The 63612-nt window shown below is 39.8% G+C and overlaps 1 protein-coding gene across 1 annotated transcript; it reads right to left on the reverse strand.

The window, feature by feature from the left end:
• Positions 1-47415: 47415 nt before the first annotated feature.
• SLC25A46 (solute carrier family 25 member 46) lies at positions 47416-60468 on the reverse strand. The gene is made up of 8 exons (XM_085041749.1): positions 60079-60468; positions 58390-58432; positions 57046-57103; positions 56460-56537; positions 55671-55771; positions 53009-53065; positions 52590-52647; positions 47416-49534 (listed from the first exon to the last, which is right to left on the reverse strand). The coding sequence occupies exons 1-8, from the start codon at positions 60329-60331 to the stop codon at positions 48956-48958; spliced, it is 1227 nt and encodes a 408-aa protein (XP_084897875.1). The 5' UTR covers positions 60332-60468; the 3' UTR covers positions 47416-48955.
• Positions 60469-63612: the final 3144 nt, after the last annotated feature.

Below are 63612 nucleotides of genomic sequence, written 5' to 3' on the forward strand. Positions count from 1 at the left end.
CCACAGGCAAATTTCTCTATGACCATTTTTAGCCAGAAACAGAAATACCATACAAGCTTGAGCCACACAGTCTCAGATTTTTCTATTCTATTCTATTCTATTCTATTCTATTCTATTCTATTCTTTCTATCCTGTTCTAACCTCCCGACATTTGATTTGGTGCTGAATGTCTACAAAGATGAGAGAAGACAGTCCACCACTCAAGCCTCTGAGGTCATTACTGATGACACGTAAAGAAAAGATGAGCAACAAAATGGAAACCAACAACTAAATAGCACAGATCTTCCAATAAACATCATCTTAGGTGCCTCCCCAAGGCAACACCATCTCTCCTGTGGAGAATCCTGTTTGCTGATGGGGGAACCAGAGGAAATCCATGGACAAGCCTAGAGCCAAAGCCCTATTGCAGACAGCAACAACATGAGCTTTGTGCAAGTCTCTGATTAAACCAACATGCTCCTCACCATCTGAAAAAAATAATCAACCCAAAAAGGTTTTAGATTGTTGGCTCATGATATTCTCCCTCTGTAAATATTTATCCTATTAGAAGAGTGATTTTCAGGGAAATCCCTTTAGATTGGAGGAGACTGCTATCCTGTTCTGAGAAAGTCTTTTACTTGATTACTGAATCTTGGTAGAAAATAAAAGATTTACCCAGAAAAACAGATTTCTGCCACAGAAGATTTTAATGTAGAAGCTGAGAGAGAAGTTGTTTGGTGTGGAAAAGCCAATGGTGAGTAAGGACAGTATTTTGGTTATCTTCCCTCTTTCGATGATGTTACTTACAGCAAGAACTCTGCCTTGGTCTCTTTGAAGCCACTGCTTATCATAACTAAGCACAGCTATAAAGGAATAAAATAATTTTAAAATACAAAATCATAGTGGGTAAAGTTCAAGTTGAATTACAGTGGGCAGGGATTATGACATTCAAACTGAGCTATTTTTAAAATATATTAGCAGTTGGTGAATGAAGGAAGGAAACAGCTGATATTTCAGAAGGAAATATAAACAAAGGCAACACTTCTTTGTTCATAGAAATACATAGACTTAGAACAGCTGTCAAGAGATGATAATTTTCACCCTTTCTCAAGGCATAATCATTTATATCTATACTACTTTTGACAAAGAGCCTGTCAGCATGTGCTTGATCACATCAAGCTGTGAAAACAACAAGACTGCTCGAGACAAGTTTCTGTAGTGCCTCCTATTCGAACAGTGTTTTCTTGTGTTTGTACTACACCACCCATACCATACCTTAATGTCATTGATTGATACCTTTCCTACCTGGAAGAAAGAGAACACACCACTTTGCTCTTTACATTTGTTTTCTTTACTCTTGAGAGATGTCATTTTCCCTTGGAGATTTGTACTTGAACTGAGCAACAAAAATTTCGTCAAACTACTTTTAAAGGTCAGTTAGACCTCTAATGATTCATGGTCAACATTTTTTTTTCAAGAGAAACTAGATTCAACTTTTCAGCTGAGAGGTTATGAGCCTTGTTGAAAATGACATTTTAAGTTCCAAATCACATTATAATGTTTGCATTTTCTTTTCCCTTTTCTTAAATTGGTGAATCATGCTCAGTTTTTATAGTATTTTTTGCTTTAATCTTAGTAACAGAAAGTTAAACTGTGGTTAGGTGCTTAATCTACAGGGTTTTAAAGAATTTAGTATTAATCACTTTCCTTTCTTCCAATGCCAAGGATGCTAGAGGAGTGGTATTACAATTCCTTATTAAAAAGAAATAAATTTTGGGGAATTCACAAATTCCATAAACATTTTTCCCTTTGGTTTAGCAATGATACACATCTTGCCCATGTGGATCTTGGTTTGGTTTTCCTTTTCTCTGTTTTTCTCTGCAACATGTCTAGAGAAGGGCAACGGAGCTGGAGAAGGGTCTGGAGCACAAGTCTGATGAGGAGCAGCTGAGGGAGCTGGGGGAGCTCATCCTGGAGAAAAGGAGGCTCAGTGGGTACCTTCTACCTCTGTACACCTCCTGGCAGGTGGGAGTCGGGCTCCTCCCCCAGGTAACGAGTGACAGGACAACAGGAAATGACCTCAAGATGCACGGGGGGGGGGAGGAAGGGCGGGTTAGATTGGATATGAGGAAGAATTTCTCCCTGAAAGGCTTGTCAAGCACTGGAACAGACTGCCCAAGGAAGTATTCAATCACCATCCGTGGAATTGTTCAAAAAGCTTGTAGTTGTGGTACTCATTGATATGGGTCAGTAGTGGACTTAGCATTGTTAGGTTAACAGTTGGACTCAGTGATCTGAGAGGTCTTTTCTAGCGTAAATGGTTTTACGATCCTATGATTTTCAAAATGGGTGTTTGATTTGATATTTTCATCCTCAAACTTAAAACAGTTCCATCATTAAAATGGAACTTCAAGAAGAATTGTCAAGAAACACAGTTTTGTAAATGTCCTCAGTCTGAGCAGAAGGATGTTTGATATAGCAAGATCCAAACAGTATGAGTACATGAAGTAGAATGCTCAAGACAAATTATGCGTCAAGATGATGTATTTGATGGTGACTCTCCTTTTCTCAGTTACAATTATACACTTTTAAATTATGGTATATAACGTGCTTAGGGAATGGACTGAATTTATATGGCCATATCTGAATTTTGAGCTTGATCCCAAGGGGTGCCTTGCTTTTTTGTGTCCTCTTGCCTGTTGCTGCTTTGAGAGTTCATTTGGTGGAACAGGAAAACCCCCCATTTCAAGGAGGGGCTTCTTGGGTTGTACACCCTTCTGAGCACAGTGCCTGCAAGGCTCTGCTCTTCCTGGTGGAAAAGTCCTGGGATTCCTGGACATTTGGAGAGAGTGGGTGGCCTGGTCCTGACTCAGCAGAGCCACATACCTGCCAAGCTGGAGAAACTGGGGAGGGCAAATTGCTGTAATGAGAACAGCTTCAGAGAGATTGTGGAGGTGAAAAGAAAGCAGTGAGACAGCCAGAAGGAACCCCATTACATCCATCATGATGTAATGGTTTTGTCAGAAGACTCACTACCAGCCTCCAACATTTGATGAGTAGCTGCAAGGGGGCCAAGACCAAATTTAATCTCTGCTTTTGCCTTGTATAGGACTGAAACAGACCCAGGAGAACAGAAAAACAAGATTCAGGCCCATAAAGCTGCAATTATTGTATTATCCTGTCTCAAGCAATTAATCCTTTGGAAAAGAGCACTAGAAAAAAGTCATGTAGAAAATGGGTGCTGCCTAGGCTTACTAACCCAGTTTCTGATATTAGCGGTTCAAGGTCTTCCTCAGCTGGAGACAGCTTTCCATCAGTGACAGTCAGTGGCCCTCAGTGGACCTACCCAGCACAACATGATCCCAGCCCTGCCTGATTTCATTCAAACATTCTGTTTTCATGGCTCCTATAGCAATTTATTGCCGCAGCTTGATGATGAGTTCTGTAGGAAAATGCTTCCATTGTCTGGTTTAAATCTGATGTCTAAGATTTCATGTGCCTTTTGTCCTAAGAAATGGTGCATATTCATTCCCTAGTCCATTGAAAATTTTGCAAGTCCCTATCCACAGTTATGTCTCATGGGTCGAAGAGCTTCTAAATCTCCTGTCACAGAAATTCCATCGTCTTTTCTTTTCTGATTTGTCTTTTTTTTCATACGAGAGAAACAGAAGTGCACTTGGTATTCATAATGAAGTATGTGAATCTACACAATCGCAGAATCATTTTTGTTTTCAGCTCTTTTCCAATTCATGTAACTGTAGGAATAATATTGCAACCACAACACCAAAGAAATGTTTTAGATTAAAACCACATGATCTGTTAAAAGACACTGTCCATAAATATTGCCTTCTTAATGGGTTCCAGTATTTTATTTCCGTTTTGGATGCTTCTACATATGGAACTAATGGCTTGAACATCTATGACCTGAACAATTATACCTAACCTACAAAACACAAAAAGGGCAGTTTCTTTACCTATACATCATCTTCATTTATTACTATTGAATAGCCATTTTAACGCTCTGTCACTCCCTACTGTGCAAACCGTAAAGCTGCCCAAAGTTGCTATTAAAAATGGCAATTATTACACCATTTGCAAAAGTTGTCATCTCACCATTCAGCTCCTTCTCCTAGATCATATACATGAGAGTCAACATTAATTCTTGAGAGATCTTACAGTCAATGTCCTTTCCTTGTGAAACCTCACAATTTATTACTGGTATTTATTTCTCAACATTTAGCTTGTTGTTAGTCAACCTTACCCTCCCACGACAATTTAGTTTCTTTAAGAGACTTTCACAGGAGACCTTGTGGAGAGCTTTTTGTATTTCCGACTGTGATGTATGACTGACTCAACTTACACATCCGATTGCATCAGAGCAACTCGTAATGCTGGTGATGCACAATCTCTGACGAAAACCATGCTGTTTCTTCCTGTGTATGATGTCCATCTCTGCTGTCTGCATATTCTCTTTTCCACTGCTGTAGTCATGCATTTACCTGGCACTGCAATCAGGCTTACTGGTAGTTAGATTTCCGGTCCACTCCTGGACAGCCACTGAGAATCTGGGTCCACACTTGACACCAGCCAGTCCTTCTCTGCCAGGGCATATTTGACCACAACTTCCACACTGCTGCTGCCATCTCAGCTATATCACATTTTGTTCTTTTCAAGAACCACCTGGAAGTTTTTGCTGTTCAGAGTCTCATTCAAAGCAGTTTTCTGAGAAAACCAAACTTTCATTTTCAGCCAAATCCTTAGACTTTTTGTCTGCCAAAAATGGAGCAATGCAATACTTTAGAACTATGGGTATTTTTTTTTCTCTTGAGCATTCCTTTATTTTATTTTTTTTCTGTTAACTCCACAGCTTCCTTGGCATGGTTTCAGCTTCCAAAACAAATGAAAAAGTACTCATTATTTTGTTTTTATGTCTTTAAGTAGTTGTTCTTCTCTTTGTCTGCGATAAGTGCTTTCATGCCAAATTTCTCAAAAATTCGTTGGTGTCTCTGAGTTTCATTTGTGCTTGGCTCCTGTGCTAAAAAATTCCATGTCTTACAACTGGATAAGCATCATTCAGCTGAGGAACCCAGCTGCTTTTTGTGCACGTGCGCGCGCGCGCGCGCGCGTGTGTGTGTGTGTGTTGTCTTTACAGTCCTTATTCATCTGCCGTAAACTTTTACTTGGTTTAGTGACTAAGATATCCATGATGCTTGCAAATGTTTTATATTTTGACCTGTTCTTCCCAAGCTCCTTCTAACAATTTTTATTATTTTTATGTTGATCAGTGCACCCACACCTAGCCCATTTAACTAAAATATTAATTCATCTGGGATTTTCTTCCCCTCTGTAAGAATACTTCTCTGGGGCATGTCGTGGTAAATTCTATGGGTGTTTAAGGCTTATAGATTGAGCTGGGTGGCTTGGATTTTCTACAGCTAATCCGACTTCATTTTTCTTCTTGTGAGTACTCTGACAAGTTGATTCAAGAGGTAAAAATTTGTAGTGTCTAAAATTTCAGTCCCTGCATCATAATCCAATATGAATTTTTCATTGTTAATCAGGTGGCACCAGATCAACTGTAGTTGCTATTTTCTCAACAATATGAAACTCTATGAGAATTCAATCACTCTTTATGTGGCCTGTTATAGTCTGTCAGACTTTCTGCTTTGTTGACAATTGAGTCTGTTAATTCTTTTTTCAGTGAATCAGTGTGTAGTTTTAGAAGAGGATATAGAAAATCTGGGATCTCAGAAACTCTGAGTAAGAAGCGGAGTCATCATGAAACCACTAAGGTAGGTCCCAGACTGTCCAGAGCTGGCAGACTGTGCAAATTCTTGAAACACCTACTCTCCATCATGTGAAGAAATACACCAGAGAGAGGTTTTTCATACTGATAGTAGTGAATCCCAGTGGATTGAAATTGTATGCCTGAACAGGAAAGGGCTAACATTAGGATTGTAGTACAGCTCACACAACTAGGACAGGGAGAGCAACATGTTAAGAGAGAGCAAAGAGGCTGCTGACGAAAACAAAAAAGATGATAAAAGATGAAAAAACTTGTGTAAAGTAGAGAAAGGCAGGCAAACAAATTTTTATGCTGGTTAAACCATGAGAAAACATTCTTAAAATGTTAAGTATCCTTGAGCTTCAATAACACTACTTAAAAATCCAAAACTATTGAAGAACTACTTGTCATTCTACACATTTTTTTAAAAACTTCAATTACTTCAATACTTGGCAGTCGCTGCGATTTAAATCAAATTGTAAGGAAATGAGTACTTTTGAAAAGGGTACTTCTGTGATGAGTACTGCATGAGGAGAACCACAGTACAGTGGGTATGACTGTATATCGCTGAGCAGCTACAATTACACTGCTGCTTACATGAGTATTTGATGTACAAGTCTCCACGTTACTGCAGGTGAAAACCAGAAAGCCAATCCCATGCAAAGCTGTGGGACTCCATGTAGACTTCTAGAAGACTTCTAGATACAGCACTGCAATGTCAAATTTTGGGACGCTTGCTAGGATAGGCACGATGCAAGGCTGAGACTGCTGTGGGTTTTTGTCCAGGCAGCCATAGCATAGCCATACTTGAGCAACCAGAAATTATGAGAGTGTCCCCTTCAAGCCTTGGATGATTTATTTTCATTTATGTGAACTGATCATTTTATCATGTAGTGGTCTGCTTAATCTTTGACTTCATTTGCTAAAGTCACAGAGGGTCGGAAGAGATCTTAAAGATCATCCAGTTGCAACTACTGCCATGGTCAGGGACACCTTTCCCCAGACCAGGTTGCTCACAGCTCCATCCAGCCTGGTCTTGAACACTTCCAGGAATGGGACATCCACAGCTTCTTTGAGCAACCTGTGCCAGGGCCTCACCACCCTCACAAAAAATAATATCAAATCTATTCTTTTTCAGTTTGAAGACATCTCCCATTGTCCTGTCACTTCATGCCATTGTGAAAAGTCCCTCTCCATCTTTCTTGTGAGCTGCTTTCACATACTGGAAGGCCCCAGTTAGGTGACCCTAAGAGCCTTCTTTTCTCCACGCTGAACAATCCCAATTCTCTCAGCCTTTCCTCACAGCAGAGGTGCTCCATCCCTCTGATCACCTTGGTGCTCCATCCCTCTGGTCACCTCAGTGCCTCCTCTGGGCTCTCTCCAAATCCTTCCTGTGCTGGGACCCCAGAGCTAAGGCAGCTCTGCAGGTTGGGTCTCACCAGAGCAGGGTAAAGGGGCAGAATCATCTCCCTGCCCTGCTGCCCACAGGGCTTTGGATGCAGCCCAGGACACACTTGGCTTTCTGGGCTCTATCTGAATGATGGAGTGACATTCATAGCGCACAGTAAAAATCTGTGTAATAATGATAATAATCCATCATCTGTGAAAGATTCAATAAGCACAGTGTTAATATTTCCTTCTGTAACATTCTGCAAGTGTGATTGCTGGCGAAGAAAGACTGTCTTTGCTTACAGTAGCTTACATTAATCTCTACTGAGGACCTAGTGGCACTTGTAGGCTGACTTGGAGTAATGGTTATTGTTGGAGCCCTTTTCAAATGGAGGAAAATTGATGCAATATTTAATATAAGTTTTGGAGCAATAGCAGTTCTGGGCATAAATCTGCATTTGGAGTTTGAAGCCTGTTTGATGGCAAGATGAAAACTTTTAAAGCCTTGATTCTCTTGCTTTGTGTGTTTCTTCTCCTGAACACCCTAAATGAAGATGGATATTCCTGATAATTTGGTAATAGTACCTAGACAGTTGATTTTACAATTGTCTGGATTAGAAACCATAGCTAATGTAGCTACTTGAAAAGCAGACAAACAGGGGTCCAAATTTCAAGGAAGGAGAAAGTGACACAACTCATTTTCCAAGTCAATCATCACCATCATGGTTACATGGTTTCTGTGGAAAATAATGTGCAAAAGAGTTCCTCTATTGTAAACTGTAAGAACAGATGATGCAAATTCCATATCACAGAGAGTAACAAGAGAAAAGTTATTGCAATATATTTCATTCAGTCTGGAAAAGACAAAGTCAGGTAGAGACCACTTTTTCTGGAATTGAGCGGGAGGAAGCAACATACCCTACGCTGTTCAAGCCTGAACAATATTTAATTTGCATTATCTCAAAATTTTAGTCAGAACTGCAAACATAAAATTAAACTTTAATATTTTAATTACTGATTTCATAATACAGTTTCTGAAAGTGGTTACTAATTGAAATACAGAGGCTGACTAAGTGCCTTGATTTTACTCTGCACCCAATAGGGCATGTCTGCATGATTAATCTTGCAAGAGGGAAAGTCAACTTCATGGAACTTCCACAGAAAAATCTGTGGAAATATGTGGGAAGAAATTGGAAAGAAATTCACTTCAGGCAGAAACAAACAAATTACCTAAGAGATTCACTGAAAGTCTCAAAATAATATTGGTAAAAAAACAACCAAACAAAAAAGTCCCAAACAAAACCAATGAGAAAAAACAACTGCACGAACATCTAAAGATATTTCTCACAAGAGTGCTTATAGTGAACTGATTTTAAAAAATTGGAGGAAGCTCTGTGAAAAATAATGTATTGATCTGTTACCAGTTCTGTAAGCTGTAATTCCTCTCACCATGCTGATTAACAGCTCATGGGGTACAAGGAAGTGTGAATCAGGATCTTCAGGATAGCTTAAGACATGTTCATGAAACATAACTGGTGAATAACTGGGAAATTAACACAATTTCCTGAATTTGCGCCAATCTTAATGACAAATTCAGGAAACTAAATAGTAGAGTAGAAACAAATAGTGATAGACTTCCATCTTTTTTGCAGAAGGAGTATGAGACAGTCAAACTGAAAATGAGGAAAAGTTCTATTAACAAATACGTGTTGTGCACGTGAAAATTCTAAATTTTTTGAATCATAGAACGAGAGAATAGTTTTGGTTGAAAGGGACCTTACAGAACAACCCATTCCAGCCCCCCTGCTATGGTCAGGGACAGCTTTCACTAGGCCAGGTTGCTCAAAGCCCTACTCAGCCTGGCCTTGAACACTTCCAAGGATGGGCAATCCACAGCTTCTCCTGGTAACCTGTCCCAGTGCCTCATGTCCCTCACAGTAAAGAATTTCTTCCTCATATCTAATCTAAACCTGACCTCTCCCAGTTTAAAGCCATTCCCCCTTGTTCTATCACTACATGCCCTTCTCAAAAGTCCTTCTCTGGCTTTCTTGCAGGCTCCCTTCAATTACTGGAAGGTGATACAAGGTCTTGCTGGAGCATTCTCTTCTTCAAACTAAACAATCTCTCTCAGCCTGTCTTGACAATCAAAACTCAATACAACTCAACATCTCATCAAATTCTCAGCAAGTACACCTGTAAGAAACACCAACCAGCACCTGGTGCAGCCTAGGTCACCATGACATTAGCATCACAGGCTTTGGAGAATATAATAACCAATACTTTTTTTCTCAGCAAGTCATTTCTCAGACCAATTTTAAAAAGATTTCAAATTAATTTAGACTCAGTTCCTATTCTGCCAAGTATCATGCTCTGAAACAAATATTACAAGGCCCTAAGTAAACACCAGGAGGCAAAAATCTTAATGTTTTACAGCAAGGAACTGAATAATGCTTTTCAGTGATATGGCATCTTCCTTTCAGACTTCGGTATTTTTGACAGCTGAAACTCCTATCAATGCTAGATAGCTCTTCCAAACACCTAGATCTTCTCCAACACATCCTCTTTGCTGGTCTGCTCTGTCTCAGTATCAGCTCTAAGAGCATGCCAGAGCCTGCTTTCTGAAGAGATCAAAGAAAACTGGCGCTTTTCTTGTCACACTGGGAAACAAAAGCATCATGCAAAGCAAAGAACAGCAAAATACTATTAAGCTCAGATAGTTTGGACTCTGATAACTGTTTTATTCCCATGTTGGTACAACCTTCCATAAATTTCGTGTGTTTGTGCAATTTTCTACATGCTAAACAAATGATTGATGATGCACTCCTATGATAATAGAAAAATACTTTTATGTTTCACAAGAAGAAAAAAGTAAATATATTAACTTTTTTTGGCACCATCACAGAGGAGATGAGATGGCAAGAGCAGTGTAACCATGTAAATGTTGCTGAAAATCTTCTGTCCCAAGTATATCTCCTTTTTAAAATTCTGACTTGTCAACATACATCTTCATGAAAGAAGAAAAAGTGCTATCACTCCCTCAAATCTAGATCCCAATGGCAACAATTTCGTGGTAAACTTGTGTAGTATGTCTTGCTGACAAATGGCACTTCCCATTGTCTTTCCCCCAAACAGAAAAGACAGTTTTCACAATCTGTTCTGATAAGAAAAAAGAGTAGAAGTCTTACAGACTCCTAAACATTGCTTTAACCTTCTCATAGCGAAGGAAACTCTAGCCTCATGCATTAATAAATATAAGAAGCTAAATTGTCTCCCTTCAGTCAGTTATGCATGAAGATTTACAGGTGTAAACCCCACACTTTTTTTTCTTGGAACCATAAAACAGTTTGGCTTCAAAGGCAACTTTAAAAGTCATGTAGTCCAACTGCCCTTTAATGAGCAGGGACATTGAGTAGATCAGGTTGCTCAGAGCCCTGTCCAAACTCAAGGATGTGGTTTCCACCACCAAGATGGAAGTCCTTTCTTTCAGAGAGGAAGGAGCTAACAGTGTTGTGCCACTTAGTTCAAAATTTTTAGGTTTCTGTTGTCATTATTTACAGTGAACGAAAGCAAAATCTGAATTTTAATCTTCTCTACTAGAAGGCTGGGCAGAAGCTCCATGTGGGTTTCATCAGGCTGTTGCAGCAGTTAGGTCGTTCCAAAAATTCATACATCCTTTTTCAGCCCAGCAATCACAGTGCTGGTAAGATGTGCTGTTTTCTCAGCATCATACCCAGAGGTTGCCATTATCTGTATCCCCATATGTATGTGTGCATAGACAAGTTCACACTCATGCACACATGCGCACACACACAGATCTCTCTTGGGGAATTACGAGGCTCTTGCTATGCTTAACTACATTTTCACCAGTGGCTGTGGCTGCAGAGATTTCACGTATGTGCTAAAGGTGAGGGAAGACTGGTTATGCAGCAAGTTGACATCCCTGCTGGCAAATAGAAAATTGCGAGCTGATGGCCTGGAGCTGTCATGGTTGTACCCCAGCCTTGCTCACCTGGCATGGGAGAGAAGAATAAAAGGGAGCAAACTCATGGGTTGGGATTAAGACATCTTGTAAATGTGAAAGCTGCTCATGCAAGGAAAGAAGAAAGGAATTAGTTGTCATGGTTGGGCAGGTATGGTGACTTGGGAGGACAAACCCCATCGCTCCAAACATCCGCCCTTTCCTTCGTCTTCCCCCATTATACATTGAGCATGATCTGGAGTATCCTTTTGGTCATTTGGGGTCAAATTTCCAATTCTTTGTGAACACCGAGCCTCCTCTCTGGTGGGCTGGGTGGAGTGAGAGACAGAAAAGGCCTTGGCTCTCTGCAAGCCCTGCTCAGCAGTAATGAAAATATCCCAGTGTTTTCAGCACAAATCCAAAGCATAGTTCCATACAAGCTGATATGGGAAAAACAAACCTCTATCCCAGTCAAAACCATCACAGAAAGGAAAATAATAACCTCTGAATTTTGAGTTTGGAGAAAAGGAAGTTCCTCAGCAGCCCACTACCTCTAATTTTATGCAATAAAATTACTTCCTGACTGATTGCAGTCACCTTGGTCTTGCAACTGTGTTGCTTACCACTGAGTTAACTCACGGGATGCATACACACTTTGAGTGCACAGGATGTACTCAGGATTCAGTCCTTTTAGGTCTCACAGGTCTTGGTGGTTGCTAACACAGAGTACAACTACGAAAAAATAATCATTGCCTTGAACTGAAGAGAGAAACTCCAATGAAGGTAAAATCCCAGGTCAAGGAAATACAGCAGGAGTGTCAGCATATTCTGAGTTTGATTCAGAAGAAACAATAGACACACTTTTTGCTCAGAACACACATGAGTATAAAAACTATTTTAATAGATTGAGAAAACTTTTCCTATTTGTCCAACTGATGAGTCAGTATTAATCTGTAAACTCTAACTCTGATAACACAGCTGATGCATATTGCTTTCTCCTAGATCATGAGTCAGTGAGAGAAACAGATAGACCACAAAGGCACATCAGCAGAGAAGAATTCAACAAACACAAGAAACAAACACATCTGTGTCTCCCTGCAATGAAAATGCCAGCAAAGGTCATCCATGAAAATGCCAGCAAATGTCATCAATACACACTAAACTCCCACCAGGAAACCCCCAGACGCGGAGGTCTAAAGGCTGCTGCCATGTCCATGCTGCAGAGGACCGCTGCAGCTCACAGTGGTGCAGTGGTCAAGCAGGAACCCTGGCAGAGCTGGAGGGTGAGTTGCAGGACAGGGGTGGGCAACAGTGTCCTCACAACTCTCCAGAGCAGAGCTCAAAATCCAATGTTAGGACAACTCTAGTTTCATCTTCCACCTCATGCTAGGGGTTCCTGATGAGGGTTTCAAATATTGGTGTTGCAGATCTCTGTTTGCTAAATTTCATGGTTTAGATTTTTTAAAAGAGATTTTTAATGAATTCTTGACAAATATCTACAGCTATTGAGTAATTTCAAAATGCGACAAACTCTGCAAAACACAATTGCTCTCTCCTCTTGATGTTTTAGAATAATTATTATTAGAACATATATATTATTAGTACTATTCTTCTCAAGGAAGAAAGTAAGAAGAAACATGGTTTTGACTTTCCTTCCTCAATGCTGTAAAGGTAATCTCTCTTTGATTTTGTGAACAATATAGTCATGTAAGATCAAACCTGTATCTACGATGACAATTTGTGATAATTTATTGTATTTGTGACCTGGTGGCCCAGAACACTTAAGCTTTCTTTTTACTCAGAGAAGAGGCCTTCTCCCTTCTTGATTGTTTGTTCTTAGAATATTATTTTACGAAGAAGTTTTGATTATTTTTTTCTCTCAAATGAGCTACTGTAACAAATCCTTTCTAGCAGTACTCCTGTAAGTTTATTTGAGATGCATTTACGTAAATCTGTAATCAAATTCATTATTTATATTGGGGGAAGCCGTAGAGGTCTGGGGCAGGTGAAGAAAACTTTGTATAATTAAATTAGAAAAGAAAACATTAGCATGCAAGCATATTTCTGTAAGTGAAAATAATTGGCATAAAGTTGATAGTCATGATGTGAGTGCTAAGACTTGGCAGGGGCTTGGAATGAGATGAGCTTTAAGGTTCCTTTCAATCCAAACTATTCTATGCTCCTATGATTTTCTAATATATTGCTGATGTCTCCAGCTGTGAAGCAGAAAACATTAAGGAGACCTTCAGTAGAGAGTCTGAGTGGGATTTTTAGCCATGTCAGTGTAAGGTAATGCCTGGTTATCCACAGAAAACCACCAAACGATGAGATTTTGGTTGGGGCCAAAAGGCACTGGGAGCAGAAAGCAGGTCTGTGAGTTGTCAGTGCACAGATGGGAGATGAGTTTGTGCTTACAGGTGAGATACGGTTCAAACTGAGAAGAGAACATCAGATGGAGTTCTGCAGGATAGGAAGGATATTGTCTTCCAAGGAAAATTCATGTCACCATGGGAAATTTAATATTCCTTGATAATACACAGCACTTAGTAACATGTCATTGTGTGCCATTGATTTTTCTGTGGACATACTGCCTGGAAATAAAAACTGAAGTTAACACAAAAAAGTACTTGAGTCATGTACAACAAAAAGTATTCTTGCAATTTCCTCTAAGTGTTGTTTCTGCGTAGTAGATTTTTATTGTCCTGACTCACATTTGGCTAGTATATGGTATCTTTAATATTTAGCAAACTTGTCTTTTTCTTGACAGTGACTCTTACACTGTTTCTCAATAATCTAGTTATTCCAATTTGATGATATATTCTTGCCAACTAAATATCTTCCATGCGTTTTTACTGACAGCTATATCCCTTCAGAATCATGCTTTTACTTTTCTTTCTTTGATTGCTTTGAATCTTCCTCAAATTAACTGTTTTTCATGCACTTTACTTGTGCATTTTACATTTTTTCAAGGTATCAGAATCTTTTCAGTAGTGCCCATTGACAAGACAATATGCATCGGGCAAAAATTGAAACAGTGTATTACATCTGAACACACAGCCCTCAGTTTTTTTACTGTCAGGGTTGCCTAGAAAGTCTGTGATGTCTACATTCACAGAGATATTCAAAACCCCACTGCAGGAGGTCAATGGCAACCTGGTGTAGGTGCACCCTGCTAGATTGGGGGATTATGTTATATGATATCAAGAAGTCACTTTCAGCCAAAATCATCCTGTGAATCTGTGAGGTTCCACCTGAAACACTGCAACCATGTTGTAATATACTGAGTTTACACTAACCACCAAGTCCTCAGTATTTTGGAAGAGAGAACAGCTTCTAGAGACATATGTGGGTATAATCCTGGGAAAGCTGTACCTGTGGCTTTTACCCATATTTTTGGGTAGTTACCTTTTAGTTTTTGACTCCGTATCTGGGAGATCTGGAAGAGACAACTGGCAGTTTAAATCCCTCTGGTATCTAAGCTGCTTGGTCATCACTAGATGTGTGGTAATCTTTGTTCAGGTCACCAATCAGATGTTTTGTTTTTGTAGCAAACAAGGCCTTGGAAATACCTTACCCCTTACTTCTACTTAATGTCTCATAGATTTTAATTGCTATTTATTTATCATCTCTGAGAGCTTTTGTGCTTGTTCTTTTCAGAGAAAAACATATCCTATTGCTGCTTAGGAATGTGAAAACGGATATGTCTTCACCCCTGCTCTTATTTTCTTCTTTACAATTTTTTAACCTTTACCACCCTGCAGGAGCTGACTCATTGCTGGGTATCTTTTGGTCAACAAGAGTTCACAGAGAGTGTATATTTTAGGCTTTCTTCCTCCCCTCAAAGTTACTTTGTCTCAAGCAATTTTAGAAAGACATATTCTTGCCATTCATATTCCTTTCTCTAGATATGATAATGTATTTTCTGGCTTGTGTTTTGGGGGTGGTATTTTGGGGGTGGGGGGCAGAGGGGATTGTGTGGATTGAGTTTTTTATTTGTTTGTTTTAATCAGATAACAACAAACAGAAAACATATTTTTACATTAATTCCATTTACTGTTCCATTTACCCTAAGACACAAATATTTTTTGCTGTACCTCATGAGTATAATGCAAGTTTCTCAGCATGGGGCAACATGAACACTGAGGAATGAGGCCCAGACACTGTAAAACATTCATCCCTGTGGATTTCTAAAACCTGGCTAAATCCTGAGCAGCCTTGTCTAACTTGCAAGCTATTTGGACTACATGACACACAGATGTGCCTTTTACATTAATCTCTCTCTGAGTCTGTGCTTTCCTGAATCTGTCATGATTCTCTGTATCATGAGCACTGCTCCAACAGGGAAAGTCGGTTCTTACAATTACTGGATCTGCCTATTTAATTGCAGAAACTCCTTGCATATATTATGGAAATTAAAAAATCATTGTAATAAGTTGCAGATATTGTCTACAATGTTTATTATTTCTAAACAGAAACTACAATTCTGTGTGTGTGTTTTATCAACTAACATTAAGAAAATAAACTTTCCTGTATTTTTCTGTGTTTGATTTGCTGAGCAAATACAAGAATATTTAATAAACTATTAGGTTTTACTCTCTATTTCATTTCAGTAGAAAAGTAATCATAGTATGCCCAATAGTATATGAACCACCATTTGTTTAGATTCAGATTTTTCCTGGTTTTCATATCAGAAAAGTTTTCTAGCGGCTGACTTTGACTCAGGTTTTCATGTTTAAATCTCCTAAATGAGCACAAAACAGCTATAAAAACTAAGCCTGCAAAAAAACGTTGCCTTACAGTAAGAAATGAATACAAGCTGTGTGTAGGACATCATCCTCTTGCTTTGGATTAATTTGTAAAATCTGCAAACTTTAAACAGTACTCACGTTTTGGTAATTCTGGCACAAATATTTTAACAAATACTCCTTTAAAGGCATTTCTGGAAGTTTGAGGCACTTAAATGCATGGCTAAAGATAGAATTAAATTTCTCTTCATTGCAGTCTAAAGCAGGACTGACAGTGGAACCTAAGCTGTGGTCTAGCACAGGTGATAAGTAAAATGGGACACAGGGAGAATTTAAATGCCCAAAGTCAAGATTTTGAAATGGAAAACCCCTGGCACATTATCCTGGAGGTATTCCAGCTCACCTTTAGGGAAGATCCTCCAAAAGTGCTGGCAGTGGTGCCTCTGTGCAGATATCCCTGCTGTCCCAGGTTTAGCTGCACTTGGCAGCTGCAGGCTGAACTCATGCCTAATCCTCATCTTGCCCCAGACAAGATGTTCCCTGATTAGGGTACATATATCACAGCTGACACACACTAAAAGTCTCAGCTTTTTGCAGGTCATAGTTGGCATGGCAGCTTCTTAAAGCCAAAAGTGTGACAATGGGAAATTTTGTTCTCTATTTTTATACAAGATATCTACTGTTGTTTAGACTGGTCTGGGTAATGAGGTCATCTAATTTATTCTCTCCCAAATGAAAGTAGTGTAATCTAGAATCATGGCTCTTCATTACTGTCTTTTGGGAGATGGATGAAAATTTCCTTCTTCACATAGCTGCACAGCTTCACCAGAAAGCACAGGAAGCAACCCCTATCAAGTTCCCAAATACTTGAATAAGTATTTTTCTGGGGAAAGACTTTTGCTTTCCACTGGAAGATGTGAGAGCACACTTGCTTTTATGGCTTCTCCAGCTACTGCTCCAAAACCCAAACTGCTGTTTTAAACAGCATGACAAAAGAAATGTTTCCAGTTCATCTCGAATTCTAAATAGTGAGCATCCACTTGAGTGAGGGATGCCCCTTCAGCTCTGTGTCAGAGGTCTTGGAAATGTGTCTTTTCTCTTAGATGCCACTGCCGGGTCCCATCCTGCTGTACTCAGCACCATGGGGTGTCTAGCCCATAGCATGAAGAAAGAACAGGACAGGAAAGAGTTGTGGCAGTGCCTCTTGCCCTTCCTCTTCAATTTTATTGAAGCATACAAGGACAGAGAGCCTGGCAACCTTGTCTGTGAAAGGCACTGCTTTTCCTTCTGGCACTCTGTGACAGAGATTTTACTACAGAAAATTTTACAGATTTTACTATTATTATCCCAGGAAGGCCACACTCCCTCTGAAGGGTGCAGTGAGACTGTTAATGGATGACAGTGTTAGTGAACATCCAAAGAATTTCTTCACCTCCCAAATTAAAATCAATTTCTCATAGATAAACAAGATTGAGAAGCAAATAATAAAATGCTTTATCTTGCACTTTTAGAACATTGTACCTTAGCATACACCAAGAAGCAACATGAACCAGAATGAAAATTAACAAACAATATTTACAATACTTCATGAGTTCTTTCTAGAGGAATTAGAAATACAATACACAGACCTCACTCAGTGCATGTCTGCAAGATGCATGAGAGCATATTTGACTCAAGCAGCATGGACAGTTTCCTTTTCATTCCATGGGCAGATATGACCTTGGGGATGGGACACAGTTGCTTGGAAGCCCATGTATATGATTTGTTTAATATCCATGCATCAATTCTAAACTACACTTACTCTTAAACAGTAGCCTTCATTAGACAACATCCCCAGATGTCATATATATCTATCCAATTGATACCTTTAATTGCTAGTTGTTAAGTTCTGAGAATTAGACCAACATATCTATCTGCCTGTAACTAGGTGAAAAGCTTTTCTCAAAGCACAATATGTAGCACAATTGTAGCTTTTCTCAAAGCACAATCTCTTACTCCTTTCCCTCTTCTTCCCTCAAAGAAAGAAAAAAAAAGTCCAATTTTTTTGGTTTTTTCTGTATAAGGTATCTGTTGCTAACACTCTGTTTGAGAAGCAAGGACATAACAGATGCAGACTAAGGAAACAGCCTTTATTAGATTCTAGATAAAGTCCTGACTGCTTTAATTTTCTGTTTGACTTATGACACAAATTAAAAATAAACAATAAGGATATGTTTGAAATGAAAATGGAAAGAGTAAGACTGCCTTGAGGAACATATTACATTCATCCTGCCTGTGTTAGCTCTTCATAGCACTAATTTAAAGGGAGAGACACTAAATAGCTAAATAGAAGGAATTCTCAGGAAGACTGTGAATGCCTGTGGGTGATTTTGCCAGATCTTGTGTAATATACATGTAAGATACATGTGTAATATATACAAAATTATTAATCTGACAATGGAAGTGTATAACAAACAGACATATAAGACTGGTCAGACTGGGTCAAACCAAAGTTTCATTTATCCTGACACACAGTCTCTCCTATCCATAAATGGAAGCAGAAAAACTTGCCAAGCACATAAGAAACTCACTGCCACTATTTCCTGAATCAGAAAAGTTTCCTGTGATTAAGCAATCCCCAATGGGTTTTTACGTCATGTACTTGTTCAATCTGCCCTTAAATATCCAAAAGTTTTTGTTCATAGTATGCTTTGACTAAGAATGAGATCACAAGTAGCAGCCTCTGCTATGTGAAGAACCATCTCCATTTAATTTGCTCTAAACCTGACTCTTAATCACTTCTTTTGATAACTCCCTGTCTAGGACAAGACCAGTCAGTAAAGTCATCTTATTTACTTTCTCACTTCAAGCCATGATTATACAGTTCTCTGTCTCTCCTCTTAAATTATCATTTTCAGGACTGAAGAGTCAAAGTTTCTTCCATCAACCCTCTAACAAAAGTCTTGCCAGAGCTTTAATCATCTTGTCACCTTTAATCAATAACAATTCCTATTGGAATTGCAACCACAGGTCCTAGATGGTGATGTCTGCATGCTTGGGTGTTGTAGTAAGGGAAAACAACTTGGGTAAGATACAGATTGAATATTTCTGTCAGATTATTAATCAAAGGCTTCAAAAAATATTAAGTAGGGACAAGATGTGTTGCATCAGTGATTAGGCACACATTTCACACTGGTGGAACTGCTTGAGAAATGGAGAGATCCATGAGAGTATGGAAAAAAGGAAGGAGGACAGCTGTACCAAAAATGCATTGTGGTTGCTTTTCATCCTGATTAAGGTACATAAGAAGATGAAACCAGTTAAGCCTTTAATAAAATTTCTCATTTTCCTGTGAGGGTTGATACCACTTTTGATGTTACAATCACTAGACAGTACAATTTTTTTCCCAATTATTTCAGAATCATGGAGCATGTGAGGTTGTCAGGGAGCTTTCCATCCAGTCCAAATGCTCTGCTCAAAGTGGGTACAGGTACAGCATGTAGGGATCTCTTCACCTGAGTTTCTAATGTCTCCAGGAATAGAGATGCCACAATCTTTCTGGATAACCTGTTCCAGTAGTTGATCATCCCCACAGTAAAAAAGCTTTCTTTCAGAATCTTATGCACTTCTGAGCATTCTCATTCAAGTAAGCCATTCAAGACATGAAACAGACTGTTCTGATATTGATTGTTTTATCTTGAGCATGGGAAAAAAAGTCTTATCTAGATGTGTTACTATGAAATGATCAGATCACTTGTTTAGCTTAATTTAAAGAGATACTTATAGTTTTGGAATGGAACATGGACTTTTGGTTCCTTTACCTGATTCTTTATTTTCCTCTCCTCATTTCTGAGGTACAAGTTGTTTTTGCTGATGATCATACAGTAGTTGTCAGTGTTCAGTTTCCTAGTAAGGAGGAAGGACTAGTGTGTTTTGATCTGTTTGCTTTTAAACCTAGCTCTATAAAAATGTAAAAGATTTAATATTGGTGCTTTCATATATGTTACCTTTATGTGATGCACTTCATACTCTGTGGTGTTATACTTTTTGTAGAAAACTTGGGGGTATGATGGCTAGTTTTAATCCTGACTACCTAATTTTGTCCAAGATCCTAAGTTTGGATAAAAAACTTAAACATATTTTGACATCGTTTTCATTAAACTTGCATTTTTCATAACATCTGCAGTAAAACAAAGCTAAGTCTCCTTAAATTCCCTGTGTATCTAAAGTCTACACAGATTGAAATTAAGAAAACAGTTCACCGGGTCCAAGCCATCCCATAAACAATTTTTAAAATAATAATCTGATTGAAAAGGTCAGTTTGTGTAAACTAGAGTCTGGGCATCAAATATTCCTGATGAGCATATTTATACAAGCAGAACTGAGCTCTTTCTACCTCTTCTGGATAAAGCTATGCTCCTGAGTTACATAACACAAAAATAAAAACGTTATAATATCATATATTTCTTAATTTTAGCAAGTTAGCTTTGCATTTAAAAAAAATAATAGTGCTATACATTATTAGAAGTTTCTGTGTGACTTTCCAGTATAACTAAAAAAAATATTACCCTATAGTCAAATACATGTGGTTTTTCATACTCTGTTCATGTTTCACAGAGTATACTGGTCCTTACATTCCTTCCATGTTTTTGATACTTGTGATGGAAGCCAGAATCAGAAGAGTGCAACCAGTTAAGAGGAGGGTGTCAGAATATGCTAGTGAAATACACTACCAGAAGGAATTTCCAATTTCAGTTGGAGAAAGTTTGATTTTATTTAGACTTGAACTAAACTATGTGAACTAAACAAAAGAATCAACAAAACAAAATACCTCTAAAATCCCCGAAAAATCAAACAAACTCCAAAGAAACAAAAAGGCCAACATTAAAAAAAAATTTAAAAAAAAAACCACAACAAATATGAACCGAGTCACCCAATACTCAAAGTTTATATACGTTTCAGTCAGAGAATTATCTCTGTTGGAATTATCTCCTAAAAGGAGTTTCTTATGCAATACTTGCATCTTCCCATTAGAGCCTTTATTAAATGCTGGAGCCATGTCAAAGTGGATCTATGTGCTTCATGGGCAATACAAAAATCTATATTTCTGTCCTGATTTACAGGTAGATAAAAGATTATGAGTAATTATCCAAACAGTCATACCCTCAATGCCTGCAGTGCAATGAAGAGAATGATTGACCAAGTACATTGAAGTGAGCCTGAAATCCCATTTGCAGCTTGATTTGCTGAGGAGAAAAACAGAGGTGAGCAATTTCCTATGATTTCTGTTAAAGCTGTGCTACTACATGCTCTGTGTGCAATAATACTTCTCTGCCTTCCCTCCCAGGTATTTGGACTTCAGATACACTTCACATTATCCGACCCCAGGGCATTGGCTTTTTGCCTGGTACCTGTTTGTTCTTTTTCTTTCTTTCTTTCTTTCTTTCTTGCTCACCTGCTTGCTCTTTGTCTCTTTCTCTCTCTCTCTTTCTCTGTTTCTCTCTCTCTTTCTCTCTTTCTCTCTTTCTCTGTCTCTTTTTCTCTCTTTCTCTCTCTGTCTCTCTTTTTCCCTCTTTCTCTCTCTCTCTCTCGTTCTTTCCTTCTCTCTTTCTGTCTCTCTCCTCCCTTCTTGCCTTCTCTGCTTCTTTCTTTCTTTTTCACTTTCCTAGTCGATAGTTGTACTAAGAGTCAGCAGAACCAACATAAGACCTTGCACAATTTCTCCATGCTCTGTAAGAACTCCCTGTAATACTGTGTGACTTTGGGTGAGACAAGTCAGACCCAGCAGATGGTTTGGATGATATCTGGCCTCTGGAAAGCATTCAGTCCTCAACCTTTTTGATCAAATTAAATTAATCTTGTTAAACTGTCTACACTCTATTTAATGAACAACAAAGAAAGACTGAATGAATGAAGCATAATAACCTGTTCCAAAAGGTATAGCCTATAAGACACATGCCTACCTGTTGTAACGTGTGTCCTTCCCGTCCCTGACCCCGCCCCCCTGACCCCTTCGGACTGGATGTGAGTCAGGACCGTCCCCCATCCCTAGAGATAAAAACCCCAGCAAGATCCGGAACGGGCCTCTTTGGTTCTGGGCTCGTATGGAACCTGTACCCTCCCTTGTCTTCCCTTCCCCCTCCTCAGTCTCCCCACTCCTCCCCTGTTTTCCACAATAAAAACACCATGGAGACCAGGAAAGAAACAGCTGCCTTTCTAAACCTGCAACGCTTCTACAAGGACCACGTCTGACCAGTCCCACAGCACGTGGCCATGGAATGACCATCCTGCGTGTTCCAGTTCTGGGGCAGCCCTCCCTCCGCAGCAGGGGACAGCTGCCTTTCGGTTCTGCACTGCTGCACCTACCCTCTCACCTAGCAATGCTTTAGTTTGCACACACGAGCCAAGAACAGAGGCAGCTGCCCAGATAGTTCTGTGCTTGGTCTCCTTAACTGGTTCTTATCCTGCAAAGTCCATTTTTTTTAATGACTCAGCCTGTCTCCACCTCTACTCTTCTGCAAGTTGTTTGGACCAGCTTTTGGTTGGTTAACTTTTGCAAGTTAACCAAACACTTCTTTTTACGGAGCAGTTCATCTTCAAAAATGTTCAAGCTGTCTGAGAAATAGATAATATTCAAATGCAAAGAAGTTGAAGCAGGTGGATACTAACAGGGGGCATGTATTTGTATTTTCTCCCCATTGATTTAATGCAAACATTTAGTTTAAACAGCTTGCCTCCAGTTCCAAAATAAACTTCAGATACCTAAGTAAACAGGTTCAGAAGTAATGTAGGTTCAGAGTAATGTAATGTAATCTAAGTAATGTAGGTTCAGAAAACCTTCATTTAGCTGCCAATTAACTTGAAAGAATCCAAGCTTCACAGGCACTCCAAATGTTGCAGTAACAGCATCTAAAACATGATTTATGTGTTGGATCAGAAACTCCTTGGTGTCAGCCAAGAGAAAAGTACCTAGCCCTTGTTCACATCCATGAAAAACAAATCCTCCACGTGTTTCCATGTAGGGCTTGGTCACACAGTTTCCACCCCAGCAAACACTAAATCAAACTCTCTGCAAGGTGCAGAAATCAAGTATATTATGTAAAACAGAGGAGAAATCACAGGGACCCAACTATTCAGCTCTTATCAGCTGCAGTTTAAATGTACTTTCCTTATTACTGCAGCGGCTACTGCAGCCAGCAGATCAGCAAACCTAGGTGGGCTGCACGCTGAGTCCTGCCTCTCTCATTCCTCTTAGCGCAGAAGGACCCTGGCTTTGAGAGGCACTGGGACTGTGAAAGCTGCTCTAGCCTTTCAAAATCCCATGAGCAGTGGGAATGAAAATCTCATAGGCATCAAATAGTGTTTCTCAGCTGTGGAAGTAAAGGAAGAGGAAAACAGAACATTAAAGAAATCACCCGAGGAAAGCGAATGTCTTGACATATAAGGGGAGCTCCCTAGCACCTGGTTCCTTTGAAGCATTTTATTCTGCTTTCCTGGGACAAGTCAGGTATGTCACTTACCTTGAAATCATGCAACTTCTGTTTCATCAGATGGTCACTCTTCAGAAACATAAACTTGTGGGAAAATGGCCCTGCTTTCCCTGACAACAAAAACAACCCCAAAACTTACACAATGACTTAGTAAAATGTCCAAACACATAAATATGGAGTTTGGTATGATTCTCCAGAGACAGGTTTGAAGAGACAGGTTTTGGTGGTCCACTAGTTTGAATTGTAGCAAAATGAAGCTTGGAAGCACCAAAGAAATTGCTACTCCAATTTAAGAGATAAATGTTGATAAATCTACTTTGAAACTCCAGCCAAGGAGTTCTCATCACAGCAACATTAGTAATTATTATCAGATGTATGAAGAAATGTTTTCTAAACTTTCTCTTTTTCTAATGTAAACCAAATGTTTTCCTCCTTACCAGTAGGATAAATAATGCACTGTTTTTCCATTGTAGTAGGACTATCAACTGTATACTTCATTAAGTTTATTTCTTTCTGCAGGAAAACTTTGTCCTTTTAAATTTCCTTCATGAAATCCATTGAAAATATAACTGCAGAAATTGCATAGAACATCATACAACACAAATGTTCCTTCTCAAGCATAGCTGAGAGAGGGACTCCAGCAAAAAAACAGGAACACAAATCCTTTAGCACAGCCTCTTACATAAGTTTTCAAAGCCAAAACCACTTTGGAGCCCTGCTTTTAAACATGAGTCTCATAGCAGCCTAGAAAATAGCCAACATTTCTTATGGATTGATATGTCTAATTTCTCTTTTTCTCTTCACACCTCACCCAGCTCTGTAAATAAAGTGCCCCTCCTCTTTACTGCTACCACCACCTGAATATGTTTGACCTGTCTGGTGCTCTTCTGTTAAAAATTACCATTTCCAGGTATTAACTGTAAATTTAATAAGGGAGGTTTTAAAAAGAACTGGGAGCAAAGGGACAATTACTCACATCCTTAGTAGAATGAGCATTGATTTTTTTGTCTGTGTTTGCTCCTCACACAGTTCAGAGGCTATGGGCACTCTGTTTATGATTCAGCCTTGTCCTAGAGCTGAGGAATTATTTTTAAGGTATTTCCCACAACTAGTTACTAAAGAGTTCTGTCTTTCAAATTATCTTAGTGTCACATGAATTTTCCAGTCATACCCCAGAGGATGGCTACTGAGATGTCTTCTAAAACCTCCAGCTTTCTTCTGCCCTCTGAAGCATGTGGGGTTTGCTGTTTGTAGTTTTGTGTCTGTGCTAAAGACTGACCTGAGGGAACTCCCCAGATTGGCTGTGGGTAAAGGATGCTACAATGCAACCCCAAGCTAAGCAGATATGTGGAACCCCAGACATGTGTTTTCTTATACTGGAGTATTCCACAGGAGAAAGCTGGAATAATCCATCTAAAGTTTCAAGGAAAGTTGTGTTACCCTCTCTGGCTCCCACAAAACTAGTAAGAACTGAAATACCTGCTTTTCAGTGTTTGTGCCACGGCAAAAGAAGACTTTCTTGTCAGGTAATGAGTGCCAACCTCTCTCCTCTCTACACCTGCATCAAGGGGGAGCTTTACAGTGCTTAGAAATCGTCACCTCTTTGCCTGCAGCCCTCTTAATTGGGAGCTATCTGAACATTCCTTTTCCTGTTCCAAAAAATGAGATGTTGAAGTGCCTATATTTATGTGATAGAATAGGCACGTCAAAGAGATTACCAACTTTTCCACAGGCAGTACCTAAATCCTCTGATAAGATTGTTCATTAAGAGTCTTCTTTTCCATATGGGAAACCTTACAGCTGGGAAAAAAAACCAAGGTGAAAATGTCCAGAAGCATAAAGAGCGGAAACTGCAGAGGTCTCAATGTCTCTTCCAGAGCTGAAGCAATTCTAAAATATTCTGTCAGCTCTGATGACTTTCTCTTTATCTAACCTTTAAAGGATGTTTTAAATTCAACTGCAGCTGAATTTCTGAATTGCTTGCCTTAAAAAATGTCAGCATTGACTGGTATTTGCTTGCATACTTTCTCTATGAAATTTAATTATCTGATAATTCAATACTAGTGTGAATCCAGCTATGTATTGACTCAATTGTAATAATCACCAGAATCTGAAAAACACAGTGTGTCATTCCTGTTTTAGTAAGAGGTCACAGCAGCTGGTGCTAGCAGTAACTGACTAAGTCCAGACTTGTTTATTTTTCCAATTTGCAATGAAACATGAAAATGCAGTGGCATGGCTTTTTCTCTCAGCTTATCTCAGATGAAATTTCAGAAGTGAAAGTCTTTTGGCAAATGCTTATACACACATATAGCATATTGTCTCTGGCCCTAATTTTAGACATGGATTTTCCCTTTTTTACCACAGACACTTTGTTTATACTACACAATTTGTATTTTTGTCACAATAATTACAAAGAGGGCAATGAACAGGAAAATGGATTTTATAATCTTGTTAAGAGAACTGCATAATGAGGGGATTTCCTCAGAATGGACCTATGACACATTCATATTTATCTTCAGTGAATCATGTTGTAGGCAAAAATCTTTGTCCACAGAACTAGATAGGAGATCTCTAGTATAGACATGAATAAGGAAAAAAAGTCAACACGCTGGTGCTATGACAACATCCTGGAGGATGACCCTTGTGCAAGAGGTCCAGGCAGACAGCTTGCTGGAACAGCAGCTGTCCAGCTGAGCACTCTCCAGCACTGTAAGACACCACTTAACACAAAACAGTTTTCAGTGGTTAAGAAAGGGACACTGACGAAGTTAAGGAGATATTGAATATTGAAGGTGAGCGGGTTTAGGATCTGAGACATGTTTTTGTTCACATGCCTATGTTCACAATAATTCACAGCGGAAACTGGTAGTGGAAATAAAAAAGATAAGTGGAAAAACGTAAACTGAACACAGCATACTCAAATCACCTCATACCATAAATGAAAAGGAAAAGGCCACTTGCCTTGGAGAAGTTATTTCTCATTACCAGAGCATGACATCCATGATCTCCCAGTCCTGATTCTGAGGGAAAACTGGCAAGTCAGACAAGGAGCCCTCAAGCTTGTGTGGGGCTCATGTGGGGCTTGTGTGGCAAGGTTTTGGTGACCTCAGGTGGGGAGGCTGTCAGGATCACTTCTGTGAGAAGCTTCCATCAGGTCACCACAGCCAGTGCCAAGCAGCTCCATGATGGACCTGCTGCTGGCCAGGGCTGAGCCCATCAGCAGCAGTGGCAGCACCTCTGAGATATTGCATCAAAAAGTTAATTAAAGCTGCACTGCAGCAGCCATGAGAGCCATGGGAGAGCAGGGGAGAGAAACAGCCCTGCAGACCCCAAGATCCATGCAGGAGGAGGGGAGGAGGAGCTCCAGAGCCAGAGCAGCCCACGGTGCAGCCCACGGTGAGGCAGCTGTGCCCCTACAGACTGTAGGGTCTGTGGTGGAGCAGAGATCCCTCGGCAGCATTGAAGGAAGCTCTGACCCCATGGAGAACACGCTGGAGCGGGATCCTAGCAGGAGCTACAGCCCTTGCAGAGGAGCTGTAGGGTCAGGTTTACCAGCAGTACCTAGGGGCCCATGGGGAGACTCAAGCTGGAGCAGTCTGCTTCTGAGGAACTGCATCCCATGGAAAGGACCTGCCCTGGAGGAGGATTGTTCCCTGTGTTGGGAACCCATGCTGGAGCAAGGGAGCAGCATGAAGAGGAAGGAGCAGCCCAGACACATAAAAACTGATAGCAACCCTCAATTTCCCAACCTCCTCTGCCACTCAGGGGAGGAGGCAAAGGAGCTTGGAGTGAAGTTCACTCCAGAAAGAACAGAGCGATGGGGCAAAGGTGTTTTACATTATTGGCTCTTATTTCTCATTATCATGTTCTCTTTAATTAGCAATACATTAATCTGTCTAAGTCTGTTTCACCCTTGACAGTAATTAGCAAGAAATCTCCTAGTCCTTATCTTGACTTGTGATATTTCTATCACTTTCCCCCCCTCCCCACAATCCTGTTGAGAAATAAAAGTGAGAGAGCAGTTTGGTGAGCACCTCGTGGCCGGTCAAGATCAGCCCACACAATACTCATAATTTCACCAGATGATAAACATCATTGACTAAGATGACGTTCAGAATTTTTTTTTGCCATATTGCAATTCTGGGTTTTTGGGGTTTTTTTGTTATTCACTCATATAAACATTCAACTTACAGATGTCCACTTTAATCCTTGTTTTATTCATATTTGCTGGATCCCACCCCAATGACTTGTGAATGACTCCCAGTCCTAATATGTTAGCGTGGTTGTCTGCCAGCCCCTCAACAGCTTAGCTATGCATTAAAGACCCACTCATCTGCTCTACAGCACCTCTGGCTTTATTTTGTGGTTGCTTAAGGAGGTCTGAGACCTCCTGCAGCTGCAACAAGGTCTGGCTTCTGTTTCATCTGCCAGAAAAGTTACTAAGCACAGCAGACAGGTCAGTTTCTGTGGCAGCAGCCATGAAATGCTTGGTGCCGGTCACATACTCTCTTCTTGGCCCCCCTGTTGTGTCTGTGCATTTGCAATGATTTCAGAAGATCACAGATTGAATGCTGGGTACAAAGCTGGTCTCCTGGTAACATATTTTTACAGGGAGTCTCTAGGAGTGAGGTCTAACAGGTACATTCCTGTGGCTTTTCATCTTCCTGTTTGGCACAGTAAGGACAGGGAAAGCCTCTTACAGATTTCAAAATTATTATATTTGTGGACAAGGTTAGATGACAAAATGTTACATTTACACAGAGAAAGGAGTTCCTCTGTGATAAAATTCCTGCCTGTCAAGTGCTCAAAACTGAAGTTTTATCCTTTGTTGTTTTTCTTGAAGCATGTGTCAGCCTATAAAGCCACCAGAAACTAGTCTTTAAGTGTCTAAATATGTTTTTATTTATTATTTATTAGTTATTAATTAATTTATGGGGTTTATATTGTTTATTGATATAGATACTGTCAGAGACTTCTGTGTGGGAGTGTAAGGAGTCTGCCCCATGAGGAGGAAGGACGTGCAGACCCCATGTGATGAAGTGACTAAAACCGCCATTCCCCATCCCCCCGTGCCACTGTGAAGAGGAGGTGGAGAATTCAGAAGCAAAGTTAAGCCCAGGAAAGTGAGAGAGGGGGAGGAAGGGTGTCTAAGGATGTACTTTTTATTTCTCTTTATCCTTCTTTGATTTGATCAGTGATAAATTCAATTAATTTCCCCAACTCGAGTCTGTTTCACCCATGACAGCAACTACTGGTTGATCTCTCTCCCTGCCCTTATCTTGCCACACAAGTTTTTTATTACATTTTCTACCAGCTGTCCTGTGGAGGGAGAGAATTTTAGAGTGCCTGAGGGGGCAGCTGGGGTCTAGCCAGGGTCAACTCACCACAGTGCGTCTATCTATCCATCTATATATCTATCTGTTGATCTATATCTATTTATCTATCATTCATCTATCTATCTATCTATCTATCTATCATCTATCCATCTATCTATTTATTCTGTACTTTTGCTACAAGTAGTTTGCCACAAAATGTTTAATGAAGTTTAACTCAGTTTTTCATGATAAAAACTTTAAAGCTGGTACTCCAATAAAATCAGGAAAAAATTAAAAATTAGTGGAAAAGATACATTCTAACCTAAAGAAATATACCTAAAGTACAATTTTACTTGCTTTTGTAGCAATTATTTTGAAAGGATCTCAGAAGTAGCTCTGCTAATTCCTTAGCAAACCAGATTTTTGCAAAACAGATTCCTTGTATACAAGAAAAAGCCTTTCTGTCTTGAACTTTTCTTTCCATCTGGTGAGAAAGTAGAGATCTAAACTTATGTGGAGCATTTCAGTCTGGGATGAGATCTGTAATGAGACCAGGATGACAAAAACTTCATCTGTAAAAAGAGTCTTTTAAAAGTAATTTTGAGTAATTCACATATGTCATACTGAAATAGCACCAGCATTCTTTCATAATTAAAAATCTGAGTAACTACCAAGAATAGAGTAGAATTCCAGATTTTTTTTTATAATCTGGCAATTATATGAATTGCCAGAAAAAATCTTTTCTCAAGCACATCTCAAGTTAGACAAGTGCGTGACTGTGTTAATACTTTCTTCTTCAGGACAGTCTATGTCTTTGCTTCATTTTGAAAATTTATGGTTTCAGTTTTGCCTTTGGAGAACTCCAGCAGACACGTTGCAAGTTTGATTCCAGCATTTCAACCCTTGAAAAGAGCTCTTCTCTGCAGTATTTATGTAAATTACTTCTTTTGTCAGATTTCATTTTGTCAGAAATTTTAACTGAAAAAAGATAAATGTTTTCCTGTTTTAGTATTACTAAAAATAAAAACTAGGAAATAAAATTACCCACGGATCTCACCATCTCAAGTGTTTCTCTCTTTTTTTTTGAGTGGCTTTGTTATAGTTTTAGCTCTAGTGGGTCTTAAATGATAAATTATCTATTTAAAGGCCCGTTATGTCTTCTAAAGAAGAGGAAAATCTTTAGGGAATAATTAAGATGCAAAATTTTCTTATCTCTTAAGTCTTTTTACGTTGAGAGTTTTTCCATAACTACTAGACTATCTATGCACTTGAAAAGGCATACAGGGACATATTTTACATAGTCAATAATTTCTTGTAACTACATTATTTAGGGTGCAAGGTATTTTTGCACTCTCTTCAGTTCTTCCACATCACAGAAACTAGTGAGAGCAAAGAGAGAAAATTAGGAATGGTTGAAATACTGGAGTGAAATTAAAAATAGTTTCTGAAGCTCTGGCTCAATATCCACAATGTTGCAATTCAAAACAGTTTGGAAAGTTTTCCCAAAATAACAAAGCAGATATTATAAACACCAAAACAAGACTTCAGATTGTCAGTGCGACACATCATGAGAAGTGCTTTTGTGGTCAGTTCCTCACCAATAAATCCAAAAGGTTTTTTGTGGGTAAAACCTGATGATTATTATTAGCATATGGCAAGGCTATCTGCCAAAAGAGTAGAATTTTAAATGTATTTCTTACCAACTGGCCCTTATTTATCCTGATCATACACCTATTAAGCTTCTTTTAATGAGCAATTTGGAACACTTATTGTTCCAAGAAATTGGAACAATTGTCAAGAAATCGTTCCAAATTCTTGACAAAAAATATAGGAGTCAACCAGAGGGGACCAATAAACCTAATCAGATGTCTAGGAAGCATCTAGTGGTGGACTGATCAAAGGAGTAAAAAAAGCCCTCACGAGGAAAGGTTGTCCCCCTTTTCAGACACGAAGATGAGACATGAGAACTGCCTTCTGTGGAGGGTAGCTGAAATATGGTGATGTCAGCCTGTCCATTGTATGGGGGCAGCAGGGATGGAGCTCCAGGCTGGACTCCAGGAATAACTTTTAGGAGCCACCAGGAGCAGGATGTTCAACAAGGCTGCCTTGGGATCCCCATAGCACCTTCACCACCTCCCTGAGAAGCACATCTTGAGTTACAGCACTCTGTGATCCTGCCCAGGGATGAAGGAAACAGCTTGGGGACCTTGGTTCTCTGATTCATTGCCATAATGTTGTTTGGGAGATTCACAGAAGAATAACACAGCTTAAAATCTGTCTTGAAAACATCACAATGGCAACCAGGGGAGTTTTGCAGTTATGCAGGTGCAGCTCTCAGAAAAACTCAGCTCCACCAGCAGTCTGTTCTTCAAGGGGTGAGGCTCAAATGGTGTTAGCACTGCTGTGGCAATAAAACCACATCCTCTAATAGAGCACTGAGGCTGCACTGCTTTAACTGTACCACAACCTCTGAATGAAACTCACCTCCCCAAATTACAGTGCAGAGCTTACAGACAAGTGTCTGTAATTTGTTTCCCACATCCAGATATGTACTTGATGTTTGCAGCTGGTTGAAATCCACATTTAAATGTATTGTTGGCCACCAGCATTGAAGCCACTCTTGTTCCTTTTAAATGTTGCACTACCACTGATATTTCACACTTCAAACTCATGGCTTAAGCCCCCTTGCAAGCAGCTCCTACATCTTATTTGCTACCTACAGGTTGTACTCAGTCATGTAACTCTCAAGAAGCTTCTCTCTGCTCAAGAAATAAGAATAGCAAGGTTTATACACGTTACTGACCTCTCTGTGTCTGTCTTCCACTGCATATGTAGTTTGCTTTGCAGTCCTTTCCTTCTGTTGTGCCATTGTTTTTGTCTGCATTATTACTCACAGTATTTTTGGAGGTCCAGCATATTAAAAGAAAAACATACCCCAAGCCTACTCAGAGAAATTAAACCCAAGTAATACTGATCAGTGATGAAAAAAGAAAATTATTTAAAAATAGAAGAATTTCAGCTATAGGTTACATCTCTTTTGTGCTTTTACATTCATTTTACCACTTACACAGGAAACACACCAGGCTTAATTAGACGCCATGAGCACAAACACGTAATGCTGAGACAATGTCACTTCTGAAGTCCACATAAGGACCTCATCAAGCTTTTATTAAGAAGAACTTAGCAAAATATCCTGGATGAAACTCCCCAAACTGTAACTCTCCTGCATGTAAAAGGTGCAAGATTTATTTCTAAGGTTTTCATAACAGATTGCTGATCCAACAGATGCAGCAATCTCAGATAAATCTCATACAATAAGACTTATTTACTAGTTATTTTAAAAATAACCTATTGTATTGTTGAAACAATGCCCCACAAGTTACTGAAATAGAACATTAATAGAACTACTGAATGGTCTTCATTTTTTTAACTATTTTATTTTATTGCTCTAACAAGGGAGATGGATAATTTTTAGCATTGTTCATAATAAAGCGAGTGCAGAGTTTTTGAAATTAATTTGTATGGTTTATACTTGATGTCTCACAAATCCATTCACACCATGAAAAAATTTTGTGATGTCTTTCTTGAATAACTGGTAAGTTTAATGAGATACACTGCTTCAAGGAAACAGAGTTACTCAATAGAGATCTTGGAGGGAAGGGATTTATCAAACCTAAAATCAAACATGCATTGGAGCTACAACAATTGCTTCATGTAAATACAGTATGGGAGGAGGGCAGGAGGAAGAGAGAGACGGAGTGAAATAGCTGTACACTGGCTCACATAAACCCTTGGGCAAAAGCTGCAGAGGTTGGAAAGAAAACATTAACTATATTTTATATTTTCGTAACTTAACATGCATTCTTCTTACAGCCTGATCCAAAAATTCATCTCACACCAATAGGAAAAAATAATTACAATTTGTCTAAGTTTTTGCTCACACTTCACATGGCTTACACATGAAAAGAGCACCTGGGAGGGTGATTAATACAATCAGTGAAAAGCTGTCAGAAGTACAGATATATGCACCTAGCTTTATCTCACAGTATATTTATTAACGATCTGGGCGCTGGAGTTGGATGCACCATTACCAAGTTTGCTGAGGTTACCAAACCAGGACGTGATGTTCACTCTCTTGAGGGACAAGACGCCATGCAGAAGGATCTAGATTGGAGTATTGGGCAATTTTCATCAGTGTGAAACTTAGTGAGCAGATGTCAGATTCTGCAGGAGGGCAAACCCCATCCTGGGGTGCACCAAACACAGCACAGCCAGCTAGTCAACAGAGGGGATGTCCTGTTGTATTTAGGGAGAGCAGCTCTGGGTCCCACAATTCAGGAGGGATGTAAAGGCACTGGGATGCACCTAGAGGAGGGCACTGGGCTGGAAGGGCTATCCTGGGAGGAGCTGCTCAGGAGTCTGGGTTTGTCCAGTTTGGAGAAAAGGAAGCTGACGGGTGACTCACTGCTCTCTGCAGCTTCCTGGGGAGGGGAAGTGGAGAAGGAGGTGCTGATCTCTTTTCCCTGGGATCCAGTGACTGGAGCCATGGGAAGGGCTCACAGCTGTGCTAGGGGAGGGTCAGACTTTCTTTTTTGAGAGGAACAGGCTTCCCAGAGAAGTGGTCAATGCCCCAAGTCTGTGAGTGTTTAACAGGCATTTGGACAATGTCCTTAACAAGACATAGAAACACACACTGTTCCTGAAATTTAATTTAAGGCTCAAAGGTATGATATATCAAGAGTGCTTCTGCACTTGAAGAGATTAGATGACACTAAATTCACATCTATATCACAGAATACTAATTAATTACCCTGATTTTTGGAAGAAGACTTGTCCAACTGCAGGCCATACACCCTCGATAGTGTGATTTCTGGCTGGTTTAAGAACTATCACAGGTTATAAAGGTCTGGTTCTTTTCCTCTTTTAGATTTCTGGATGGTGACTGTCACAAAACCTTTTAGCAGACCCTGCAGCACACACAGTAAGTGTCTCACCATCATGCTGACATGGATAAATATGAAGCAGTGATGTGTAAGACGCATTCAACCTCCCAGTGCTGTGCTCTTGCAAACACACTGGTGAGCTCCCTGTATTTGCCCTGATGCCACAGTTGGGCTTGTGCTCTCTTAATTACCATTATTTACCATTAATTGTCATTACTCTCAGGGTCTAAATGGCATGGCACTGTTCCTGTCTTGTAAAGGGATGGATAGTTGCTCTCAGATAAGGCTTTTTTTCCCAAGCACAATAAAGTGAAAATTGCTGCCATGAGATCATCTTCCTGCACAAAATGCTCATATGCAACTTTCTGATTTTACAGTCCTCTTCCATCCCAAAAAATTTTGCTGGTATGATTTGCCCTGGCTTTTGATAAAACTACAAAATAGATTTTGGCAATTTTAACCTTTTTTTCTTTCTACTCTTTTTAAATTTTTTTTTACATTTTTACTTTTAAAAAAAAAAAATTTAAATATTTTTGTCATGATTTTCAGGAGGTGCCAGCTTCTAATCTATTTGATAACATTGGCGTCAGTCAATATGTTGGTAACTCAATAAGTCTTTTAGAACAGTGAGGGATAAGACAACTGTCTTAGAAATTAAATGTCATAATGATGATTTCTGTTACATCTACATTTAAATTCTTACCTTAGAAATCATATGCACCTCACTAAGTAAGACACTCACAAACATTAATCAAAGCACTACTATCTATCTGCCATATTAGTTTCTTCATCTGCTTATTTTGCTTATAATTTTACTACTCTTTAACACAGTGCCGAGATTTTTGGTTTTCCAAGTTATAAAAAAAAAATCGTGTAAAAGTTTTTTTGATAAATTACAGAGGTTTTTTTTTAATGTACAGCTAAAAATTAATCAAACTTGCAGAATTTCTAGTACTTACTGGTGTGTTTTCTTTCAAAAATTCTGCTTGCAAGCCATTTCTATGTGTTTTGGCTGGGCAGCTCTTGCAAACAGTATGCTTTGCCAGTGTATGGACCAGAAATCCTGTGTAAAATTCAGAGATATGAGAGCATTGTCCAAACGCTTCTGGAACTGTATCTGGCTGGTGCTGTGACCACTTCCCTGGGGATCTGTTCCAGTACCCAAACACCATATGGGGGAAGAAGCTTTTCCTGATATTCAACCTAAACCTCCCCTGACTCAGCTTCAGGCCATTCCCTCATGCCCTGCCACTGCTCACCATCTCCTCTCTGTTCACAAGTTGCCTCAGGACTACAAAAAAAATTACAAATATGACACAGAAGTGACATAGTTATAACAAGAATATACCGTTATACATACATAGCACAGAACAAGCAAATTTAGCTGGGGATAATGCAGGTAGGGGTTGATTACTGCTCTCTGCACTTTGTTCCTTAGTCTTCATCTCTCCAGTGCACAGTGAGACCTAAAGCAGGGGATCCCACTGTTCCATGTCTCCAGGCTTTTAATGCATTTGACCTTCATTAAAGACCCAGTCCTTTGCCTGCTCCAAAGGAACTTCCCTGTTCATTTAAGCCCTCGATCCCCCACAGTTACAAGTTTTCCAACAAGTAAACCTATTTGTAGGCACAAAGAGAAACTTGTAGACTTTTTGATTTAAAAGCAATGATAGTTAGGACTGAGTTCTTGAAATGAAGAGTGGGGAAGATGTGGAAGGGAATCTGTTTTGGCATTCATATGGCTGTTGCCACGAAAATTCTGCTCCCTAGGTAAAGGCCATCTAAGTGAGGCACAGGTAAGAAAATGATCAGAGTAAATTGCATTCTGCACAAATACCAGAACTCTGAGACACATGAGATGGAGGATGTGAAATTACTAACCTGTAATGACGACAGCAGTTTAATTATCACACTGGAGACTTGAGACAGGACAAATAACAGAGTGAGGCAGCCACTCCTAATTTGTATGCCAGTATCACCATTGAGCAAGATGTCAATAGATAATTTTTAAACACAACCAGTGACTTCCTTCCCAGGAATGAAGTAAAGAAGAAACATCCTACAAATGTAGGGTGTTCTACAAGAACAAGCAAGAAAAGCTCAACGGAAGAAAAAAAAATAGAGAGTGTGAATAAATGGCACACTAAAGGTAAAGGAAATTATTAAAAAACACCTTTTGAAAAATTCTAGTTTCATTACGAAGTAGAATAGATGGCATCATAAACAGAGATAAAAGAAATGTGAAAAACACAGCACAAAAGGCTAGTGAGATAGAGAAAGATCTCAAAAGGGACATAAGAAAAGAATAATCAGCCTCACCTCTGTATCTCTCAGATAGGAAACCTATCAGAGAACACAGCACCAACAGGTACATCAGCAGGATGTAAATGGGACAGCAGAAAACACAGCCTTAAGAGAAGACAGGTAAGTTGTCTGTGTCTGTGCTCCCAATGGAAGGCCTTGCAGCATTTTCAGAAACTTCTCTATGGGTGGATATGTCAAAAATGCTAACTTAAACTTAGGCAGCAACAAAAGGCCTTACAGAACAAGCAAATAAGATAAGTAGTAACAACTGCCACATTTATTCCCAAGCGATTTAAAGAAAGACAGACAGTGAAATAATTGAATTAGGTGGCTTCAGTACATCATCACTCAAAAAACTCTTTGGAACCTGAAGATTAGAAATTATAAATGTGAGGCTAACACTTATCTCAAGAGTCTATAAAGGACATTCAGGAACCTACAGAGAATAAAAACAACTTATATTATGAACAAAATAACATAAAAATCCAGAGTAAAGAACAGAATTCATGATCTTGCCTTTTGCAAATTGCATGAATGACTTCAGATGAAAAAGCCTAATCCATCACAATCTCTGGAGGAAACTTCCAGGTCAGCACAGGTTTCTCAGAGATTGCTATTTGATGGGTTACAATGTCACTATGCAGAAAACTAGAAGGCAATTTCCCTGCACTGCGGTGATTTGATTCCCTCACACAGGGAAAAGACCGGGGCTGTACGGCATCAGTGTAACAGACAGACACACTGCCTACTCCTGTGCCAAGAAGGCAGAAGCACAGGACTGTGCTAAGCACAGTGTTAAAGATGTTTTTCAGGAAAATTAGGAATAACTCCAATTAGGAAGAAATTCCAATGAATGCAGACTGATTCTCTTCCTTAAATATTTGGGAAATGACATGCAAGGAAATGTATGCACTGGACTGGAAGGAGAGGGAAGTCAGAAGAGTGCAAGAGGTACCTTTGATTTGTTTCCCAATGGTTTGATTTGTTTCCCAATGTCCAGACATATAGAACAATATCCCAAGAAGAGGGGAAAGATAAGAATCAGAACCATTAACCTGATATGGGCACTTTGTGGAGCAGATCATGAATTAATCTGTCTTGATGCCAGAGAAGAAACTCTCTGCAAAAGTAGAAGGCAGGACGCAAAGTCATCTCTGGGCTACTGTGCCTCTGCTCTCAAAGGCAAATGCCACTCCTATTGTTCTGCATCTGAAACTGCAATTCCCTCACTTCTGCCCAGAGTATCATACTCATATCTCATACAAGGTATTCCATAACCTGCCTCTGCCCCTCCACCATAAAGAAAGAAATTTAAAAAAAAACATTTCAGAGCCACTTCTTCCTCGAATGAAATAGTAAATTAGGAATGCTAACACATTACCTACCAGGTGGTGAGTATTCCTCTTGGCAACATACAGTCATCCATTGTGGAAAACTTTGTGAATTGCAGACCTTTGATCAGCTGCTGCTCCTCACAATGATAAAGAAGGACCTACACCAATCTTTCCTTCCTGTTTCTTGTGTCAGTGCCTCCCTCCCACCCAGCTCTGGCAGCTCTGCTCTCCAGCTAGTTATTGACTCTGACCATGTTTCCAGAGCAACAAAATAGTTCTTCCCCAGGGTTCTAGCTGTTGCATCAATTGTCATTTATTCTCCAGCAGACAGTGGCTGTAAGTATTTAACTGCCCATCCCTGATTTTGCACAATTCCTGTACATATCAGCACGTTGTTACCTATTTGTAACACAAATATGTGGTGTGCCACCCACAGATCTGGTCAAGGTGCTAGGTACAAAAATGGAAAAAAAAAAAAAAGAAGCTTCCATCCTGCCCCACTCATTACAAAAATTATCACTTGGCATCCAAGTACCTGGTATTTTTTTATTGTTACAGCTAGTAACAATATGTTTATTGTTACAGCTAGAGATGAAAAGGCAAAGCCCCACAGAACATATGTTTGAAGGTGCATTTATCAGCCAGAAATTGGTTTAAGATGGAAAATTATCTGCTTTAAATAGAGACAAGCATACATTGGTTGTCTTGGGATCATGGTCAAGTGATGGTTGGGTGCTGGATGCTTCCCAATGCAGTGGCTCATGGTGATAGGATTGTTGAAAAGCTAAATGAAGAACCCACATTCTACTGCTCTTTTTATAAGTAAAAAAATTAGCAGGTTTTAGAAACATCCTCAAAAGTCAATGATGTTTTGAGCAACTTCAGTTGGCTTTTGAAGGAAATTACAGCCATGTTGTTTTCAAACTACTGTCTCACTTGTTCCAAAATTCCTAATCCATATAATCTGTGTGAACAGATTAAATAAGAGAGTGGAAGACAAGGGATTTAAGGAGATGTATATGTATCTAGAGAAGTGGGCAAGCAGTACCAACCTCACAACGTCATAGGACAGCAAAGTACAATGTTCTTTTCCCTATGGGGCAAAATCACTCTGTTATATAGTTGTTCCATAAATGTAACCCTTTTCCCCCCTTGAAATGCATTCTATTTTATTTAATTCCATCACTTATAATTTGTTACACAATCAATCACTAAGGCTACACTACCTTTAAATCTAATTAGTACCAGCTATTTCATAATCAACCAAAAACAGAGCAGCCCCAAAGCTACCAGTGTAGCACCATTATGTTTTTGCTCTGTTTGGCCTGATTAATCAATTTGATTATATTATTATAGCCATGGGTAATTCTCTATCATTGTTTTAGCATGTACAAAGTGCTTCCTCTGGTTTTGGCTGGCGTAGAGTTAATTTTCCTCACAGTAGTTCAGAGCATGGGGCTGTGTTCTGGATTTGTGCTGGAAAGCATTGATAACTCAGGCATGTTTTTGTTACTGCTGGGCAGGGCTTGCACTGAGCCAAAGCCTTTTCTGCTTCTCACCCCAGCAGTGAGGAGGGTGGGGGTGCATGAGGAGCTGGGAGGCAACACACCCAGGACACCTGACCCCAACTGACCAAAGGGATATTCCAGAGCATATGACATCATGCTCAGCATGTGAAGCTGAGGAGCAAGAAGGCAAGGACTTTAAGAGTAATGATGGCGTTTGTCTTTCTGAGTCACTGCGACCGTGATGGGGTCCTGCTCACCTGGGGATGGTTGACCAACTGCCCAGCCATGGGAAGCAATGAATGAATTCCTTGTCTGCTTTGCTTGTGTGTGGCTTTTTCTTTTCCTATTAAACTGTTGTTATCTCAACCCATGAGTTTTGTCATTTTTTCTCTTCCAATTCCATCACCCATCCCACCGCAGAGAAGTGAGTGAACTCCTATGTGGGGCTTAGTTGCTGGCTGGGATTAAACAAAGTACTTCATGAACAATAAGATATTCCTCCTGGTGTTTAAAGAGTAGCCAGCTGCAAGGTGCTAACTCAGAACTCCAGTGGAAAAAGGAGAAACAGACACTGATGGCAGCAAACTCAAAAGCACAAACCACCTGTGACCACACCAAAAGCTGCACTCAGCCAAAAGAGACTGTGCTGAATACAGTCATTAACAAAGATGCCACTGTAAGAAAGACACACAGATGTCAAAAAGCAACTGGGGACCAATGAAATGGTTATTGTTCTAGCTCCTCTTGACCACATGCTTGTTTTCCACAGGTGCAGTCACACAGAAAGTAACTGCACATCCTCTTGTTGCTCTTAAGGAGTAAAATCTAAGTGCAACAGTTTCTGGCAAATTAGAATTTTATTTTTCCTCACTGCAGGCTCAGCAAATATTTCTGCACTGCAACCACATTTTTATAATCCCATGCAAGAATTTGTTCCTGTGATTGTTATATACCAGTACTTGGAATGTTATTTCCCTTCCTTTTGCTTCAGCTATTAGAGTAAAAATAATGGCAGGCAGACAGTATAAATACAGAAGGTTAGGCATAACTTAGAAAATTGCCTCAATAATTACAGAGTAGGAAACAAATAGTACACTTTTCAACATCTGCAAACCTATCCCTACCCAGTTACTGTATTGCTACATCTTTTGTGTAACAGCTCTAATGCAGTCATTTGCTGTATGTACAGTGTATCTATATACATACATTAACATATACATAAACACATACATGTACATACATATACATACATTAAGATAGAGCAGGAACTGCCAACAGAACTTTATTTGAGACTGACTCATTTGCATGACTTTCATTCTCATCCACGTGAAGTGTTAAGGGAAGATTCATCATCCTGTGAATTCATCAGTGCAGAGTATAAATCACAGCCTCTAAGTAGTGTTTAATTTGTATCTCCTGGTGATAATTTTTTTGGCAAGTACTCTGTGATAAGCAGTGGGCAGCATCATGCACAGCAATGAGTAGCCAGAGTGACCTTCACCTAAGGAAACATGGAAGCAAACAGGGGCTGGATTTTTCACTGGAGAGACATACAAAACTAAGACAGAAAAGTCAGATAAAAACTAAAGATAAAGATAAGACAGAGGAGAAGAAGGTGGAGCAACTGAAGAGAGGCTAGACAACTAGTACAAAAAGAGGCACTGAAATTATGTATAAAGCCAGTCAGAACATAAAGGAAGAACCCTATTAAAGAGGGGAGAAACTCCAGTATGTGGGAAGTGACTCCTGTCAAGTAGAAAATACTCCCTCTTAAAGAAGTCAGTAGTTTAGTAAATCTTTCTATACAGATGCTTACTACACAGATGTTTTCCTGGGATTTTAATTTCAAGGATCAAAATGGAAGACTCAATTTTTCCCCAAAAAATTCAAACTACTGATAAATGCTGTACCAAGCCATGGTGCACACAAAGCCATGGGAAACGGTCATCAAGTCATCCTGGACACTTGCACAGAGAAAGGAAACAATGATGACTCCTGTGCAAAAGAACAGGTATCACATCGCTCATGGTTCTGTCTGTGTCATATGGAGGACACAGACCCAAAATACCTGTCTGTGGACAGTGTGTAGGATGGACAAAGTAGAAAATGCAGGGTTTGTACAAACTCCAGATGAGGCATATCCTCATTTCTTTTGCAGCTCGGTTTCCCTTTGAAATTACTGCTAGCAACCCCACCTCATCCTCCACATAAAACAGCTCTGCAGCATTAACAGGAAATCCATCTCCCACCCCCAGAGTTATTTTCATTATGATTATTACACCTGGAATTATCTTGACCTGGTAACTCTGCACAATTTGCAGAGTTTGAAGATGTGAGGAGTATATATTGACATTTTATTTGATAGAGGGGAGGAAACCACCTGACAGACGACTGAAAACTTGCAACTACAAAGACATAGGAAGGCATACACCAGAAGAGAACCACCATGCCTTGTATTTCCTTTTCTTTCCAGAGTTGGGAGGACTGCAGTGCTGGTGGGCTGTCCCACTGTGGAAGCAGAAGCCTTAGTGTGCCAAGTAGTTTCAGTTAGAGAGCTCCCCAGTTAGTCCCTAAGTATGATTCCAACTTTTTGTATTGCAGACTCTAAAGTTTTTCTAATATTCTACTAAGTAATAGAGCAAGCTCATACAGATATTTTGGGGAAGTTCAAAAATTTTTAATTTGCTGCATGTCAGCAGCATGTTTCCTTTAAAACCTAAAATGTCTTATTTATAATTTCTGTTGGGAAAAATTGTGGGATCATGGAATGGCTTGGGTTGGAAGGAACTTTAAAGATCATCTACTGCGGGCAGGGACACCTTCCACCAGACCAGGTTGCTCCAATCCCCATCCAACCTGGCCTTGAACACCTCCAGAGATGGGGCATCCACAACCTCTGAGTATGCTGTGCCAGGGCCTCACCATCCTCACAGTAAACAATTTTTAGCTCATATCTTATCTAAACCTACTCTCCTTCAGTTTGAAGCCAAGTGAACTTGAAGGAAAGTGAACCCCTTGTCCTGCCACTACATGTTTTAATAAAAAGTCCAGCTTTATCTTTCTTGTGAGTTCCCTTCAGATTTGAATCAGGTCATCCAAAAACTCCTGTTCCAGGCTGAACAATCCCAATTCCCCTGGCCTTTCCTCGTATGTTGAAACTGTATTTAAATACAGTTTAAATACTACAAATATTTCCACTTTAGTAGAGTAATTGGAACCATTTCTCAGCAGCAGTCTTTATGAAGATCAACTGGTGTTACACTGAGAAAACTCCATTATTAGAGAGCATTTATCAGACACAAATGTATTAGAGGAAAAACACACAAATGAGTTTCTAGAAGATACATCATGTTGGCAAATCAATACAAATAACCTGCTTAAAAGGACATGACGCATTCATTCCCTTGATAAAAAGCAGGCTTTATAAAGTAGCTGCTTTTTATTTTTAAAAAAGTGTATTAGCCAAAGCGAATCTAACTTGGTACATTTCAAAGTATGTCAGAATGGTTATGCAACAGTTACCTGCTTCATAGCAAACTTTTTGGCAGGTTTTTTTGTGCTTTTTTTTGCTTGTAATGGACATAAAAACCCCTCCATATTTTAAAGAAAACACTGCAGCAGTTTAAACTCCTGAAGCACAAGTAGCTACATGACAAATTTTCTCCTTCCCCTCACTGTTCTCAAGTAGCTCTTGAAGTGACACATACCTCCTTGTCAGCGTGCTTTTGATGGTAAGCGCATATTTGGTTTCAAGAATCCTCTTCTCCATGCCTTTTTTTTTTTCCATGTATGATTTTGCATGCACTAAGCCAGTCCATGGGTAAGAGTGACAATCCTGCCTGTGCTTGTATTTTGCAACAGGTTTCCACTGATAGCTCTACCTGCAGAGACCATAAACACATCAGGGGGCTGTGTGAACATCAAAGACGTCACATCACTTTGGGTGGTACTGAACTCGGCTGGGATCAGCTGGAAGCTGAGAATCAAGGCATCTGTGCATATTGGTCATTCCTCCCACAAACAATGCTTGAAGGCTCCCATACTACATACATAAATTCACGATCCCAATCCAGGTATCAGAAATTTCACTGAGTTTCCTTCACTGCTGCAGTAAAAGCAAATCTACTGGGTTTCTTTTCTGACATCCTGAAACCAAGAATCAGGAACACTAGTTTACAAGCCATTTGCTTCTAAAAATTCAGTTTGGGCAAAGACATGAAGCAAAGACCTCTGCAGAAGAGAGTCAAGCTCCATATAAAAAGTCCCTTTGCTCTGGACTTCTCTTAGTGCTAAGCTTAAGACTGTGAAATTAGAGCAAGACTCAGAAGGCAACAGCTGAAAGATCCCTTCTGATTTTATTACTTTGGTGGAGAGGAGTCACATTCTGGCCCTACATTTTGAAAACAAGATAAGAGTGATACAGTATTTTACCCAGATCAAGCTGCCACAGGCAATGTGTACTGCAGCCAACTCATTAGCAGTTTGAATAATAACAAACAAAAAATCTCTGACTCCTGTATTAGACTGCTATATGTCGGTATTTGCATTCATTGAAAGGGTGTCTCAATTTGAATGGAACATGTAGGAACATGCTTTTTTTTTCTTTTCCTATCAAAAAAGCTGAAAGAATAGCTGGTTTTTCAGTTGAGTCAGTTTTCAAGTATCAGGAGAAAAAAAGGTATGTCAGGGTTATCACATTTTGTGATTTTAACTTATCTTTAAAAACACCATTTGAAAGATAAAGGCTGAAATAGACTTCCAAATGAAACCTTCCATGAATATGACATAAATGTACACATAAATACATTTGGCCATAAATACCACATAAATACATTTGGACATTTCTACATTTTATTAGTTTTTTGCAATTGAGATTTTTGCAATGTTCACCACCTTCCAGTCAACTGAATGAATCCTCTATGGATTCCCAAGAATGTTCAAAAATCACTGAGAGGCTCATGACGACATCAGCAGCTCTTTGAGCATCCTCAGATGAATCCCATCGTGCCCCATAGGTTTGTAGGGATCCAGCTGGAGCAGCAGAACCTGCATAGTTTCAGGGTCCTCTGGAGCTGATCCTTCTCACAGTCATGGTCCTCCAGCTCAGGGACCCCCTGAGCCTGCCAGTAGTGTTGAGGACAGAGGCAAAGAAAGCATTAAACACCCCTGCTTTGTCTCTGTCCCTGTTCGGGAGGTGACCATTCAAATCCTGTAATGGGCCAGTGTTATCTCTGCACTGCCTTTTACTATTAATGATTTAAGTAAACTCTTTGCATTGTCCCCACAGTTCTGGCAGCTTCAACTCCAGCCAAGCTGTGGCTGCATGAATTTTCTCCCTCACAGCACCATCTGTTTTTCTTCTATGTTATCTGACCTTGCTTCCACTGGCCACACACATTCTTTTTATTGCTTTAACTCCAGAAGAAGATCCCTGCTCAGCCAACAGGCCTTCTGCCTTACCTGCTCGACTTCCAACCTTTTGGAATTTCTTGTGCACGGAGGAGGTGGTGCTTCAAAAGTGACCAGCACTGACAGACCCCAGTGCTTTCCAAAATGTTTTCCTAGGGACCTCATTACTAGTTTCTGAAGTCTGCACTCCTCATGTCCAGAGCTGAAGCACTTTTCCTCCTGTCAACAGAGATTTTACTCTACTGCTTCGTGGTCGCTGTGGCCAAGATGGCCGCCAATCACTAATCCAGCCACAAAACCTCCTCTGTTAATGAGCAGCAAATCAAGGAGGGCATCTTTCCTACTCAGCTCCTTTAGTACCTGTACCACAAAGTAATCACCCAGGAGCTTTGGGAATACTCTGGACACCTGAAGGACATCACAGTCATCTGTCAGAGCCAGCATGGCTTGATGACAAGAAAGTCCTGTTTGTCAAGCTTGATTTTCTTTTATGACAAGGCAACCCACCTGGCTGATCAATGGAAACCACTTGATGTGATTTTTTTGGATTTCAGTAAAGCTTTCAATACTGTCTCTCACAGGATCCTCCAGGACAAAATGTCCAGCACACATCTGGATAAACACATCCTGTGACGGGTGAGCAGCTCGATCAAGGGTCAGGCACCAAGGGGTGCGGTGACTGGGGTGACATCACACTGGTGACCTGTCACTAGTGGGGTTCCACAGGGTTCCATCCTCAGCCCTGTGCTCTTCAACATCTTCATAAATGACTTGGACACAGGACTGGAAGGAATACTGAGTAAGTTTGTTTTAGATACTAAACTGGGAGGAACTGTTGACACCTTTGAGGGCAGGGAGGCCCTGCAGAGAGACCTCACAAAATCAGAGGACAAAATCACCAACTATATGCAGCTCAAAAAAGGAAAGTGCCAGACTCTGTACCTGGGACAGGGCAGCCCTGGATGTATGGACCGACTGGGCAATGAGAGCCTGGCCAGCGGTGCCATGGAAAAGGATTTGGAGGTCCTGATCAATGGCAAATTGGATCTGAGTCAGCAGTGTCCTGGCAGTCAGGAGGGACATCCCTGTCCTGGGGGCATCAGACACAGCAGCACCAGCCAGGCAAGGGAGGGTATTGTCCTGCTCTGCTCTGCACTGGGGCTGCCTCACCTCGAGTGCTGGCGGCAGTTTAGAGAGCCACAATTTAAGATATAAAGATATTAGAGCATCCAAAGGAGAAACAACAATGATGAAGGATCTGAAGGAGAAGCCTTAGGACGAGCATCACTGGGCATTTGGTCTGTTCAGTCTGGAGAAGACTGAGGGGAAACCTCATTGGAGGTATCGCTTCCTTGTGAAGGGAAGAGGAGGAGCAGACACTAATCTCTTTTCTCTGGTGACCCGTGACAGGACCCAGGGAATGGCCTGAAGTTGAGTCAGGGGAGGTTTAGGTTGGATATCAGGAAGTTTTCTCCCCCAGATGGTGTTTGGGCACTGGAACAGGCTCCCCAGGGCAGTGGTCATAGCACCAGCCTGATAGAGTGCAAGAAGTGTTTGGACATATGCTCAATTATTCTGTGACACTTGGGGTGTCCTGTGCAGGGCCAGGAGTTGGACTCGATAATCTTGATGGGTCCCTTCCAACTCAAAATATTCCACAATTCTACTCTATGTTTGTAGCTGCAGGCATGTATCCAGCTGAATGACTATGTCAGATGAATACCTTACATATACTTCCTTTGAACTTGCCGCTAAATTCAGAGGAACTAAGAAAAACATGCAACTTTTAATCGTACGAATTCTGTAAATCTGTAAAACTGCACAGCCCACATTATTAGACAGATCCCGGAGGCAGATAAACCCATGCGTGCCCCAAAGTAGATCTGTTAAAAGGAATGAACACAACTGGACCATTGTTGAAGAATTCAATACTTGCACCACTACTGGATCTAAAAGCTGTTTTAACACAACTAAAAGCCAAGTGCAATCTGTGTGCAGTCCTTGAAACAACACAGGCAGATATTTGCTGTTTCCAGGAGGCCTCATAGCTCAAAGTTTCCTGCCTCGTCTGTTGTCAGTTACTGCACATGAAGGCTTTTCTTGTAAGAGATGTGGATAAGAAGCCAAGTAATTCTTCACTGGGGGGGTGAAACACTAGAGTCTGTTTTTCATCAGCAATACTTACCTCCTTGAAATCAGCTCTCTTCTTTAAACAGGAAAAAAAAAAACTAGGAGTAAGAAAAACAACATACAAGAAGTTGTTTGTATCAGGCATAAGAGTGCATAAAAATTCGTGTTCTACCACAACCTACTTTCTACAGCCAGTTCAGTATTTTGTAGTTTTCAATGGTACCTCTTACTGAAGCCACCAACTGATCATTTGTGTGAGCTAAAAATTGAGTACCAAATGAAAACCAGAAACAGTTATGATTAAAAAGGTTAAAATTAGCTTCTTCAGCCCATATTCTTTTACATTTTTGCATGGGCAAAACCCCAGCAACTCTGGACAAAGTGTATTAAGTGTTTTGGAAGATATAAAAACTGTACACAAAAAATCTAAACATGCTCATTCTAAATGATGGGAAGAGGACCAAAAAAGAATAGCCCAAAGCAAAAGGTTTTTTCCACCATAAAACAGCTGCTCTATATTGCCTGCAGTCTTTCTCTGTCTAAAGTTACAGATCTGGGAACCAAGACTACAACTGTAAAACTGTCAGCAATCAAAGCATAATATTATAGCAGAGTTTCTAGTGCCACCCTTGAGAATTCATTTTCCTTTTTGAAGTCTTCCATTTCACATGGCAAAATGCCCTAAAATGTTATTCCTAGAAAAACAGGATTGCCTGATTTCACAGATACCTCTGCATGTGTTGGACTGCAAGATGCACTTAGTTATTTCTCCAAGGCAATTTTGATAGAACTTTTTGCTACAGCTGAATTTAACACCTTTGAAAAGGCCAGTTCCATGTATTAAAAGTTGGATTTTAAAATCTGACTGGACAAGGGCATGTACAAGTCAATGCAGTCCTTGCTTACAGCAGAAATTTGGACTGCATCATCTGCTGAGGCCCTTTCCAGTCTGGATGATTCTCTGGCATGGCTGTCCTGATTCGCATAGAAACTTCAAAAGAAACCAACACAGGAACTGAGTATTTTACCCAAGCTCTTGCATGTAGTTTAATTCAACACGTCCTTGCTCTTAGGAAAGTTGAGGAACTTGAAAATGCCACTCTGAAGTCTATACAGTAAAACATAAGACACAAAACAAGATTCCTTTATATGCCCCTTTGGTGAATTACTTTATAATACTTACAGTGAATTCTCATTTTATTTCATACACTATACACTAAATTTGCAATCAACAATATTTCAAAATAAACCAGTTCCCAAGTTCACTACACTTTCCATTTTAACACTTAGGCATTTAAAATACATGAAAGTTAGATTAATAATAAAGTAGACCTGATTTGAAGTCAGAACTTATGAACAGCAACATCTTTGCATTATTTTACCATGACTACTTTCCACAAGTGGTAACTACACAATGATTAATGATTAAAATGCAGATCAATTTACAGCATTCACAAAAACAGACTTGTCACATGAATATGAAAAAAGCAGCAGCCTCTCATAATTTTAAAGTGACTTTCCACATGCTTGTTTTATTTGCTAAAAGCCATCTCCCCAACCCCCATATTTATTGATGAAACCAACGACTAAGTTATTTAGAATGATTAAAAATCATTTTCAGTATGAGTCTGAAGGGGGAGAGGGCAAAAAATGAAGTATTTCAGTGGTTCCCTTGCCCATACACAGACTTAGCTCTGTTCCACAAAATATTTAATCTAGCAGAGACTTTAAATGACAGACATCAGTGCTAAATAGTAAGGAGACAATATTATATATACCCATCTGATCTAACAAAAGAGAAGCTCTAGGAACAGCCAATTGTTTTTTTAGGCTTTCTGTGCACTTTGAACACCACTACTACTACTACACAGATTTGTATGATTATTGTACTCTCATATGGAGTAGTAGAGTAAAATTAAACCCTGAAGTTATCAGTGGAAAGTCAGCTAAAAACGGCACTTACACATGCACACATCAGTTTCTATTTTGCTTTATTCACACATTTACTTATTGAAAGCCTTGCAAACAAACTGCAAGACAGCCAAATTTGCATTCTGTGCAACTTTGCCCAAAACACATTTTTCATTGTTTTTATACAAAGCAAAAGTTTCCCCTTTGTCATCTTCTGCCACACTGCAGCAAAATAAGTCTTCTATGAACCTGTAAATGATATCATTTAAGTGTACTTAAGCTACTTTTGCAGTTTCTATTTTATTCACAGTTCCATTAACAGTGAAGTTGGAAATGCTTTTAAAAGACTAGTAAAGCCATCAGTCCCCTACTTGCAAGTTCTTACAGCTTGAGAAAATAAATTCATTTGAACTGGCTATCAGTCCATATTAAATATCAGATGTGATGCTTATAAAGCAGATATTAACAATTCATATCAATTCCTTAGGTCAGTGGACTGGTAAGAGGAAAGGTAAATCCTCAATGCAATCGCATTTGAAATCTGATCCCCTTTGTATGACTGCATATGACATATTCAATTTGTATCTGTAATTTCTAAACAGTTTTTAATTACACTTCGGAAACTATATCCCCATTTTTAAAACGAGTTGTTCTACAGTGTAAGGAGAATCCACAGAGTGGATTCTTCAAAGTTTGTTTTCTAAGCCATTTTAGACAATAACTAGGTTAGCAAGTCAATCATGTCCAAGGTACTAGATCCAGACCTGGACAGATTAAGAAACATTTTGAAGCAGTATTGAGTAAATAATTTTAGTGAGCTGTAAAACTGCCACATGCAAGGTATACTGTACTATAACAGCTCCAAATCCTTTATAAAAACCTTGCATTCCTTCTTCCCGTTTTATAGTATTTATGCAGTCTTTCATCCCCTCATACTGAGTATTGATTGGAAGCACTTCATAGCCAAGGTCTGTATTGTCAATTATTGTGCGTGTCCCTTGAATATGAAGGCGGTGCAAAACTGTTTCCAGTGGGTAAAGCATGACATCAGCACAAAGGCTAGCAGCAAAGCTAGCAATAAGTTCTGGAAAATACGCATCCAGCATGCTCTGCACAGAAGTGGAGCTCTCAGTTGGAAGGTTGTGGGAATTATCTCTTTTTAGGACAAACAAAACAAGCTTCTGTACAATGGAACTGATGATGTAGTGAAGAACTCCATGCAGAGCAGTTGGAAAAGTCAAGACCATCAGAGGAAGGAGACGCTTGCTATGGGGTACTCCCAAACCTACAACTCTGCCAATTCCTTCTTTCACGCAGTCCAGGATGCCAGGATTGTCTCGAATTATTTCACTCTACAAGCACAAAGAAGGAGTTACAACTCATGCTGAGCACTTCAAAACCATCCTGACATCCACTCTGACACTTTGTCACTGCTGAACTTTTAAAAAAACATAGATTTAAACATATGCATGCTATTATGTCTACACAGCTGTACAAATAAATATCCCTTGTTATAACACTCTTCATAGCATTCAATCAAGCTTCCTTTTAAAAAATAAAGCCATCTTAATAAGATTTTTTAAAGTGTATATTGCAGTTATCTGTGTTTCTACCAAAGAAATTCAACTTTCAGCCTACTGCTGGAAGTATCAGAATGCAAAACGAGTAATGAACTTAAAATCTCTACATCTGGAGCAAAATACCAAGAAATATTTATCTAATTTAAAATTCCTTTATTTAAAAGACTATGACTATAACTGTTGAACTTTTATATATTTAAAGATTTATGTAAGTAGTGTTGAAAGGTCATTTTTAAGGTCATGAATTTAAAGGTTCTTCTTTGAATGTTTTCATTGCATTATGCATTTAAAATAGTATTTTTACCCATGCTGTCTGTTAGTAAAGAGATACTTATTTTGTTCATGTAGTGCAAACAAAAAGAATAAAATAATTATTTACTTTACCTGTAAGCATAGAATTAAGCTAAAAACATTGTTTCCCCTTCTAATGCTTATACAAACTCCAGTGTTTTATCACATGATTTACATCTAAAATTCAGGATTTGGGTGCTCTCCTAAATGCCTAGGGTCTCTAAGTCCATGTGTTCTGTGTCCCGACCTTGTGACAGAATAAACTATTAAAATATTCCTCAGTATTTTGGGGAAATACTAAACAGCCTGCAAAGCCTTCATGGTCTTTTCTGTGCAGGAGCTCAAATATGTGAGAACACAATGTTGTTCCAGGCTTTAAGCACAAGTTAAGCAGCACAACCCCTACTGACTCCTCTCCTGCTCCACATCACTTCAGTTACTGCACTTCAAAACCATGCTTCCTTAGGCCAAACATGCCACCATGAGGTCTGAGATGCTAATGACAAAGCAATAATGTGACAGCTACACATTTTCACCATTTACAGCTGTTTTGATGAAATGCATTTACTTTAGAGAAGAGCCAAACAAATATTGTTGAACGGCCTGGTTTATCATAATGAGGACAATAAAAGTCAATATAAACCTGCTAGTAGCAAATCCAACGATCTTTAACTTTTCTGGTTTGTTACTGGTCATTGTCCTCTTGCAGCACAGGAATGTAATGCAAACCTGGCAAGCCAAGTTGCTCCCCTGCACTGATTAAGACAGTATAAATAAAGTTTTCACAAATGCTATCATTACCTCTTCTGTGTTTCTAATAAGCTCATCATAATGTTCCCAGGAACTTGAGACGGTATTTCATACAGCATATAAATATATATATGCTGTATGAAATATATATACACACACACACTTGTTCAGTAAAATACTTGCACAGATGAAGCTACTAATCTTAAAATCCTCAAGATCTCAGTGGAATTTTCATAATCAATTCATTACAGAGAGGATCATGCCCTAAAAGGCTGAGGGAGATGCTTTTTTGGCTTTTTGATCAAGATGCTTTCTAGCAAAGAAACTTTATAATTAATTTGCAAACAGAAGACAGACTCTAAATCATGTTCTCTTTCATCTTTTATTGGTAAAAAATTTACCCATGTCCAACAACACAGGTAATGCAACATCCTTTCAAACAAAAATACAAGCAATAAAATACCTGAATATAACATGCTATTCTGCTATGAACTCCAGAAACATTGACAATGTTCCACCACTGTTTCTAGTTCCAGAATTATGGCATGTTTGGGGTAGAGCCATTCTCCAGCAATTAAGAATTTGAGTTCCAGCCAGCTTCCCATTTTAACACCAACTAAGTCTCCCAAATATTCCACAAACTCAGAGATCCCCTTATGTAAGTGGATTGCTAAAATGAAGAGTAACCTAGGAGGAAGTGAGTTTGTTGTTGGAAGTCTGTCTATAGATGCTTAATCTCACCTATCCTATTGATCCATAATGCAGCCAGTTCAGACAGAACAGCTCTCCTAGTACCTTCTGGCTCATTTAAGCTTGGATCCTCTGCACAGAGCGGAATCCTGCCCCTTAAAAGAGTCCATGCTTCTGAAGAACATGCTGAAACTGCAGAAGTCAGCCTTCTCCCCATGAGAAGCACCATTTTGGAGACATACACCAGCAAATCAGTCTTGACACTACTTACAACTTGCCCGTGCTACAAATGAAAATTATTATTTTGATGACTGAGTGACGAGAGCAGACATCTGCACCCTTCAAATCAGAGCTCACTCTACAGAAACAATTCCATTAGCTTCACAGAGATTCTATCATGTCAACTAAGAGCAACTCATTATATGGAGATGGCTGCAAGAATTACCCTGAACCATTTCTGCATTGCTAAACTCTGCCTCTTTCTCCAGAAAGAGATGTAACACCTCACTGACAGGCAGCCTGTCACAGTGCTATGGGGTATTCTCAACAGTTACAGAACAAGTTAAGATATATTTTAAGTGACAGGTCCAGATATAAATTTTCATGGCTAAGGAAGAACTAGATGAAGATTTAAAAGTAAAAAGTTGATTGAATTGAAACAGCACTAAAGGAGCAGAGTTGAGTATTTAATCAAAACCCCAAACTACGGGAACAAACTTTACAGTTGTTATAGGGGAGGGGTGTCACTGTAACAACTTGCCTAGGGAGGCAAAGTTTAAAAATCTTACATGAGAAAAGTTTCTTTGTGTTTTTCTGCTGGAATACACAGATATAGCATGTCCCTATTTCATATTCAATATATTCCAACTATCTACATTAAATGTCCTTTCTAATTCTAGATTTAGAGTTAAGATAGTACACCAATATACAGTTCACAGTGAACATCCATCTCAGCTAAGTCTTACAGGCTCAAGCAAAACAATGCAACTACTACAACGTAAACCCGAATTCAAAGCAAAATATTAATTTCTCCACAAAATGTAATCTATAAAGAATAACAGTATCTTTTTAAATGTTGCAAATCTATGTAAGTTACCTGTACAGTTTCAATCAGGCTCGCAGAATAAAAAGGCATTGCTATCACATGTGTTAACCTGTAGAAATTAAGAATATAAGAATTAAGGTCATACAATATGGACAATACTATAATTTCAGTCAAGCAGGCACCTGAAAGTTGATAAAATTATCTACCAAATTTTTCCTAATAGAAAATTAACAAAGCATAACTCAATTACTAAAATGTACATCAACAAGTTGAGATAAGCATCAGCCAGAAGTTTTGTTAAATTTTATTTCCATGTGACCAGACTGATTCAGGTCTAAAAAATCAACATTTGAAAATTATTGTTAGCATCTTGTCAAGTAACCATAGCAGCAGACAAAACTTATGTACATTTGGTAGGTTTATTACGTTTAGATAATAATACATAAGGTAATAACGCATGCTATACTTACCCTTTGAGTAAAAGGTGTCCACCTAACTGCTTGAGGTTCCATTTATGTGAAAGCTCCCTAAAAAGAGAAGTATTTACCACAATATGAGTAACGATTCACATGTAATTCTCAAGCAATTCTTTCGTGGGTGTCAACATCCAGTTTACATACTGGTGTTCTACTATCTGTTTATGTTGAAGTGTTTCCCATGTTGGAAAGACATAGAGAAACATTTAGTAAATTATGCTTAACTTCTAGAAGTTTTTCAGCCTATCAGATATTCTATCAAAAAAGGTTTCAATTATTAATTAATACGGTGTCTGCAGCTTTCACAGCAACTGACTTTAATGTTTCGCACTTATTTAGCAACCTTACGTACTAGCATTTAAAGCAATTTTCAGTAAACACTGGAGTACTTTTAAAATCTACATACTTTTCTTTCATTTCCAGCAAATCATTTTTGTTACATTTTGGTTTGGCTGCACCTTTTCTGTTCTTCGACATTATGCTTACCCTATTGTTTCTTTCCACAAAATCTGAATCATATTCCAGCACAGTTAGACAAGAACAAATCAAGTACAAAGAGATCAGACTAGAAGCTGCACAGTAATTCTGTACAGACACAACTGAAGCTTTTTGTCTTATGACCAGTCTTTACTATATAGTGATAAAACAGAAGAAAACCCACGTGTTTAACACAAAGGTGACATCAACATATCCCCTTAAAGTAGTATTTCTACTTACACACTTCAAAATACAAGCAGCAAATGTTTACATTTCACTTGACAGAAAATGTAAATGCACCTAGCTCAAGATACCATTCAAACACCACATGTACTTACACCGCATATGGTCAACACTCTTGGTAAGAGCTATAGATATTTGTCTGAAGTGCCGGGCACACTAGACTTTGCATTCAAATAACAAGCTATAAAGTGTTCAGCTTCAACTTTTGTCCAGGAATTGCACTCAGACACTGCTTATAGTTACAAAAACCCCAATCCAAGGCAAGATTTTACTCTTTCTGAAGAATTGTGTGTTACTACAAGCTATCACATTTTAAATACATAGGTCAATCACTAATTATGAACAGGAGATAATTTTTACCATTATCCATTTCAGACACTTGGATCACATCCACTTACACATAATATTTAAATGATGTGGAAAATGAAAGCAGCCAAACTAATGTGTGAATGCCTAACCTGTTCATCCACAAGGTGTAACTGTCCCTGCAGTGTAAGAACAATTACACAAGTTCGTCTAGTACAGAATGTTCACACCCACTTGTGGGCTCCTCTCCTAAAACAGGGGTATTCTTTCATGATACTATAATATAGAATTAGAATTGACATTTCACTTCTCTGTTCTTTTGAGCTGATAACGTAGTTAAAAAACCTTTTAAATCAGATTTGCTGGTACTGTTGCTACAAAGAACCACCTTCCCCTCCATTTGACAGCCTACACACACACCACCATTAAACAGGAAGAGAGAGCATTCACCAATAAACAGCTGTAAGGTGGTGCATTTAAGAGACAATCATTTCAGGCAGATCACTTTTCCAATCCATTTACTTTCCTGACTCTTCACATACTGTGTTGGCATGAGAATAGGAGTAGCACTGAGGAAGGAATGAGCTGGTTCCAGCAGAAAAGTTTGCTTCTTCTGGCAGCAGCACCACCTTACTTTTCAAACTGCTGAACTGGCCCACAAGAAGAAAATCATTGCTCACATTTGCGAGAATTGAGAACCATGAAGATATAAACACTTTATCGTATCTCATGAACTTAAGCATACACTAGAGCTGTATTTAAAACACACTTGGAGGAAGGCATTTGCCTGGAAATTTCAGTTACCTATGAAACAGAGCTGACCAAAAACCTTAAATACATACTCCATATAATTTAAGTATAAAAAGCTTTTGAACCTGCAAATACTTACTTTTATTAATATGGATGCATGCATCATAACAGTAGTTTGATACAACCTAACCACATTTCTTCTCTTTAAACCCAGGGTAGTTTCCATGACCCTAAATAGTTTTTAGTAAAAATATTACCAGATTTCTATGGCAGAAGATGGACACAGTGATGTAGAATGAGTATATCTTTAAATGAAGTCAGTAATTTTTATTTGTACACCCTTTCCAGAATACTGAACAAGGTACATATAGCTGTTGGTCAAGGAAGGATGAAGACCTTCAACCAAAGACTTGCATTTACCAAGTCTTCTCACTTACTAATGTAAGCCATTCTGTTCTCTCACCCTACCAAAGACAGTGCAAATGTTCAGCAAAATATCAGGGCTGGCTCATTAGCTGTGCAGGTTTTCTGTATTTAGACTAATAACACCAGGCATTTTTACCTTAGGTATGATACTTGCTATCACCACATAAATAAAGTAAGAAAATTGTGATCTTTTTATTACAGAGTTGAATATCAAAGAACAGCTTGCTACAGTATATTTCTATACTCAGACCAGTAAGCAGACACAAACACACAAAGCACCCAGAGTCTCTCAACCTATTGTAAGGTTGTCTTTTCCAAAACAACCACACTACATTTGAAACACCTATTCAGTGTCTGGCTGTTCTCATGAAGTAGTATTTTCCAAACAGCCTTACATTTCTAACACTTTGATGATACATTTTTTAGAAGTGGTTAAAAAAAAAAGACACAATACCTTGGCAAAGGTGTAAATTCACTGATAATGCCTTCTGTTCCCAGGGTTATGCCCTGAACAATGAAAGTGCTGCCCATTCCTTTCCAGAGAGCTCTTGGACCCTGTGTGTTGAAATATGCAACATAAAGCTCAAAAATGTTTTCATCTTTTAAATTTCAGTAAATTCAGACCACACAGGACCACACTTCTACCATTCAACTTCATCCCCAAATTCAGGTAACAACTCACTTTTCAACTATGAAGAAACCTTTGTTGTCAATAATTTCAACAGCCTGGCAATAATTTTGGAGGCATCCCTCCAACTGTTAATACTCTGTATACAAACTTAACACCATTTCCTATGGCCAAAATGAGCTGGAGATGTTAAAGTACATCCATAAGGAATTTAGAATTAAGAATTTCTTACTGCCTCCTGATCCAAGTTTAAGGATTGCCATTCTCATGTAGAATTAGAAATTGATTCAGTACTATCTTTGGAAGGAGTCACTTTAATACGACCTTTATCCATACAAAGATTCATGATTTTTCAGAATCCTAATGTATTAGGATTAAGCTCAGGGACCTTTTTTTTCTGGTGTCTGAAAATCTTCCCCACTAAGTGCTGTAGTTCTTAAAAAAATAATGGTTTACAATGTTCTTCTTGAAACATTTCTGCAACCATAAAATAACAAACCCTTTTAAATGGCCGTGGTTTTAAATATCACCTACACAAACACCTAGAGATTTCAATGTATGTACATGCTGCAGGAACTTTTACTGTTTAGATACAGTCTGACACCAAATACTAACCTGTGTCTTATTGATGCAGTACATGATATTGACAATAGTAAATGGAGTGAGATGATAATTCCGTGCATGATAGTTAACCTGTTAAAAATATAAATAATGGCAGTCTTAGAAACACACATGCAGATGGTACAAATCTGAAGGATAAAAGCATTTCCAACATAAGAATTTTATCTCTGTAAAGGTCAGCTGAAACTATGAATTAATTCTCACTGAAATTTAAGGAAACAGGCAGTACTTCTAAGTATTTGTGTGAAGTGTAAACAATAAACCACATATAAATCAGAAACTATGAAACAAAGCATCCTGCTTGTAAATGGGGATCTGAAAGTTGCTCTGCAGACTCCAAAACACTTATTTGCTATAATTCGCTTTCCACTGCCCAAAAAAAAAAAAAAAAAAAGATTTTTCAAAATAAGCTAAACTGCAGAATAGAAGACATGTATTCTACAAATAAAAACTTGTTAATATAGCAGAGTCCCCCCTAAAAACTGTGAAGTATTTCATACTCTGTGAACAGAGTATGAAAATACAGAGATATGACAGCACACAGGAGCTCTGACTGGAAAAGGTAATATAGAAGACATACCTGACATTGACGACGGAGAACAATGCAAGGATGTGCCAACACATTTTCTGTAAATAGGCTTTAAAAGAAAATTGTATTTAATGCATGGGAAGACACTATAAATTCCCCAGAAAAGACTTGTTAATTGTCTCTTAACAACAGCAGATCTGTACTTGGAAAAGCTATGCATTTTCTAGTGAACTAACAAGGCATTTTTAAATGCTACCCAACAGCCTCCCAAGGAACAAGTTACATAAAATCTGGCACATATATTTACTATGAAAAATCCCCATATATATGTAGGATTCTCATCTTTTTTTAAGTAAAACAACATATAAAATTTCTTAATCTCAGTGTCCTCAAACTATTAGGGTACAAAACAAACCAGAACCACAATTATGAGAGCATCAGTTTCCAGTTTTATGCTACTTCCGCATACTGTATTATTAAAGAACACTCTCCCTAGCAGGGCCAGAGGAGAACTGCTACTAGCAGCTGACTACTTCTTCACTGAAAACACTACTGCCCCAAAACAACTATCCTACCACTCCCAGAACTCATATGTCAATCAAAACTTCACCAAAAAGTTCTCTCACTCCCAAAGTAGGATTCATGGTTGCAGCCAGAGAAAATATTCATTTCATCTAAAAGTGCCTGAATGATCAGAGTGCTTACCTGTGTGTTGCTCAAACCTGGGACAAGGATTAGAAAAGCAGAACATCCAGAATTTTTCTAAACACCCCAAATCACAACTACAGCATCATCCGTGGTAGGTGTTTGAATTCCTGACAAACAAGTACAATTGGCACAGAAAAATACTGCAGTTTTGTAACTACTGAGCTAGTTAGTAGTCTGCTACTACCAAAAGAGGTAAAATTTTCCCTGTACTTCAGCACCTTAAAGTTCACCACTTTCTCAAAAATATTATCAATAATCAGGGTCACCATAATAAAGAATAAAATGCCCATCAGACCACTTGGCTAGATGAAAATTATAGTCCCATGATACTTTGGTAATACACTTGAAGATATTTTCAAATTCTTAGGAAACATCTGCATTGCCTAAAAATATTGCTAAAAGTTGCAAATGTGAAAAAAAAAATTTGGTGTTACTTTCAGATTACTTGGACAGGGTACATGCATCCTGGGCAATCCATAGGAAAAACTGTTTCTCACATTCACTGCAGATTCAGTATTTTTTGAGCAACAGTTAAAGAGAACAGAAACCTAAATGAGGCAGTAAGTTTCTAAAGACATTTCAAATGGTTGCATCTACTGGCATAAAATCACAACATAAAAGTGTATATAGGATTTATAAGACAAAGAAGAGTCTTACTACCTCTTTGTCACTGAACAGAACTCTTACCTTGCAAGGCCAATACCAAAGCCAGCAAATCTGTTCAACTGCTCTGAAAAAAGACAAAAAAAACAAAACCAAAACCAGATTATACAGCAGTGATAATCACAAAATAGCAGAAAATGCCATGCACAGCATCTGAAAAACTAATTTTATCATGTACTTGCAGCAAAAACCTACAAGCACTAAACCACATTTATGGCAGCTAGGAACAGATGATATGTAAAAATTATTCCCCCAGGAATATCTGTACTTTGGACTGCATTTGAGTTTGTACATACTCTAATATATGAAATTATGCTTCTCTTACAGGGGGAAAAGAAAGAGAGAAAGCGAGCAGTAAAACAGAGGATATTTTAATACCTAATAAAATCTAACTCAAACAAACCACTGATTTAGCATGCATGGGTTTACAGTAATTCTGAAACACAAATTTAGATAACTGAGGTGCAAGTAATGTTGTAACAGTAAAAAGGCGAAATTTTGGAAAAAGTTACACAAAAAGGCACAGATAAAGTAACAAATATCAATATAAAGCAAAATTGCAAGCCAGTTATCTCCTTTGCAAATACCTAGTTACTGGAGAACTACAGGAGTAATGAATTCAACTGTGCTGTCTGCTACCAGACAGACATTTGCAAATTGGGAATTATCAGAAGGGATTTTAGGATGAGTACCAGAACAGTAAAGGCATTTTAAAATTAATGCTTAGCCCTAGAACTTTCAGAGTGGAAGCAGTCTGAAAGCATGAAAAAAGTCAGTAACTTCAGTGATGCTCCACACAGATGTGGCAGCCCTCCCAAGAATGGTAAGATACCCTTCGCAGCTGCTGGATTCAGCGATTACAGCAACTACTTATCAGTCCTCCAAAGTCCAGAATGAACATGCCCTCTGTGTATAGACGGGGGAAAAAAATTGTAGCGTCCAAGTATGTAAGACTTGCCTATCAATATAATTCGATTTCAGATAAATTAGCATTTCATTAAAATTTTGATACTAAACTGTACAAAAACTGCTCCTTTTAATTAGAGAAGACAATGTACAGTGCCCTAAATACAGTGGGTTTTTCTTAATTCACCTCAATTTCATGAAGACCTAAAATGACACAACTTCTGTGGGCCTCTGCTCAGTTTCCCAACTATTACTGAAAGAGACCTAAACACAGCTGCTTCCTCAAATCCTACCAGTCCCCAGTTCCCTCGCTTTCACGCGTGGAAGGGGAAGGAAATTTATGTCAGCAGCTCATGTTTTAAACCCGAGAGAAGCCACGCAGTCTGAAACACCAATACCGATTAAATAACGAAGCAACTGTAAGACCCAGATATTTCCCGCCCTTAAAGAGGGCGGAGTGTTTCTGCAGGATATTGTTTACATGGGCAATGAAGAGCTAGCTGACCTAGCACGCTGCTTAATGAGACCTGCGGGGCACCTTCTGGCACTCTCAAATCACATTTGCATGGAACTACGCCGTGCTGTAGCGCAACAGGCAGCGATGGAGCAGTTCGCCTTCTTCTAAAGGGCTTTTTTCCCCGGCGCTTCAGCGCCGACAGTAAAAAGGAGAGCCCGAGCGCCGCCCGCCCTTGTCGGCCCCGGCAGGGCATCCCTACCGGAAGGAGGGAGCCGGGGTTAACGCGGGGCCGGGAAGAGGCGAGAGGGGACGGCCACCCCCGGGCCAGCCCAGGCCGGACCCTCCCTTACCAGCGCCGGCGCCGCCCACCCCGACGCTGGTCTCCTCGTTGGCGCCGGCGCCGCCCAAAGGGGTCCCGGCCCCATACGGCGGCGTCTTCTCGCCCCAGTGCAGGTTGCGGCTGCCGGGGATGTCGGGCGGGCTGGTCACCCAGGAGCCCAGCTCCGTGCCGCTGCTGAAGGGCCTGGAGCCAGGGCCCGACTCGTCGCGGCCGACGCCGCGGTAGCCGAGGCCGTCAAAGCCGTCGGGGCGCCGCGGGTGCATGGCGGGGTGGCTGAGGGAAGCTGGCGGGGCCGAGGGAAGCGGGAGAGGAGCGGGAGGCGCCGCGCTCGGGCCGCACGGGCGGCAGCGGACCCAAACCCACCGCCGCCCCGGCACTTCCGGCCGCGGTGACGCCGCGCGCGTGACCGCCGAGCGGGCGGGGCCAGGAGCGTTGGGCCAATGGGAGCGCTCCGCTTGCCCGGCCCGGGGCGGGGCGTCAGGAGCGGGGTGAGGGCGGGTGAGCGCGCCCCTTGGCGGTGCGGCGGTCTGAGCAGGACTCGTGTGGAGAAGCCCTGTGCTCGCCCGGCTCCCGGCCTTTTCCCTGCGGAGCGCTGCCCGCGGATAATGCGCCAGAAACAAGAGGCGGCTGGAGAAGGGGGGCTGTGAGGACCCCCGTGCGGAAAGTAAGACAGCACTTTCCGCGGAAAAACATCCTTCTTGTAGACCCTGGGGAGATAAGCACAATGCAGCATGCAGTAAGAATAGGGATGAGGCTGAGAAGGGGGCATGGGCTATAGAGGGGAATCCAGGCCCCACAAGAGCCCCAAAGCCCTCCGAACCATTTCCATAAAAGGTCTGAAAGAGCAGACTGCCCATGGTAACAGATCGCATAGAAAGTGAAAAACTAATCTCCAAGGCAGGGAAATCAGTCTGTAGAAAGTGTCCGAAAAGCTCAGGCAGCACCCGCAGGATATCCCATTGGCTAGATCAATACAGCTGGATGGAGTCTAACACTGGAATTAACATCCCAGCTGGACCAATGCTGGAACCAGGAGTCGTGATCTCTTCTTTGTCTCTTTTTTCCCCTCTTAAATTCTTCTCTTCCTTCTGTCTTCCCTTTCCACGCTACATCTTTATCTAAAACCCACTGCCATGTGGTTATATAGTAGGTCAGGGACTAAAATACCAATTTCCATGGCAAGTGTCCATTTACTAATAAAAGGTTCAGATTATTTGCAGACCCTCTGGGTTTTGTTGTTCCTTTCAACCATGAGCATTTATGAATCTTCCTTCCTGTTAAGGGTAGGAGGTCACACCCTGTGGGCTTGATGCTCCCTCAGCTTGGAATCACAGAATCATTTAGGTTGGAAAAGACCTCCAAGGTCATCAAGTCCAACCTGCGACCAATCATCACCTAGATATTTTCAACCAGACCATGGCACTCAGTGCCATGTCCAATCTTTCCTTGAATGCTTCCAGGGATGGTGGTTCCGCCACCTCCCTGGGCAGCCCATTCCAAAGTCTGATCACACTTTCTGTGAAAAGAATTCTTCCTAAGGTCCAACCTAAACCTCCCCATGCACATTTGAGACCATTGCCTCTCACCGTGTTGTTTGTTGCATGGGAGAAGAGGCCAAACTCACCTGGCTACAATCTCCTTTCAGGCAGCTAATCTTCTCCTGAGAAGCCCAGAAAAGTCTCCCACAACTAGGTCTCAGTTTGACTCACAGCTGTTCTCTTTTCATGTACTAGGTTAAGCCAGCATTAGTGCATTCAAGTCTAAGTATAGCGCTGATGGCTGGAGTTATCCATTGCTTTGTGAGAGGGGATCTCATTAATGCAAGTAAATATCGTGAAGGCAGGTGCCAAAAGGATGGTGTCAGACTCTTCAGTGGTGCCCAGTGACAGGACAAGGAGCAGTGGCCATAAACTAAAACAAAAGTTCAGCACATGAGGTACAATATAGCTGTACTCTTGTTAGTTACACACTTTTAGTCTTCTTAAAGTTGTGGAAATCATAAAATCAGAATAGTCAGGGTTGAAATGGATCTTTAAAGGTCATCTAGACCAACTACCCTGCTATGACCAGGGATGTCTTCAATTTCCAGCAAGTGTTTGGAGCCTCATGCAACCTGGCCAGGAATGTTCCCAGGGATGTGGCTACAGCCTCTCTGGGTAACCTGTTTCAGTGTTTTACCAATCTTATCATTCTCTTATAATCATCCTTCAGCTGTGTCACCAGCACTGCTCAGCTTGGTGTCATCTGAAAATTGGCAGAGGGTGCACTTGATCCCACAATATCCATGTTATCGATAAAGATATTGAACGGTACTGACAAGAAATTAAACATTAGTATTAAATAGAATTTCAGGTGTGGAGTCTCTGCCTTCTACAGCGCCTCCCCAGACCATTTCCTGGTGTTTTTCCTGACTGTGCTCCCATACCACAGAATCTGTTTTCAAATACTACAGCAGAAGTTTGGGCTGATTTATTTTCTTTGGAAGAAAACACAAAGAGTTTGGAGGTTTACTTTTGCAGTGAGAACAAATTGGCAGCAGCCTAAGTGCATTGAGCAGTAATTACAGTAGGGCACAAAGGTTCAGTGTTAATGATCCTTTAAATTTAATCCCATGTGACTTAAGAGAGCCAGGCAGGCAGTTTCTGTGCTTGGTCTTGGCAGCATGGCCAGCCTCCATAAAACAGAATGAAGGTTGTCAATAAGATAAATCAGTAAACTACACTCCCTCAAAGAAAATGGCAGAAAGAGTGTTGTTCCGAAGAAAATGGCAATCTTTTTCCCTACTGGAAAATGACATAACTATTCGAATAGCCTGATCTGCTGCCTTTTCTAAAGCAAGATTCATTGACTAAGAGTGTGTGTGTGAGAGGGAGAATTGTTCTGGGTGAGGAAACTGTATTAAAATTAAAATCTACATTTCCCTTGTAAAACAATGCTGGGAATTACTGCTTTGTTAACCAGATAGCAAAGGAGTAGACTGCAAAGCTACTGACTCTGGTTTGACATCTTTGAGATCTGCACATGAGTAGCTGCCCTCTTGTTCATATAATGGAAGAGGGCAGCTGTGCTCCACAGCAGCCTGGGGCTTCCAACGGCACAGCTTGAAAAACAATTGAATTGAGTCTATGTGTTGCATTTTTGTGACTACAGGAGTGGCTTCTGTGGGAAGACATCAAGAACTGCCCCTGTGTAAAGAACAGGCTACTCCAGTTGGTTCCCAGGCAGACCCACCATGGCCAAAGCTGAGCCCATCAGTGAATTTGGTAGCAGGACAGAGTAAGGGAAAGGTATTTTAGCTAGGGGTGTGGTAGTTTTGATTGGCCCAAAACATCAGCGAAGTGTTTTTAACATCTAGGAGAAATTTGGGCCCCTCAGAAGCTGTTCTAGTAAGCCTAGGGAGGTGTCTGAGGGGTGGGGTGTGGCACAAAGATAGCTCCTGTGTGTCCTGAGTGCAAGTTCTGGAAGTTTTTACATCAAGTCCAGCAGAGCCAGTCTCTGATGGCTCTGAAGGTGATGGATATGCTGCCGGCCAAGTTTGGGCCTG

This window comes from Lichenostomus cassidix, chromosome Z (assembly GCF_008360975.1).
Source record: "Lichenostomus cassidix isolate B80296 chromosome Z, HeHo_3.0, whole genome shotgun sequence".
NCBI classification, from domain to species: domain Eukaryota; kingdom Metazoa; phylum Chordata; class Aves; order Passeriformes; family Meliphagidae; genus Lichenostomus; species Lichenostomus cassidix.

Excerpts from the sequence above, each read along its gene's own strand:
- SLC25A46 (XM_085041749.1), bottom strand. The coding sequence starts at position 60,331 with ATGCACCCGCGGCGCCCCGACGGCTTTGACGGCCTCGGCTACCGCGGC. Across the intron at positions 57,104-58,389 it reads TTTGGTATTGGCCTTGCAAG|CCTATTTACAGAAAATGTGT; the intron begins GTAAGAGTTCTG and ends TTTCTTTTAAAG. Across the intron at positions 52,648-53,008 it reads GGACACCTTTTACTCAAAGG|GTTAACACATGTGATAGCAA; the intron begins GTAAGTATAGCA and ends TAATTTCTACAG.